This window comes from Rana temporaria, chromosome 4 (assembly GCF_905171775.1).
Source record: "Rana temporaria chromosome 4, aRanTem1.1, whole genome shotgun sequence".
NCBI classification, from domain to species: domain Eukaryota; kingdom Metazoa; phylum Chordata; class Amphibia; order Anura; family Ranidae; genus Rana; species Rana temporaria.
The window spans coordinates 261244720-261316808 of NC_053492.1; the positions used below are offsets into that span (position 1 = coordinate 261244720).

At 41.7% G+C, this 72089-nt stretch overlaps 2 protein-coding genes across 2 annotated transcripts in view; one reads left to right on the plus strand and one right to left on the minus strand.

The window, feature by feature from the left end:
* MTRES1 (mitochondrial transcription rescue factor 1) overlaps positions 1-5454 on the plus strand; it is an 8423-nt gene extending 2969 nt beyond the window's left edge. The window contains exons 2-4 of the mRNA XM_040350189.1: positions 347-826; positions 3856-3928; positions 5047-5454. Coding sequence (XP_040206123.1) covers positions 366-826; positions 3856-3928; positions 5047-5256 — 744 coding nt within the window. The 5' untranslated portion in view covers positions 347-365 and the 3' untranslated portion in view covers positions 5257-5454. The remainder of the gene's footprint in view (positions 1-346; positions 827-3855; positions 3929-5046) is intronic.
* A 23390-nt stretch (positions 5455-28844) lies between these two features.
* Positions 28845-46274, minus strand: BEND3 (BEN domain containing 3). The gene is made up of 4 exons (XM_040350190.1): positions 46031-46274; positions 34646-34697; positions 34335-34534; positions 28845-31481 (listed from the first exon to the last, which is right to left on the minus strand). Exons 2-4 carry the CDS (start codon positions 34683-34685, stop codon positions 29244-29246), a joined length of 2478 nt encoding a protein of 825 aa, XP_040206124.1. The 5' UTR covers positions 34686-34697; positions 46031-46274; the 3' UTR covers positions 28845-29243.
* Between the last annotated feature and the right edge of the window lie 25815 nt (positions 46275-72089).

Consider the following 72089-nt stretch of genomic DNA (forward strand, 5'->3'; position numbering starts at 1 on the left):
CATTCAAGGAAAATAAAGAACAGCATTGTAGCTTGCACATGATTGGACAATAAAATCAGCAGAGCTTCCCCTCATTTCAGATCTACCCCTTAGATTTAGAGCGACTGCACTTCCAAGTGCACTTGTAGTGCAAAGTGGATTTGCCTTTCGTAAATAACCCCTATTCTGTTCTAAAGCCTAATTTCTAATGGAACCTTCTGCAGAATAATACCTGTTACAGTACTGGTTTGCATGATCAGTGTTTCCTCTGGGATTTATACTGCAGTGATCAGTACCGGTATATGTATATACAGCCATGTAGTGTACTTGGTTGCATTAACTTTGTTCCTTTCTTCTTTTTCCTCAGTTTTCATGCAGGCTATGCAATGACTGGAGTCAGATTATCCCTAAGGGTCTTTAGTAACCTGCATTTGTATTCACGGATCTGTCAAAAACCTGTTTTGTTTACATACAGTACTTCCCAATGCAGTACGTGTTGGACACATCAAAGACACCTGTCACAGTATTTAACAAACTACAGCCACACAACCAATGGTTTGTTCCATGCGGTTTCTGGTAATTTACTGGCTACACCCCCAGGAACTATCTGTTTATATAATAGTGTCAGGCACAAAAGTAAGAAAAGTAAAAAAAAGAATACACCAGATGTAACTGATGAGGATGAAGAAGATGATGATGAAAAAGAGATTGATCCAGAAGATAGCGACTATGAAGATGAACCAGTGGAAGATCCCACCATCCCCAAGGACTATAAAGATTTAGAAAAGGCTGTGCAATCCTTTCGCTTTGATGTCATCTTTACTGCTGGATTAGACATATCACGGCAGTAAGTCACCATCTCTGATAATATAATGTAAAGACAAATAACAACTCAGTTGTATGAATTTAGAAAACATATAAAGCTGCTGTGCGTTTCTTGTCTGTTTTACTTATTTATTTACTGCAAGCGCCACTACACCCCCTCTTTCTTATATACTGATCCAGAAGAAATTTTCCAACAGGGCGGTTGTACAAAAGTCGAATGTAGATCAACTTCTGTACAACCACCCTGCCCATAAATGGATCAAAACTTGAATGCATTTGTTGAGCCAGCCAAATTTGTGTGGCTGGGTAAAGTCAGTGGTTCACCATGCTTGAACAGGTCAGTTTTAGTTGTCTTTGAGTGGAACTGAGGTGGACAGTTGGGATGGCCGTTAAAGTTTTCAGCTCTTATAGCTTATCTTGCACAAGTATAATGCTCCATACAATATATATGCTTTTGCTACTGGAAATGGGCACAATCCATTTGGACAGTCATGTTAGGAAATGCATCTAGACTAGCATTTTTTCTAAAAATATCATCCCCATGAGCGTAGAGAAACTGCAAGGCATTTAAAATAGTCTTTAATTCACAGATAAAGAATACATTTTACAGTATAACAATGAAAATTCTGCATTGAAGTGGTTACAGATCCGCTTTCAGACAGATACACAGTGTAAAACATTGGGGAGGATATATGAATTTGTCATTATTCATCTGGTGGGTGCCAGACCAAGAATAGGTGAGTACATGCAGCTGGAGAGGTTGGTGGTCAAGTGACCCTTCAATATGTCCGTAGCAATGGGTCACTTTAACCTGTGCTCTGGAGGCCTTGTTATTTGGCATAAGTTGCTCCCACCTCCCTCCCGCTGCCTAGTAACAATACCTCAGTAGCTACCTAGACAATAGTTGACAATTACACTACAAAATTTTCAGTTCTGGTAAAGGGTCACAAACTGTGCACAAAGGACGCTCTTCTGGGCAGAGGTAATAACAGGTACATTAGGTGAAATTATAGGGGATTGTACTAAATTGTATTGTAACTATAATGTCTGCCTTCATTTTGCAAAGCGCTGCGCAAACTGTTGGCGCTATATAAATCCCCTATAATAATAAATATAATTTTAAAGCTGAACTCAAGGAAAACGGTGAATTACACTGATGTACATACTGTACTTGTTTTTGTCTGGAGTTCAGTTTTAGGAGCTCATGTAGATTGCTGTGTTGTGCTTCTGAAAGGCACTCCATCATACATTGTGGTGGGCTGAATCAAAAATAGTGCAGGTCCGATTTGGCTGTCTTTATGCAACACAGGTTTGTCACAGTATATCTGAATGAGCCGTGGTTGCTCTTTGCCTGTAATATGTGAATTTAGAAAACATTTGTTCAGCCATACCTTTATGACCACTGACAGGTAAAGTGAATAACATTATTTTATTACAATGGCATCTGAAAGTGGGTGGGATATATTAGGCAGCAAGTGAACTTGTTCCTGAAGTTGATGTGTTAAAAGCAGAAAAGATGGGTAAAGGGTTTGGAGCGACTTTGACAAGGTGCAGATTGTAATGTCTAGAAAGCTGGGTCAGAGCATCTCCAAAACTGCAGCTGTTGTGGGATATTTCAGGCCTGCAGTGGTCAGGACCTATCAAAAGTGGTCCAAAGAAAGAAAACTGGCAATAGGGTCATGGACGGCCAAGCTCACTGATGCATGTGGGGAGCGAAGGCTGGCCTGTGTAGTCTTTTCCAATAGAAGAGCCACTGTTGCTCAAATTTCTGAAAAAGCTAATTATTAAAGTATTAAACCCAAAGCAAACTTTTATTATATTGCAGCTTACTAATTTTTTAGCTGTGATGGCCGCATTCAGTTTTTTTAATCTTCCTTTCTTTTATTTTCACCTGGTGAACCTGCCAGTAAGTCTGTTGTGTTTTTTTGTAAGTTGTAAGTTGTACTGCGGAAGGTTGCTCCCCTGCGCAAATCGCCATACATGTACGGCGGCTCTCACAGCTGCAGGCGGGTCGGGCGGACTCGATGTCTGCTGGCGACCAGCAATCGCCTAGTATAGAGGCAGAATGAGGAAATGCCTTTGTATACAAGGCGGATCCCCATTCTGACAGATGACATGACAGAAATCTACTGTTCACAGTGATCTCTGTCATGTCCCAGGCAGCCCATCCCCCCTCCAGTTAGAACACACCTAGGGAACACAGTTAACCCCTAGTGTTAACCCCCTTCCCTGCCAGTGTAATTTTTACATTGATCAATTTAATAATATCACTGGTCCCCAAAAAGTGTCATTTGGGGTCAGATTTGTATGTCACAGTCCCGCTAAAATTCACAGTAAACTAAAAACAAAACAAAACAAAAAAATCCCTAATTCTTTTCCATATTTTGTAGACTCAATAACTTTTGCGTAAACCAATCAATATACGCCTATTGCGATAGGGGTGTACTGACTTTTGTTGCCAGTGGTTTAGACATTAATGGCTGTGTGAGTTATTTTGAGGGGACAGAAAACTTACACGGTTATATAAGCTGTACACGCACTACTTCTCTCTGTACAGATTGCCAACACAGAGCTCTGGGCTATGAATGTACACAGCCAATCGTCAGATCCTGGCCGAGAATCATAGGCCGGGACTTGCTGACAGGCTTCTGCTGTGTACAACCAGGAGACGTGCATTCATGCCCCCTAAGCCTTGGACTAGACCGTGACATACAAGTACATTGCTTTGCCTACATCGGTCACCCGCCCACAGTACATTGCGGGCAGGAAGCGGTTAAAGGATCCGCTACTGATGATGGCTTGGTGGCAGATGCCACAAAATACATTCAGAGGTCTAGAAGAGTCCATGCCTTGACGTTATATGTTTTTGTGTTCATTTTATCAAAAATATTATTTTACAGAACAGTGTTATTGTTTCAAGTTTATCATATGTTTTACCTTTTTAAGTTACAAAAGTATATAACATTGTTTTTTGTTTCTGCAATATATCTTCATTTTAAATAAACTCTAAGAAGTATAAATGACTTTTTTTCTTTTCTTTTTATATATAAGCAAAGTGGAAGACGCATTTTACAGTGGCAAGCTTCGTCTGAATGGAGAAAAGCTGTGGAAGAAAAGTAGAGCGGTAGGACTTCTTTGTATGGGGTTACATGACTAGAAAATAGGTGGTCCCTAAAAGGAAAGCAATCAAGGCCTCCTGGGGGTACTAAACTTGTACCTCTGAGTTCTAACCAAACGCAAATGTAAAAACTCCTGTAGTTACTCAGACAGAGGTATCAGACTGTGTACGCAAAGATGTATGAGGCGCAATGGTTAATTTACAATCAGACATTAGGGTTGATTTACTAAAGGCAAACAGATAAGGTCTGCAGGTGCAATTGCTCCAGAGCTTAGTAAATGAGCAAATGTTCTGCTGACTTTCATTATCCAATCGGGTGCAAGCAAAAATGCTGTTTTTTTAATTTTCCTTGCATGTGATTGGGTATTCTTTGCGAAGTGAAGCTTCACCTCATTTACTAAGCTCTGGAGCACATTCACTTGCAGAGTGCAACTGCACTTTTCAAAGTGCACAGTCTATTTGCCTTTAGTAAATCAACCCCTTTATGTACATATTATTCTCGTCACCCAATCATTGTCCTTTCAGTCTGAAAATATTCCGGAGATTTTTACATGGAAGTGGTTAATTTAACACTAGTAGAAACAAGTTTTCCATTTGGGGGGTAAAAGATTTCTAAGATATCTGTATATTTAAGATTTGCCTGTGAGTACTGTGCCAAAGAATAATTTACATATGGCCTTTAGGCTGCTTTCACACTGGGGTGGGCGTTGACGGTAAAACACTGCTAGTTTTAGCGGTGCTTTAGTGGCCATATTCAGCCGCTAGCAGGGCACTTTAAACACCTAGCGGCCGAATAAAGGGTTAAATGTATACCACCCTCCTTCACCGCCCCAAAAAAGCTGCTTGAAGGACTTTTTTTTTAGCATCCTGCCAGCACAGCGCCCCAGTGTGAAAGCACTCTGGCTTTCACACTGGGATTGCAGGTGAGGCGTTTTTTTAGGCACTATTTTTAGCTCAAAAGCGCCTGAAAAACGTCTCTGTGTGAAAGTGGTCTTGGACCACAACTAAACTTTATGGTTAAAGATTGCAAAACAAATCCTGTTTTTTTTTCTAATATTTTGTAACAGATCTCAGATCTTCTGTGTTTTTAGATGATTCTTCCTTAAAAAACATCTGCCTTTTAGGTTAAAGTTGGAGACATTTTGGATCTAATTGTAGAAGAAAACCGTGAAGCTGAAACTATGACAGTTATGAGAACTATGCTAAAGGAAGTACAAAAAGAAAAAACATTAACAGACAGATACAAAGTTGTGCTGAGGCGATGGAAAAAACTGACCATTCCAAAGTCTCCCGAACCTCCAAAGGCTACAGAACCACCAACGTCTCCATTGTGATCATTGTGTACCGAGATCTGACAATTTCATAAAAAAAAAATAATAAAAAACATTTTTACTGTGTGCACCTGCATGATAAATTATCACGACTACTAAAAAGTGGTTCAGATTTTGCGGCTAGAGTTTTTATTTTGGATCTTATAGTTAAGTAGACACTGCTTTTAATTTTACATATGATAAATGCTAAAGTCCTTTAAAGTTTATCTTGTGTTTATTAATGCCATTATTGTATACACATCATAAAGCCTATGCTTTTTTTTTATTTTTTTACTAAAGCTGGAGAATGCAAAATCAGGCTCACTTCTGCATAGAAACCAATTGGCTTCTAACCTCAGCTTGTTCAAATAGGCCCTGGCAATAAAACCTGAAGCTGATTGGTTTCTATGCAGAAGTGAGTCTGATTTTGCACTCTCCAGCTTTAGTAAATAAACCCATATATCTTTGGCAAAGTGCATAACCCTTCTTGACCACTTCCTAAAAATCTTAAGCATAGTACACACTGGCTGAATGTTGGGCCACACCAGCCAGTTCAATAAAAAACGGCCGACATTCGGCCTGTGTGTAAGGCGGCCTGTGTGTAAGGCAGCCGGTCTGATGAAAGCCGGCAGAGCATGCTGGAAAACCAGCAGCCAACCAGCTTCTGATCGGCTGAGAGTGCTGACCAAAGTTTTCTGGCAAGGGAGCCGTCCTCCTGTCAGAACACAAAAGAACAGCAGGGGAGATCACTGTACTAACATCGGATTGTAAGTACAGCGGCTCCAATCAAAGCTGTCCGTGTGTACCAGGCTTTAGGTTAGGTACACACATAGTTTTATTTTTTTATTTAACCCTGTGGGCTGAATAGGGTTAGTGCACCAATCTGCCTTTGTGTTCTGATGGGGCTGTGAGTGCTGATTGGATGTTAGTTTTTCCCAGCATGTCCCTTCAACAGAAGCCGTTCCTTAGATTGTTTCAGATTCCTGTGACATTCAGTGTGTAGACGGCTTTCCTGCTGGGTTCTCTTCTTATTAAATGTGTGCACTGCAGTCCCATGTATTCCTTTTGGTGAGCCATACGCTGCTGGATAGCTAGAAGCTATTGAGTACAGATCATTCATATAAATGAATGGGGACATGGCACAGTAAGGAGAGGACCTGTAACAAATGTTTTTCAAGCAAATGCTGGGTGGGGCCTCACTGTGCATATTGCAGGAATGAGGAAGAAGCATAGGTGTGCCTGTGAACACCCTAACCCCTCCGCCTAGTGCAGATTCCCCCTGATATTTTACCTAAGCCCCCCAATGGGGCTCCTAAAACAATTGTAAAACATAAAGTTGTTGACACCAACCTCTGCCCTACTGACATGTCTACTGCCCTGTTTTTTTTTTTTTTTCATTTTTGTGTGTGTATATATGTATGTGTGTGTGTGTGTGTGTGTATATATATATATATATATATATATATATATATATATATATATATATATATATATATATACACATACTCACACACACACACACTATATATATATATATATATATATACACATACTCACACACACACACACACACTATATATATATATATATATATATACACACACACGTGCATGTGTGTTTGAGCTTTGGGGTGCACTCCCTAATGCAACAGGCTGCGCACACCTATGGGAAGAAGGTAAATATTTTACACAGGAGGCTGCAGTCGGGGTGGTGGGTTTAATGAAAGAAAAACTGTACTAAAGGGTACAGTTGTCTTTTAAAGTGTATTCTCACTTTTGCAGTCAAATTAGGATAACTTCTTTTATATTTGTTGCATGTGTTCATTCACAGTGCATAATTAATAAAAAATAAATAAAGATTTGTGGATGCTCTTTTCTGATGATTCCATTACTTAAAAATATTACTTGGTTCCCTTTGTGAGAGGGCTAAGGAGCTATCTTTACCTTAACCCCTTGGAGCTGGCACTTCCCGGCCCTTTAAGGGGTTTAGGATTCCGGGAGTTATGATCACGTGACCACTGTGATTGGCTGTTGCATGATCAGATAGCTCCCGATCACAAGCAACGATTGGGAGCTTTCTGTTACTATGTCAGGAGCGCGCAGGGCTGCAATATTGCACAAAAATATGCAGTCGCTCGTAGTCAATGCTGCTTTTTTGCGTGCGGCCAGCGTCAAGAGGTTAAGTAACCTCGTCTGAGTTGTACTGAGAGATCACATTATCAGCTATATACTAGATTTGAACACTATCTAACAAATCACCACTCCTAACAACAGGTTTAGAAGCTCTTCTTCTAGGTATGTTAATAAGAGGAAGCTCAGCCTGTCCTAGGGCTTTCTGTTGGTACAGACTCAACCTGAACTTGTTCAGAAATACTTGCACTCTGCCATGACACCTTCTTCTAAGAAACATCTAAAGCAGTGGTCATCAACCCTGGCCTCAGGGCCCACTAACAGGCCAGATTTTATGTATTACCTTGGGGAGATGCAGACTGTAATCACTGAGCAGCAAACTATATCACCTGTCATGTATTTCAGTTATGTTTCAAACCTGGCCTGTTACTGGGCCCTGAGGACAGGAGTTGATGACCACTGATCTAAAGGATATGAGGTATGCTCCGTGAATGTGAACACATAAGGATAATTAGTGGGGTTTTCTGAAATTTGAACGGAAAAATGTAAATACACTTTATGTAATGGAGAAAAGGCACTGGGCCAGATTCAGAAAGAGATACGACGGCGTATCTCCGAGTTGCGACGGTCGTATCTATGCGCCTGATTCAAAGAATCAGGTTACGCATAGATATCCCTAAGATCCGACAGGTGTAAGTGACTTACATGGCGTGGCGCTTCCGTTTGTTTACGCGAGGAATATGCAAATGATGAGTTACGCCGATTCAGAAACGAACGACCGCCCAGCACTTTTTTTTTTTACGTCGTTTGTGTTCGGCTTTTTCCGGCGTATAGTTACCCCTGCTATATGAGGGGTAGCTAATGTTAAGTATGCCTGTCGTTCCCACACCGAGTTTTGAAATTTTACGTCGTTTGCGTAAGTCGTTCGCGAATACAGATGGACGTAATTTACGTTCACGTCGAAAACAATGATGTCCTTGCGACGTCATTTAGAGCAATGCACACTGGGAGATTTTACGGACGGCGCATGCGCCGTTCAAGTAAAACGTAAAACCAGGGGGGTCAAGGGAAATTTAAATAAAACACGCCCCCTACATCCCCATTTGAATTACGCGGCCTTACGCCGCAACACATATGCTACGCAGCTCTAACTAAGGGCGCAAGTTCTTTCTGAATAAAGAACTTGCGCCCAAAGTTAGAGCGGCGTAACGTATCTGAGATAAGTTACGCCGGGCGGACAGATACGCCTATGTATCTGAATCCAGCCCACTGTTTTTTTTGTTTTTGTTAAAGCGGAGTTCCGGGCACAATTTCACTTTTTAAATATAAATACCCCTGTAATACACAAGCTTAATGTATTCTAGTAAAGTTATTCTGTAAACTAAGGTCAGTTTTGTTAGGTTGTTACAGCATTTAGACACTTTATAAAATAGAAATTGACTGGGGCCATCTTAAGTGTGGGCATTATGAAGCCAGACTGTATGACTTCCTGGATTTCAGCCTTGCAGATCGCGCACATGCTCAGTGCTGCACAAGCAGTGTCAGATCAGGTTTCAGCACCTGTGCTGTCCAAGTCACATGATTCTTTGAGACTGGGGAGTGCACAGACTCCTGGAAAGTTACACCCACTACATTCCCAGGAGTCTGTGCTGTGTAGGTTAGGAAGCATTAAAGGGGTGGTTCACCCTAAAAACTACATTTTCTTATTCCACTGCCCCCCCACATTAAAATCCGATTAAGGCTCTTATTATTTTTTCCATGCTGTACATACCTTAGTACAGCATATTCACCCGTGCATCCGGGTTGCGAGTCCCGCGGGAGTGGGCGTTCCTCACATGTGTGTGATTGACATTTTGCCCAAAAACGAGCTCCCCCCCCCCCCCGTCGCGTAAGCCGCGTCACGATTGGCGAAAGGAGCCGAACGGCGATGCGCATGCGCAGTATAGCGCCGACTCGCCGTTCGGCTCCTTTCGCCAACCGTGACGCGGCTTACGCGACGGGGGGGAGCTCGTTTTTGGGCAAAATGTCAATCACACACATGTGAGGAACGCCCACTCCCGCGGGACTCGCAATCCGGATGCACGGGTGAATATGCTGTACTAAGGTATGTACAGCATGGAAAAAATAATAAGAGCCTTAATCGAATTGTAATGTGGGGGGGCAGTGGAATAAGAAAATGTAGTTTTTAGGGTGAACCACCCCTTTAAGCACCTAGGTGCAGGAAGTGGGAAGATTAACTATTCTGCCTAGCAACAACACTTTGAAGGCATCTAAAAAAAATATATATATTTCGTAAAGGACTAATGACATTTTTTTAAAACTACTGATGTAATGTTATATTTATGGGTGAAACTCCACTTTAAGCTGGTTATTTATGTGTAATCGTTTGTACATTTCATACAGATCATTTAGATTAATAAGAGTAGTTTAGAAATAACTGAAATATGAATGTAGAAATTAATTTTATATTTTGAAAATAGATCCACTTCAAAAGTACTTCTATATGCACATGCAGTTCACTCTGTCCTATTTTTGTTATGAGAAATTCCCATCTGTGCGATGCAGAAACATGCATGTTATTAGTAATGGCACCCAAACGTACCCTGTGCACCCTGACACATGGGGGTTGATTTACTAAAGGGGATTCCACTCTGTGCTACAAGTGCAGTGCAAGTGGACTTGTAAGTGCAGTCGCTGTAGATCTGAAGGGAAGCTCTGCTGATTTTATCATCCAATTATGTGAAAGCAAAAATGCTGTTTTTTATTTTCCTTGCATGTCCCCCTCAGATCTACAGCGACTGCACTTGTAGTGCAAAGTGGTAACTAATGCGGTGCACGCAACACATGTGGGGGTTATTTACTAAAGGCAAATCCACTTTGCACTACAAGTGCACTTGGAAGTGCAGTCACTGTAGATCTGAGGGGGACGGACATGCAAGGAAAATAAAAAACAGCATTTTTTCCTGTACATGATTGGATGATAAAATCTGCAGAGCTTCCCCTCAGATCTACAGCGATAGCACTTTCAAGTGCACTTGTAGTGCAGAGTGAATTTGCCTTTAGTAAATCAACCCCATGGTGTTGATCACTCAGTGTCCATTCATGACAAAAAAAAAGAGATTTATGAATATACATAAAGTGATCAACACCATGCAATGTGGTATGCTTCATTTAAAAAAAGATTTATGCATTTTCTAAGTGTGATTCTTAGTGCATCAGGCAGCCCATCAAATGAAGGGGCTGTCCTAACACAACACACAATCATTTGTGGAAAAATGCCATCAATGATTGTGCATTGCCACAGTGAATAAATGTAAACCTAGTCTTATGCCTGGTACACATGGTAAGGGAAAAAAAACAAAACCCGGAGGAGGTCTCTGTACCAACTAGAAATCACATAAGAGCTAAATAATACATGTAGTCAAAAAAATATCACACTAACTACGCAATGTTAGTACAGCGATCTGCACCACTGTGTATTCTGTTCAGACGCATAACACACTAGTCAGAGCTTACAGCTATTGGCTGGCTACTCTCTCCTCACTGGCAGTAAGCTTTTTTAAATATATTTTCCCTTTACAATCACTAAGCAATTCAGAGATAGATAATGCCAAATACAATCCTAAGCACAACGTTTTTTTTAAATATCATCACCTTCATAGATTTAGACATTTTAGAAGCGTGTTTTCTGTATGCATCTAGCTCTAGAATTGTATACAACTATTAAAAACTCACAAAGCAGGTTTATTGATAAAAAATGTGTTTACTTTACCCTAATGTTTGGCAATGAAAACAACTGGTGCATTATTCATAATGGAAAACATGTGTTAGTAAATAAAAAATGTACATTTTCTAAAGAAAATATTTTATGGCATATATATCCATACTTGCCAACTGTCCCGTTTTTAAAGGGACAGTCCCGTCAAATAGGACCTAGTCCCGGCTAATTTAGCCTGGCGGGACTTGTCCCGGCTATTGGGGAAGGCAGGTGCGGCTTCAGGGTCTCAGCAGGGACCTGAGCCTGCGGTGTGTGTTTGGGATGCAAAGCTCCTTTCTGTCCCCTCCCCTCCTTCCAGTCTCGTGCTGTGCGGATCCTTGTTATCTCTGACTCAGCCTCCCCCTCCAATCAGCAGCGCGGTGTGCTGTGAGACCTGGGAGGCGGAGCTCACTGTAGCTCCTGTCGGCTGGCCAGAGGAAGGGAGGAGGTGGGTGAGCTGAACTTTTCTGGGAGAAGTTTCCTAGGGTGGATAGTAGTAGTACACACTTTCAAGGAGATTTTTTCTTAGGAGAAGGATCAAAAGGAGATAGTAAGGGGGAGGGGGCTGAGGTCTGCAGCCCAAACACATTTTGGCAGATCACTTCTAAGCAGGAACACTCTGTGCAAACATCATCCAATCCAATTGCTCAGACTAGATAATGTGGGGTCATTTATAGCCATTCATGTAACCTGTGTGTGTATGTGGTGAGTTCACACTTCTCATTGTACAGACTCAGAACCTGGATACATGTACAATCAGAAGTGTGAACTCACCACATACACACACAGGTTACATGATTGGCTATAAATGACTCCACATTATCTAGTCTGAGCAATTGGATTGGATACAGAGTGCTATAAACTGGATTACATAGATCTGTACTTACATCTAGTACTGTTGTATGATTCATTGTTTTTAGTAGATGAGTTTTTTTTTTTTTTTATATATATACATCGCTATCTGACCACTTCTCAGTCCCCCTCTCCTGTACATACTCCCCCCAGCTTGCATCACCCCCAGATCACGTCATACAGACATCACTCCAAGCTGCTTCCTACCCCCCCCCCCCCCAGCTGAGGGACATCATTCCATGGTCACTTTCCTTCCCTTATCTTCCCAACATCACTTCCTGATTACCCCATAGACACCGGAAGAAATCCCTCCCCATACTGCCACCACCATACCCTCCAAACTCCTCTCCCGTACTAACTGTGCCCATCATACCCTCTGCACTCCTCCTCTCCTGTACATACTGCCCCAGCATACCCTCTGCACTCCTCCTCCTCTCCTGTACATACTGCCCCAGCATACCCTCTGCACTCCTCCTCCTCTCCTGTACACACTGCCCCCATCATACCCTCTGCACTCCTCCTCTCCTGTACATACTGCCCCAGCATACCCTCTGCACTCCTCCTCCTCCTCTCCTGTACATACTGCCCCAGCATACCCTCTGCACTCCTCCTCCTCCTCTCCTGTACATACTGCCCCAGCATACCCTCTGCACTCCTCCTCCTCTCCTGTACATACTGCCCCAGCATACCCTCTGCACTCCTCCTCTCCTGTACATACTGCCCCATCATACCCGCTGCACTCCTCCTCTCCTGTACACACTGCCCCCATCATACCCGCTGCACTCCTCCTCTCCTGTACATACTGCCCCCATCATACTCTCTGCACTCCTCCTCTCCTGTACATACTGCCCCCATCATACCCTCTGCACTCCTCCTCCTCTCCTGTACATACTGCCCCCATCATACCCTCTGCACTCCTCCTCCTCTCCTGTACATACTGCCCCCATCATACCCTCTGCACTCCTCCTCCTCTCCTGTACATACTGCCCCCATCATACCCTCTGCACTCCTCCTCCTCTCCTGTACATACTGCCCCCATCATACCCTCTGCACTCCTCCTCCTCTCCTGTACATACTGCCCCCATCATACCCTCTGCACTCCTCCTCCTCTCCTGTACATACTGCCACCATCATACCCTCTGCACTCCTCCTCCTCTCCTGTACATACTGCCCCCATCATACCCTCTGCACTCCTCCTCCTCTCCTGTACATACTGCCCCCATCATACCCTCTGCACTCCTCCTCCTCTCCTGTACATACTGCCCCCATCATACCCTCTGCACTCCTCCTCCTCTCCTGTACATACTGCCCCCATCATACCCTCTGCACTCCTCCTCCTCTCCTGTACATACTGCCCCCATCATACCCTCTGCACTCCTCCTCCTCTCCTGTACATACTGCCCCCATCATACCCTCTGCACTCCTCCTCTCCTGTACATACTGCCCCCATCATACCCTCTGCACTCCTCCTCTCCTGTACATACTGCCCCCATCATACCCTCTGCACTCCTCCTCTCCTGTACATACTGCCCCCATCATACCCTCTGCACTCCTCCTCTCCTGTACATACTGCGGAGTGGGTGGAGCTTCTGGGAAGTGAGTGTGGTAATTAATTAATAGCTGTGCTGCAAAGTGTCCCTGGAATTTTTTTTCAAATGTTGGCAACTATGTATATCTAAATATCAAATAACTAACCTGAGATCTACAGCATTTTGTACAGATTCCACACCTGTCGCTGATTTCAGACAATTCGATGAATGAGCTGCCACTAATAAAACTTATGCATTACATCTCCCTGTGGAGTTTAAAACCACAGCAGTAACGGAAATAAACCCCCCCCCCCCCCCACAAAAATGGTAAATCAGTAGTAATCTTAGCCACCTAGGCATGGCTAGGGGACTGCTAACAGGCAGTCTAGCCTGGGCAATGCTTTACATATCTTTTTACATATCTATTCACCCCTTCTGGACTTACTAAGGAGTGCAGCCATTTGGAATATTAATGGATTTAATGACACCAATCTAATAAACGGAATATATTTTACTTGTGTTAAAGTTTTGCATGATCTCAAAATAAATACACCAGGGTTCAGAAGGCCCCAGAAGACTATACTCAATATAGCATTATGAAGAAATGATAGAGCTGTTAACAAGTCATGAATAATGATCTGTAAAAGCAATGGGCAAAAAAGTTTATATATATATATATATATATTTATTTATTATACACACACAGTCGATATAAAGAGTCTACACACCCTTGTTAAAATGTCAGGTTTCTGACAAAAATGAGACAGGGATAAATCCTTTCAGAACTTTAACTAGTCCTGTCAGAACTATAAACTGTACTACTCAGTTGAACCACAAAAACTGAAATCTTTTAGCTGGAGGGAAGTAAAAAAAATAAAAATATGGTTGCAAAAGTGTGCACACCCTTAAACTAATACTTTGTTGAAGCACCTTTTAATTTTGTTACAGCACTCAGTCTTTTTTGCGTATGAGTCTATCAGCATGGCGCATCTTGACTTGGCAATATTTGCCCACTCTTCTTTGCAAAAAACACTCCAAATCTGTCAGATTGCAAGGGCATCTCCTGTGCACAGCCCTCTGCAGATCACCCCACAGATTTCCAATCGGATTCAGGTCTGACCCATTCCAAAACTTTAATCTTCTTCTGGTGAAGCCATTTCTTTGTTGATGTGGATGTGTTTTGGGTCGTTGTCATGCTGAAACATGAAGTCTCTCTTCATGTTCAACTTTCTATCAGAAGCCTGAAAGTTTTGTGCCAATATTGACTGGTATTTAGAACTGTTCATAATTCCCTCTACCTTGATTAAGGTCCCTGTTCCAGCTGAAGAAAAACAGACCCAAAGTATGACGCTGCCACCACCATGCTTCATGGTGGGTACAGTGTTCTTTTGGTGATGTGCAGTGTTGTTTTTGCACCAAACATATCTTTTGAAATCTTGGCCAAAAAGTTCAATCTTGGTTTCATGAGACCATAACACTTTTTCCCACATGCTTTTTGGGAGACTCCATATGCTTTTTTGCAAAATGTACTCGGGCTTGAATGTTTTTCTTGGTAAGAAAAGGCTCCTGTCTTGCCACTCTACCCCATAGCCCAGACATATGAAGACTACGGGAGATTGTTGTCATGTACCACACAGCCAGTACTTACCAGATATTCCTGCAGCTTCTATAATGTTGCTGTAGGCCTCTTGGCAGCCTCCCTGACAGTTTTCTTCTCATCTTTTCATCAATTTTGGAGGGACTCCAGTGCTTGGTAATTACACTATTGTGCCATATTTTCTCCTCTTGACGATGACTGTCTTCACTGTGTACCCTTTTTCCTGACTGATACCTTTCAACAATAAGATCCCTGTGATGCTTTGGAAGCTCTCTGCGGACCATGGCTTTTGCTTTAGGATGCGACTAAGAAAATGTCAGTAAAGACCTACTAGAGCAGCTGAACTTTATATGGGGTTAATCAGAGGCACTTTAAATGATGGCAGTTGTTTACTGATGCATATTTAACATGAGTTTGAATGTGATTGCTAAATTCTGAACACAGCTACATCTCCAGTTATAGGAGCGTGTGCACACTTATGCAACCACATTATTATTTTTTTTCTTCCCCCTTAAAAGATTTCAGTTTGTTTTTCAAACAATATATATATATATATATATATATATATATATATATCTCCACACACACACACAACCTATTTAACTGGCAGCCTAACTTTTCAGACTTTGCAAGATGTCGAGCCGTTCTAAAGGGACTGAAACCCTCTAGCAGCATGTTGTCCAGATGAAGGCCAAAGGGATGACCCTTTCAGCCATAGTAAGAGAAAAGTTTGATGTTCCAAATCAGTTTTTTTTTGGGGGGGGGGGGCACGAGGCTGATGTTGGATAAATGCGTGAAAGGATGAATGGGAATGCAAGATAGTAGAATACATATTTAAAAAAAAAAAAATGATAAATGTGGTTTATAGATATTGATCAGATTCTATACATTTAAGAATGGAGTAGGAATAGATATATAATGTAATAGAATCTAGTATAATTGTAAATTATTTGTATTTAAAGAAAAGAACCAATACAAATAAATTGAAAACAAATCTGTGATTTCTATAATATTGCATCTTTACATTGTCACAAACTCATTCAAGCCCCCCAAGAAGGCTGATCGTCCACAAGAGACAAATTCAAGAGAGGCCAGGATAATGCAGAGCATCTGAATAGGCAATCCGTTCAACACTGCAGCTGCGATTGCTCACCAATTCATCGCTGAACAGAGTAAGGATCTGTCTTGTCATACAGTGTCCCGCCGTTTAAGAGAATTTGGACTGAAAGCTCACTCTACAAAGAATCAAAAGGCTAGACAAACTTTTGCTGAAGAGCATGTTGTGTGGACATAGGAGAACTGGTCCAAACATCACTTTAGCGATAAAAGCAAGTTTCATTTATTTGAGTCCGATGGGAAACATTATTTTTGTCGTCAAACTGGGGAAAGACCAAACCCAAAGTGCATAAGGAAGAAGTCAGTGAAAGGTGGAGGGGGAAGCGTTGTGGTTTGGGGATGTTTTCTGCAGCAGGAGATGGGCCTCTTATACAGCTACATGGCAGAGTGAATGCAAATGTTTATCAGAACCTTCTTCGACAACATGCGTTTCCTTCCCTGTGTTCATTACTCAATCAGCCAGCAATTTTCATGCGCAACAGTGACCCCTGTTACACAGCAAAACGGGTAAAGCAGTTCCTTGAAGCTGAAAACTTTGAAATTATGAAATAGCCAGCCCAGAGTCACAATCTAAACCCAATAGAAAACCTCTGGAAAATCCTTGGCGACAAAGTTATGGCCAAGAAACCCACTACAGTCACCGAACTTTGGAAGAGACTGGAAGAGTGGAACAAAATCACAGCAGAGCAGACTAGTGATGTCCTGTGGCTGCAGATGTGTCATTCAAAGCAAGGGTCTGTACACCTCCTACTAATTGTTAATTGTTGTAACCTTCAGAAATTTTTGTTGTAATCTTTCTCCGTGCTACAGTCATTGCTGTTCTCTAATTTTGATCAATGTGTTTTCTACAAAATAATATTTTTTTTTGTTACCCAGTTAAAACCCGGACCCTTATGCAGGTTAAGGACCTGGCCCCTTTTTGCGATTCGGCACTGCGTCCCTTTAACTGACAATTGCGCGGTTGTGCGACGTGGCTCCCAAAATTGATGTCCTCTTTTTCCCCATGGCGACAATCAGCGACTGCGACATTATAGCGGACACATCGGACAATTTTGACACATTTTTGGGACCATTGTCATTTTCACAGCGAAAAGCGCTATAAAAATGCACTGATTACTATGAAAATGACAATGGCGGTGAAGGGGTTAACTACTCGGGGGCACTGTAGGGGTTAAGTGTGACCTCATGTGTGTTTCTAACTGTAGGGGGCGTGGCTGTACGTGTGATGTCACTGATCGTCATTCCCTATGACAGGGAACAGACAATCACTGACACTGCCACAGAGAAGAACAGGGAAGGTGTGTTTACACTCGCCTCTCCCCGTTCTTCAGCTCCTGTGACCTGATCGCGGGACACCGGCGTCGCTCGCGACCCATATCGTCGTGCAGTGGTCCTTAGGTGGTTAAAGTGCCTTGGTTATTTTAAAAAACATTGTTCTATTAGCATTGTATAGCCATAACAAAAATTACATCAAATGTTGAGCAACAAAGATTACATTATTTCTGAAAAAATCAAATGTTCATAAATTGTTCTCCAATGTGTATATATATATATATATAGTAAAGACCAAAAGTTTGGACACACCTTCTCAATCAAAGAGTTTTCTTTATTTTCATGACTATGACAATTGTAGATTCACACTGAAGGCATCAAAACTATGAATTAACGCATGTGGAATTATACATAACAAAAAAGTGTGAAACAACTGAAAATATATCTCATATTCTAGGTTCTTCAAAGTAGCCACCTTTTGCAGCAGACACATCTCTAGAACTGGTAAGAGGAGACTGTGTGAACCAGGCCTTCATGGTAGAATATCTGCTAGGAAACCACTGCTAAAGAAAGGCAACAAGCAGAAGAGACTTGTTTGGGCTAAGGAACACAAAGAATGGACATTAGACCAGTGGAAATCTGTGCTTTGGTGTGATGAGTCCAAACTTGAGATCTTTGGTTCCAACCCCCGTGTCTTTGTGGGACGCAGAAAAGGTGAACAGATGGACTCTACATGCCTGGTTCCCACCGTGAAGCATGGAGGAGGAGGAGTGATGGTGTGGGGGTGCTTTGCTGGTGACACTGTTCGGGATTTAATCAAAATTGAAGGCATACTGAACCAGCATGGCTACCACAGCATCTTGCAGCGACATGCTATTCCATCCGGTTTGCGTTTAGTTGGACCATCATTTATTTTTCAACAGGACAATGACCCCAAACACACCTCCAGGCTGTGTAAGGGCTATTTGACCAAGAAGGAGAGTGATGGGGTGCTGCGCCAGGTGACTACCTCTTGAAGCTCATCAAGAGAATGCCAAGAGTGTGCCAAGCAGTAATCAAAGCAAAAGGTGGCTACTTTGAAGAACCTAGAATATGAAATATATTTTATTTATTTTTATATTTAGTTTTGATGCCTTCAGTGTGAATCTACAATTTTCATAGTCATGAAAATAAAGAAAACTCTTTGAATGAGAAGGTGTGTCCAAACTTTTGGTCTGTACTGTATATACAGTTGTATTCAAAATTATTCAACCCCCACTGAAATTGATTGTTTTGGCCAGTTTGACATTGATTTTGATCATTCAGTCATCCTGCTTACAATTAAATCAAAGAGGCATGTGGAGGTCAGACAAATATAACATAACATTTATAATGAAATAACCACAAATGTCTTTTCTGTGTTCACATCATTATCAGTTTTATTCAACCCCCAAGTGACATTCAATCTTAGTACTTAGTACAACATCCTTTTACAGTTAGAACAGCTTTTAAACTTGAAGCATAGCTTGACACAAGTGTCTTGCAGCGATCTACGGGTATCTTCGCTCATTCGTCATGGGCAAAAGCCTCCAGTTCAGTCACATTCTTAGGCTTGCGCACTGCAACTGCTTTCTTTAAGTCCCACCAGAGGTTCTCTATCGGATTTAAGTCTGGTGGCTGCGATGGCCACTCCAAAATGTTCCAGCCTTTAATCTGCAACCATGCTCTAGTGGACTTGGAGGTATGCTTGGGATCATTGTCCTGTTGAAAGGTCCAACGTCTCCCAAGCCTCAGGTTTGTGACGGACTGCATCACATTGTCATCCAATATCTCCTGGTACTGAAGAGAATTCATGGTACCTTGCACACGCTGAAGTTTCCCTGTACCTGCAGAAGCAAAACAGCCCCAAAGCATAATTGAACCCCCGCCATGCTTCACAGTGGGCAAGGTGTTCTTTTCATCATAGGCCTTGTTCTTCCTCCTCCAAACATAGCGTTGATCCATGGGCCCAAACAGTTCTAATTTTGTTTCATCAATCCACAGAACACAATCCCAAAACTTGTGTGGTTTGTCCACATGACTTTTGGCATACTGCAGTCGACTCTTCCTATTCTTTGGAGACAGCAAGGGGGTGCGCCTGGGAGTTCTGGCATGGAGGCCTTCATTACGCAGTGTGCGCCGTATTGTCTGAGCAGAAACTTCAGTACCCACATCTGACAAATCTTTTCTCAGTTCCTCAGCAGTCACACGGGGACTTTTCTCCACTCTACGCTTCAGGTAGCGCACAGCAGTCGAAGTCAGCATCATCTTTCTGCCACGACCAGGTAGCATTTCAACAGTGCCCTTTGCCTTGAATTTGCCAATGATGCTTCCTATGGTGTCTCTTGGTATGTTTAACATCTTTGCAATCTTCTTATAGCCATTGCCCTTCCTGTGAAGAGTAATCACCTCTTCTCTTGTCTTCCTGGACCATTCTCTTGACTTCACCATGTTTGTAACCACACCAGTAAATGTCTAGAAGGAGCTGAGTATCACAGTCATTTTAAAGCTGCCTAATTGGTGCTTATTAGGCTTTATTGCTGCTCCCTGACATCCACAGGTGTTTTCAATACCTGATTGAAAACACTTCAATGAACCTCTGTTCTTCAGAGTGGTAGTCTTTAAGGGGTTGAATAATTGTGTAAATGAAGAATTCACAAAAGAAACATTTACTACTGTATTACAAAACCAATTGGATGTCATTTTAGTTGCATATGGTTCTTTAAGAAGTCCTTGTAGTATTTCATTCTGAATACAATTACAAATATACACTAAATTCCCTAAAACCCTTTACAGCATTGGGGGGTTGAATAACTTTGAACACAACTGTATATATAGATAGATAGATATAATATATCTATATATATTTGAATATTCCCAGATGCACCAGCAAGTCTTCTATTAAAAGTGTAAGAATATGGCACATCATCAGAGAAGCAACAAAGAGGTCAAAGGTAAGTATAAAGCAGGGGATCCACATCCAAGACGGAAGTGACCATGAGACAACTACTAACAAGCCACTCTACAAAGCTGCAGAGCTCTACAACAGACTTTGTATGTGCAGACCTGATAGGCAGCCCAACAGCCAACTCAAGAGAGAGCAAGTGGCAGGTTGACAATTCTGCTGCCAACTGCTAGGCAGCAACTTGGCATTGGCAGCCTGCAATAGAAGTGCCGTGTTGGCAAGGTTACCAGGCAAAAAAAAAAAATTATTGATAAAACAAATTCCTGATGAGGTATTTCAGGAAATTACCACATCATGGCCACTAGATGGTGTGGACGATCACAAGAACATTTTTAAAAATAGGCCTCTTAGAAAAAAAAAAAAAGGAAACAAATTTTAATCCTACACGACTTCTGGTGTGCTCACCAAGGTTAAGCTAACAATACTTGGCATTCCCCTGGGATAGCTAAGGCTCTTTAATCCCTGCACAGTACAGAAGCACATTCCCTTTTAATGTCTTATAATGAAACCATCAATACCCAGCACAATCCATTTGAGAATCTTAAAAATTAACTGTCCCCAGCCAACATTATAGAGCTGAAAAAAATAGCCAGATGCACAAAGCTCACAGAGACACTGAAAAATAGTTGCAAATGAAGGTGTTTGAGTATTGAAAAAGTATTAAAGTATTGAGGAGTGAAAACTTATGTAACTCAAAAATGTCTGCAAAAGGACAATACAGTAAATATTTTGTACTGTTAAGCATTGTGTGTAAATTAAAAAGGAAACAAACTCAAATACATTATCATTTCAGTTTTTACATGCAAAATAATAAAGGAAGGAACGCTTATGCAAAGTCCAGATTGTCCCCAAGGAACAATGAAACAAATTGTTTTGCTTTATTAACATTTTATGTAAATCTAAATGTAAACACCCTATTTGTGCTACAATGTATATAAAAATAAAGCACCAAAAGTAGACATTTAACATTGTATTGTTGAACCAATGAAATTCCAGTGCATTAGCCTTATGAAGTTATTAAATAATAACAGTACAAGAGCATTGAAGATGAATGTGGCATCCTATAGCAATCCTTCATATCTGATTTTAGTAAATTGGAGTCTGGTTGTTATGTAGGCCTGCACTTTGTACTGCATTACTTTGTGCTGATTTGTTAAGACCAGGGGTCAAGTCTTGGGAAAAAAAGTGTGGGAACTCCTACCCAAGATCCACTCCACCAAAAAAAAAAAAAAGATACGCTCATATGCATAATTACTAAACCGCATGTTTTTTTTTCCCCGATCCACTGTACCTTAGTAATCCTTTATGTCACCGGAAGCAAGTTCTTTCTAAAGCCCACGATAACTCACGGCAGACCTCCGCAATGTCTCCTGGGAACAATGACAAAAGCTCCCAGGAGACATTGTGGCATCGAGGAAGTGACGGAATACCCGCACACTACCCAATGAATCCATATACAGGAAGCGCCCAGTAACATAAAGGATTACTAAGGTTCGCCTGCCCCTGACAGTGATTCGAGCTGGGCATCGCCGCTTAGTGAAGGATTGGCTTGGGCGGCTCTGCTGCTCTTGGCTGCTCTAGTTCTGCAAAGGGAACTGCTTCCTGCTGTGAAAAAAGTGCAGGAACTCCGTTCCCACACGTTCCCGCAGGACTTGAGCCCTGGTTAAGACCCTTCAAAAGATAATGAAACATATTTTTTTGCAGGTGACAATATGATGTCCCCTTAAAATAAACTTGTAATATTTCACAAAGCATGAACAGCGGATATTTGTCTTGTAACATTTCTGCCAAATGCAACCACAAGAAGCTGAACTTCTTAACTTATCAACTATGCCCTGTTGTTCTAAGACAGTGGTTTCAAACTACGGCCCAAGGGCCGGTTGTGGCTCTTTGTTTTCTTTTATTATTTCCCCCACTGTCAGCAGCAAGTGGTATCTATTGCTCCAACTGCCACCAATCATGGGGTACTCGTCCTCTCATTGACACCAATGATGAGACACCATTTCTCCCAATGACATCAACGATGGGCCACTCACTATTCCTCCCACCGACATCAACGATGGGCCGCTATTCTTCCAACTGACACCAATGATGGGCCACTATTCCTCCCCCTGACACCAGCGATGGGGCACTATTCCCCCCACTGACACAAACAATGGGCCACTATTCCTCCAACTGACACAAACGATGGGCCACTATTCCTCCCACTGACATCAGGGATAGGCCACTATTCCTTCCACTGAAACCAATGGTCAGGTGCTTTTCTCTCTCACTTACACCAACAATGGAGCACTATTATTCCTCCTAATACCAAAGATGGGGAACGGTTAACTCCCTTTGACACCAGGTAATTTTTTACTCCCACTGGCCACAGTCTGCCCCTCTAAAGTTTGAAGAACAGTAAACTGACCCTTTGTTTAGAAAATTGGAGACCCCTTCTCTATGAAATACACTATATGGCCAAAATTTGGTGAACACCTGACTAACACACCTATATGGTCAAAAACATATGGAACCTGTTTTAAATGATTGAGTTCAAGCGTCCAACAAAATCATATAAGGCGGGACAGTGTTGGTAGATCTTGCTGGGACCTGTAGATCTGCAGCAGATAGACTACTAATGGCTGCTTTTTTTGCTCTCTCTGATGACTTAAAGATGTTAAGCAAACCACCTAGAAATTAAGAGGTTCTATTTTCAGTTTTCAAACAACTGTGGTCGCCAAAGAATCTAAAGCATTTGAAACACTTCCGGGTCTGCTGACACTCCCTGCTTTGCATTGTGGCTTCAATACTTCAGATTTTTTTGGCTGTTGCAGCTCTGTAAGGGAGCAAAGATGAGTCACCACCAGCCAGGTTTGGTAGGTTTAATACCTTTTTTCTTTTGCATAATGGCTATTAAATCAAATGTTTGTCCTGGTAGCAGAGTCGCTTGTGCTGTGAATTAGAAACCTAAAGACGTCAATAGACAGCAGCTAATTTATCAGATTGTAAATAATTTTTTGTTAAAGGGGTTATAAAGGTTCGGGTTTTTTTTTCTAAATAGGTTACTTTAAGCTAGTGCATTGTTGGTTCACTTACATTTTCCTTCGATTTCCCTTCTAAATGTTTTTTTTTCTTTGTCTGAATTTCTCACTTCCTGTTTCTCCTCAGTAAGGTGTTCAGTAAGCTGTTCTAAATGACTTTCCACCGCTCAGATGACGGTGGAAAGCTTAATGAGGAGAAACAGGAAGTGAGAAATTTAAACAAAGAAAAAAAACATTTAGAAGGCAAATTGAAGGAAAAGGTAAGTGAACCAACAATGCACTAGCTTAAAGGAACCTATTTAGAAAATAAAAGACGAACCTTTACAACCACTTTTAAATGCCCTTAAAAAAATACACCTAGTGGCCACTGTTTATTTATATCTACTCACTAGTACAATTGCGGACCTCTTTCTGAAAGTGCCGATTCCTAGGCTCTCTCGGGTTTCCATAATTTAAGTGGTATGTGGCGAAACTGCATAAAAGTGAAGTTGGAACTCCTAACCTGAGGCCAATGGATCTCCACCATAGAACAGCATTTAACGTTTTCAAAAGGATAAATCTGCAAATGGCAGCCTACATAATGATCTTTTTAACTAGTGCTACCTGTAAACGATGTTAGCCAAACTAAATAAATTGTCTGCAGGTAAAAAAAAAAAAAAAGAAGAAACTTACAAGAACCTAAGTAGATAAGGGTTAAAAACACAATCTGCTTTCGATGAGAAAACACCTGAGTGTTTGAAATGTACATCTTAAAGCATACAATTTGATAGCACTTACTAGCTGCTACTTTATTTTAAAAGCTAGCTACAGTACATACCATCATTTCAAAACCTTTCATACAAGGTTGAACTAGTAGAGTTGATGGACCTTTATGTAGCTGTCAGCATCAGTTTATAAACACATGCATTAACAGAAAAGACATGTCCACTGCAGAATGTGATACCAATTATGTGTTTTCTTTTATATTTGCTTAAAAAGTAGAAAACACTTGCGGGAAGTATGGACATGCAAATGGTGTAAGGTGGACACAGACCATGTGTTTCAGTTATACTTCAGGTACTATTAGAGTACCTAAAAAAATGGTACCAGAGAAATATCAGATGGAAAATGACCTATCTGTGCAGGCAACCATGGTGATGAGTTACCTAAAAAGACACCCTGGCAGAATATTAGCCTATTAGCACATTAAAATCTATTGATTAGCAGGACTTAGAAAGATGTCAGTCATGCAGTGTAGAAGAGACACTATTCTTGGAAAGGGATTTATAGAAGGGTACACGTACGAGAACGCGACAGTCATACCTTGAAGCATTGTTGCTTGTTTTGCATATATTTTAAAGTGCACCCATGCCCAGACTATGGACATTAAAACTACCTACATATTCTTAACAAGAGCTTTAAAGGATAGGTTCACCTTTTCAAGCATTTTACACCTTACACACATATTTAGGGTGTAACATGCTACGGCATCTCTCTCCACACCCCTGACCCCCCCCCCCCCATCCCTTTGACAGCAGGCAGAGGATCCTCCCTACGCACCTGCTGCCACATTTTAGCCCAGCACAGCTGAATCATTCACTCACACTGTGAATGAGAAAACTTCAAACAGCATCTGCCACCGTGGCAGTCAACTTTTAGCTCTCAATGGACTGTGAGGGTGCTGATGACCACTCTTGTAGTCCACTGACATGTATTACAGCTTTCTAACAGAAGGCCTATACAGAGGTATGGGCAAGAAAGCTGAAGGATATGTCTGCATGAGCCCGACATAGCACCCACTGTGTCTGCACCCTCTTCTGTGGCTCTGAAGTGGATGCAGACGCAGCAAAAAGCAGCTCAGCACGGAGGACATCCATCCGATTGAGTCCTTAGATACACCTTCAGAGGACTGGCAATCTGCCAAGATTTTGCTTTCATAGATAATGCTGTTCTAGACTTATATGCCTATAACTAGAGGTGAACAAGGGATTGTTTTAAAATGCTTTAACTCATTCAGAATATGTCAATATTTTTGTGTGCATAGACTGGGCCCAGGTTCACTTTAAGTAAGCTTAAATGTAAATTCTGAAAAAAAAAAATGTTTAAAAGGATAACTCCACTTTTGTGGGGAAAATAAATAGCAAACAAAGAAAAATAATATAGTGTATACCAGGGATCCTCAAACTATGGCCCTCCAGCTGTTGTAGAACTACACATCCCACGAGGCATTGTAACACACTGACATTCACAGACATGACTAGGCATGATGGGAATTGTAGTTCCTGAAAAACTGGAGGGCCATAGTTTGACCCATGGTGTATACAATTGCGACACAAGTGATATTGTAATGTAATGTTATTAAAAATGACATTTCCCTTTCAATCTGCAGCCGCTGCAATTTTCTGAAAATGCAATATGGCTACCTGGAAAAAAAAGTAGGAATTGCAATGTACATAGATCACCCAGGAGGGAAATATTTTTTTCTCAACAAAAGTGGAGTTACACTTTAAAGTAAAAAAAAAAAATAATAATAAAAAAAAAAGAAGATGAAAAATGTCTTTGCATAAGAACCATACTACATTTTCAAAGCGGTTGATGCTGGTTCAAATCACCCTTGTGACTATTTTCATGATGAACATAAAAAAAGTCAACAAATACCCTAATTTTTGTGAATGGGCGGCCCAATTGCCTTTGGTCCTAGTAAGCGCTGTATTTAGGAATTCCAGTTTGTTGATGTAGAGGGGAAAAAGTCTCCTTCAAGAAGGAAGTCAAATTATTAGCACACAAGTGCGAGAGCATCTCAAGATAGGCACGGTGTCCACTCCTCATATTCCACAAATCAAGAAATAGTATAAATCTGCATTTGGGTGGAGTAACCTTTTAGGAAAATTATGACCCGTTATCCTGTTAACTCTAACAAATGAAAAAATCAACTTCTGCATTTCAAATAAATATAAAGAAAACAACTTTTTTACTTTTGTAAGCAAAAATAAAAATACGGTAAGCCACTAACTGCATCACGAGCAATCCACTTCTGCAAGTATGACAACTTTGAGGGCATCAAAAAAAAAAACGTAAAGACTTCCTGTGGTGTTGCCCTGCATAACCAACATACAGGTTCATTTTGGTGGAGGTGCCATTCTTACTGTTGTGAAACTAGTTCCCAGTTACCCGCACAGCCATATGGCAAACTTGGTGAAAATTTTAGAGAAAAAATACACAGAAAACCAAACACAATGTGACTGAATAACTAAATAATAACATTATATTCACTTAGCAGAGTGAATATTCACTTTTACAAGTGTGTTAACTTTGTAAAACGTGAATAAGCACAACCTAGTATTCACATTGAATACCAAATGTGTGGGGAAAACACGCAGGATGGTGTATTTGGTGGGACATTATTGGTTTATTGAAGTAGTGTAGATTTAGCTTTATCCAATTTATCAAGCTAGGTGAACAGTTTCTGTTCAATTAGTAAATCAACCCCAATGCCTTGAGCTGGCATGCAGTATTTACCAATGTAAAATAAAAGTGAAGTCTAAGGAATGTGTTTTACAGTATATCAATTTGTTAAAAAGGAACAGATAAAACATTAAAGCTGTATTAACCCCAAATGTATTATATTGCAATTTGCCAATTCTTAGATGTGGTTGCTCCATTTGTTTGTTTTTTCAGGATTGTTTCCCTTTTTTTTTTGCATCATTTGATCCTGCAAGCATGTCTATAATTTTTCATCAGACCAAGCTGTGCCAAAAAAGTGACAGAGGTGGTTACAATGATCAGCTATTTTTTCATTTATGTAAAACCTTTATCCCAAAAAGTAAAAAAGAAAAGAATAAATCCTTGCTGTAACTGCTTTAAATGATCACTTTTGTTACATCCGTATTTAGTACACCAATGCTCCTGTAAAAACGAATAATAATAATAAATGCTAAATTTTTCACATGCAAAAATCATGTGTATTTTATTATTTAAAGGTAAACTTATGCCGCGTACACACAAACGGAAATTCCGACAACAAATGCAAGCTTTTTGTCGGAATTTACGACCGTTTGTAGGCTCCATCAGACATTTGCTGTCAAATTCCCGCCAAGAAAATTGAGAGCTGGTTCTCAATTTTTCCAACAGCAAAAGTTCTTGTCGAAAATTATGATCGTCTGTATGCAATTCCGACCAGGGGTCAAGTCCTGGGGAAAAAAGTGTGGGAACTCCCACCCAAGATCCACTCCCCCACCAAAAAAAAAAAAAAAAAGAAGAAATGATACGCTCATATGCATAATTACTAAACCGCATGTTTTTTGTTTTTTTTTCGATCCACTGTACCTAATCCTTTATGTTACTGCCCGCTTCCTGTATATAGATTTATTAGGTAGTGTGCGGGTATTCCGTCACTTCCTCGATGCTGCAATGTCTCCTGGGAGCTTTTGTCATTGTTCCCAGGAGACATTGCGGCATCAAGGAAGTGACTACGTGATGAATCCATTGACAGGAAGCGGCCAGTAACATAAAGGATTACTAATGTTCGCCTGCCCCTGACAGTGACTCGAGCTGGGCATCGTCACTTAGTGAAGGATCGGCTAGGGCGGCTCGGCTGCTCTAGTCCTGCAAAGGGAACTGAGTTCCTGCTGTGAAAAAAGTGCAGGAACTCCGTTCCCACGCGTTCCTGCAGGACTTGAGCCCTGATTCCGACGCACAAAAATCCTACGCATGCTCGGAATCACTGAACTTCATTTTTCCCGGCTCGTTGTAGTGTTGTATGTAACCGCGTTCTTGACGTTCGGAATTTTCAACAACATTTGTGTGACCGTGTGTATGCAAGGCAAGTTTGAGCCAAAATTCCATCGGAAAAAAATCTACGGTTTTGTTGTCGGAATTTCCGATCGTGTGTACGCGACATTAGCCTGTAAAAAGTGTTAGCAGGAGTCAGAATTTTGTTTGTTAGTCAAGCTCTAAACTACCCTCTCCCCAGATTGTCAATGCTGTTGGCCAAAGGTGTATCGGTTGTGCCTCCATCCAGAGTGGAAAACAGGAAGCGTGTTACTGGCTAGATCACCAGCAGTAACTAGCTCACGCTTGTTCGGACATGATCCCAAACCCACATGAACTATCCCACAAAGCCAACAATTGATCACGGGGTATCAAGGGTGGGGAATGACTCTGTTTGACTGTCAGCTTTGAAAGCAATCACCACTTGAAAATAAAGGAAAAAAGGCTAAAACAAAAAGAATGTATGCAGCCACCACATATGAGGATTGATAAACTGCAATATATTAATGGTTTGTTTTTGAGTTTAATACTGCTTTAATAGACTATACTGATTAATAGACAAATAACTCTTACTGTGGTTTTAGTTAAGAAAAGACTATACCAACTAGTGTTGTTTGTTTTTATGTAGGAAATTCTACATCAATTTCTTTACAAAAATATTGGTAGCCCATTACTAATGTTGGGTTCCACACCACTTTACAAGCAGCAAAAATAGTATACCTAGAAAAATGAAATGTAACAAGCATATTAGAATGAACTATAAAAAAAAAAAAAAAAAAAAAAACATTTGAAATGTATAAAATTGAACAAACTTCTCTTGAGAAATGCAGTTATTAAACACACGGAAATGTTTTAGGGGAGTGCAAATACGCAGTCTCACATTCTAACAAACTATTTTTCTATACTCTTTTACAAGTAATATTCAGAAAAAAAACATAGGTAAAAGCAGCACTATAAATCTCTATAAAGACAACTAAAATAATTTACTAAATTTTCAGCAGTTATTAACTTGACTTTTTTGTAGCTTTTTTAAGTATGTCACATTTTTTTCTATTTGGGCGCCTGCACCTTTCATCAATGCTTGGAATACATTCATAATGCCATACTTCCTCCATTTTGTCTACAGGGTATACAGCTTCCACATAGTGGCGGATCAATCTTAGTCTTAGGGGATCCAGCTGCTTCTTGTTGCATGCACCTGAGTGGTTGTACTGCAGCCTAAGATTTTCTGGAGTAAACAGTTCTGGAAAGAGTCTCACTAATAGTCTGGCAGCAAAATTCCCAACAGAAAGGCTCTGTTGAACAATGTCTCTTATTTCTTTGTCACTAAGTGAGTAAATTGTAGGCACAGGGAAATCAGGAGGTGGAATGGCAATCTTATCCAAAGGTATTTTACAGAAGTCTTTCGTGCTACGTTCAGGAGGCAGAGGTGGTCCTTCTATAAGCTCTCTGTATGTTTCAGAGTTCAACTCGAAAGGCACAAACTCTCTTCTCTCAGGCAAGGGTACATACACTTTCCTTTGCTGCTGGTAAGATCGTCTTTGTTCTGTATCCCTTCGCCGACATCTCTCATCCAGTTTCCCCACAAACTCCAAAGTCCAAACTCTATCATTTTTTGCCCTGGGGTAAAGTATTTGAACATAATGCCTGATGAGTTTTACACGAACTGGATCTAGCTGTTTCTTACCCAGTGAACCACTGCAGTTGTATTGTTTTCTCAAATTCTCATGTGTGAAAAGTTCAGGGAACAAATGCACTAGAAGACGAGAGGCAAAATTACCAATTGACAAGCTAGTCTCGTATATATTTTTAAGTTGCTCTTTGCTGAGCAAGAATTGTGGAAAAGGAACCTCAAAGTCAGGGGCTGGAATGGCAATTTTATCAAAATCAAAAGGAACAAGCCAAATTTTTTTGGACTTTCTTCCTGGTTTTTCCATGTCATTATCAGTGTCATCTTCTACCTTTACAAAAGACAGGTCATCAGGTAGACCAGATTCATAACAGTCATCTCTCATCTCGTCACACTCACTACCATCCATGAACAGACTCTCCAACTCATCATTTATTCTTTGTACACACTGTTGCAGCCAAATATCATCCTCCTGTATTTCTGGAAAGTATATCTCTGTGTACTGACGGATCAGCTGCAGTCGGTGAGGATCGACAGTAAAATTCTCAGGGTCTCCAAAATTCCTTTCACCAAGTTTTCTTTGGTTAAATATTTCTGGAAATAATCTATGAAGCAAAAATACTGCAAATTCTCCTGGATTAGAAGCCTCTTCTAAACATTCATTGAGGTCCTTCACATTAATGGCATATTCTGAAACCATGGGGTTGGCTCTTTCTAAAGTGTCGTCTTCCTCTTCTTCTTTACTTTCAACAAAATGAGAATTCTGACATGGTTGATTTTCAAAGAAGGGAGAGGCCTGCATACCATGATGGCTGCTTTCCATTTCTCTCTCAGCCCAAAAACGATTGAAGAAATCATTTACTTGAGGCAAGACTTCAACCTGCCACACTGCATTGTTCTGAACAGAGAGATAGCATGCCTCCACATAGTTTCTTATGAGCTGGAGATGAAGGGATTCTAGTTTAATCTTGTTGACAAAGCCACATGTACTACAGCTTCTGGACAAAGCACTGCTTCCGAAAAGCTCAGGGAACAGTTGAACCAGCAAACGGCATGCTAGGTCACCAGCTGAGGTGCTCTGGTCCATTGCTTGTTTAAGTTCAGTAGTAGTAAGCTGATACTCAGGAGGTGGATGAAATTCTGCCACCATTTCATTAGGGCTGACTTTTTTCTTTATTCTACTTACCTCAAGGGACAAAAGGTCAACTTTACTATGAAGCTGAGACATATTGGAATTGAGAGTGTTGAGTGTGAAAAACATTTTTTGTATTAAAGTGTAAAGGTTTGACTCCTCATTGACGGGTGAAGTTACGGAACTGGAGCCCGTTTCACGTTTACGAAGATCGTTAAACATCCGAACTCCGGAAGAGCTACACTGATTTACCTTCTCATGAATTTCAAAAGATGCCAACAGGTCAGATGTAACAGAATGTTTTTTCTCTGTAATCTTGTGTGAAATTCCATACAGAGGTTTTTTGTAAGACGTGGCAAATTCGCTTACTGTGTCTTCTTCACCTGGGGATTCAGTACTGTGTTCAGAGCTGGTACTTAACTCAACATGTGCCAGGGCAGAGCATGCAGAATCCCTGTTTTTCAAACCTGAAGGCAGACCCTAAAACACAAAGTATAAATCAAGTATAAATAAAATAGAGTATGCACTTGTAGTAGCTGAGGACATCAAAACCTAATATACAAAAAAAAAAATAAGGGAACCCATGTTACCTGCCTATTCACTAAAATCCAGATAGTGGGGCTTAATGGTAAAAAACCTAAACCAACCAATTAATTGGCAGAACTGCTTAATACAAGGACCATTAACATGAGCCTCCGGGGCTTGAAACCAAAAATCAATTAGAGACTACAGATTTATAAAATTAAAAAAACGTTTTAAAAAACAAAAAAACAATAATTTAAAAAAACAACCACCTTCCATCACCATTAAAAAGACAACAGCGGGGGCTGTAAAAATGTTCTCCCAAATGGCATAACACGGATGGGGTCACAGTGTTTTATTGCAGGGGTCATCCTCCTCACCATCATGGATAGGAACCTTTCTCTACAGCTGCATAAAGCCGACAATAGCAAATAACAGCACTGTGACAACCAATCAGCATGCGGAACACTATATGACAGCCAGGCACCTAATTATAAATGCTAGTCTACATTGATAAATGGCCCCTGCAATATAGCACCATGACCCTATCTGTTTGGTGCCATTTGGGAGAGCCTTTTTACAGCCCCCCAGATTTACGATTGCACTAGTCAGCATTTATTCCTTATTGTGGGGTGTATGAATGTGCGTATGATGTCTAGACGTATAGTATGCACTGGGACAACATTGTCTCTTTAATGGTGATGGAAGATGGTTGTTTTTTTTGATTATAGTACCCAATTTATTTATTTTTTTATTATTTTGTTGTCTCTAATTGATTTTTTATTTCATTAAAGCCCCAGAGGCTCATGTTAATTGACCTGATATTGAACAGTTCCTTGTTCTGATAATTAATTGGTTGGATAACAAAACGTGCACATTTGAATTAGTACTGAAGCACCAATAAACAAAAGATTGCTACTTTAACACTTCAAGTATTATTTTACTGCCTAGAATTTTGGGGTATATTATAAAGATTATAGAATGCACTTGCGCTAAGAAACTTTTTTATAGAAGTGTTGTAGTTGTTAAAGATGTGCCTTTTTACATCTTAACATAATCCATATATACCGTACTTCCAGAATGGTACCATGGTGATTTGCAAGGACTACCTAATTTTATAAAGATTAAACCTATTCCCTTGAACCATCAAACTGTATTGTACATTAGAACACTTCAATACATGTTTCATAGAAAATTATTAATCGGTAACAGTGTTGTGGTGATAAGTTTTAAAACATAGTCGTCACTTTTGGTAGCTAAATGCCCAGCTATCGATGTTCTTTTAGGATAAAATGTATACACTATGTTTGAAGTCCCTTATCTAAGTTCAAATCCCAGAGTTTTTTTGGTGTCTGTGTATTGTTGGGGAAATATTCTTTAGCTACCTGTCCAGGAGACATAACAGGAAGTGAAGGGAAGTCTCTTCAAAGTGAGGACCATGCCCCTCCATTTCTAAAAGTTCACCAGGGCAAACAGAGAGGGCAGATGTCCCCAGAAGGGGCACATACAGCCATACAAATCTTAACATGGATTTCAACACTCCCCCAATCTATTCATTACTAAAACAATGTGCCTTTAGCGATACTTTAGGAATAGCCTGAATCTGAAAAATTAAGGTCAGACTTTTTAGGTTTAACTAACATTTTGTATTTTCACACACAATAAAATGCACATTTCAGGCTCAGGTAAGTATACAGGGGGGTGCGGGAGTGCTACACATACAGGGACATTTTTTTACCAATTTTTTTTGTAAAGTCTTGTTTTTTTCCCAATAAAAATAACAAACATGTTATACTTGCCTGCTCTGTTGCAGTGGACTTGCACAGAGCAGCCCAGATCCTCTTTTTGGGTCCCTCTTATGTGATCCTGGCTCCTCCCTCCTGTTCAGTGCCACCACATCAAGCAGCTTGCTATGGGGACACCCGAGCCAAGTCACAGCTCCCTGTATCCATTCAGACACGGAGCTGTGACCCAGCCCCCCTCTATCATGACAACAGTAAACGCCCAGCAATGCCCATCAGTGATACCAGTCAGTGCCTGCTCATCAGTGCTGCCCATCTGTGTTGCTTATCAGTGCACATCAGTGCCATTTATCAGTGCCTCCTCATCAGTGCCACCTCATCAGTGCCCATAAGTACCACCTCATCAGTGCAGCCTGTTAGTGCCTATCGGTGAAGCCTCGTCAGCGCTCATCTTTGAAGGAGAAAAATTACTTATTTACAAAATTCATGTTTGTTTTATTTTTCTAAATTGTCTGACTTTTTTTTTTTTTTTTTTTTGTAAATATTAAAAACCCAGTGGTGATAAAATACCACAAAAAGAAAGTTCTATTTGTGTGAAGGAAACGATTACAAATTAATTTGGGTACAGTGTTGCATGACCGAGCAATTGTCATTTGTAATGTACACAGCTCAGTGTATATTTAGGGCACAAGCTCTGTGCTGCAATGATGTGGCTCTCATGCGCATATGCGGAAGTGATTTCCTCGCAGTCTGCCCATTCATGCAGCTAAACAGATGGAACCCAGAAGGAAGGCCAGGTGAAGATGGAAGCGCCCAGGACCAGCAAGAGAGCTGACAGTGCAGCACTGGAGAATACGGTTTGACAGGCAAGTCTGTCGTTACGTACTAATATATGATGCATACTGCCACATTATGGCATAAACCTTCTGGAGGCCCAATTTAAAAAAAAGCAGAGTTTAATACTGCTTAAAATAAAAAAAAAAAACACATTCTCTAGTGTACATATCAAAATAGTTTACATACACTTGTTAGGAGTACAAAAGGTAAAAGACATTTTGTTTAAATTTACCTCTTGAGTGAGTCGCCTTTTTTTTAAAGTTGTAAGATTTTCTGCTTCCCCACTGGACCCATTAGACATAAGAGAAGCTTGTTTCCGTTTACTGGAGTGACAGTTAACAGTACACTCTGGATCCACTTTGCCCACATATGGTGCATGCAAGCGTCGCAGGCGAACTTCTTCACTTGATGAATCCACCGTTACAACTTTTACTTTAAGGATGACAAAAACGACATTATGTATATCAGTGGTGCATTTTTTCCATTTAAAACACAATAAAACCTTGTGCAAAAGAAAAAAGCCTAGGTTATTTAGACACATACCTTTATAATCATTTTCATCTTGAAATTCAGCTGCGTTCATTGTTTTCCTCACCTAGTAAAGAATAAAAGAAATGAAAATAAATCCATGTTTTGCTGTAACATCAATTATTGCAACAGTTTTGCACACTTAACCACCAAATTGTATCAATCACTTTTACACTAAAGACGATGTTTTGTGTTAGGAAGCCATAGTTATGACCTTAAAATATAACAATTTATGAAAAATAAAAATTAATAGCATCTGAATTGGTAAAATCAGACAAGCTGAAGATTACCCTTACTATTTTTTACACATGTATGTGTATGCAAAATACTTACCTTTCCCATAAGTGTACCTCATGCACTCTATATCCTTGCTTACTCCCCTTGCAAGGTGCCTAAAGCTATGTTTAAACGCATAGACACAATATGCACGACTTTCCTGTGGAAAGGCGGCACCCTCAGGGTGGCACTTGAAACATTAAGATTATCGACACACTTGGCGGGCCTGGCATTTCCGAATTTCTTTCTCTATTACTTGGCATCCCAGCTGATGCACGTCCATGATTGGCTGTGTCCAGTCCCGGCAAATGCCTGTACCACCATGGAGGGGGCTATAGCGTCCTCCCTGGAGACTCTGCATAATATCATCTACAGGGGACGGGTCCCTGACGGTCCCGGAACCTCTATACTAGACACCTCCCTTTCATCTTTCTGTTACATTGTCAAGAAGGTATCCACGCATACCTGGTTGCAGTCCCTTAACAACCCTCTGTGGTTCAACCCTAACCTGCAGGAACTGTACTCTCTTCCCGATCCCAATCGCTGGTACTCCAAGGGGGTTAAATACCTACGTCACTTGTATAACACTCAGGGCTTTAAAACTTTCTCTCAACTACGCTTAGATTTTGACCTACCAAACTCATACTTATTTTACTACTACCAGCTTCGGCATGCTATACAGGCCCAGTTTTGTTCCCTGAAAGACCCCACTGACCTGCCACCATTGGAAAAATTGCTCCGACAACAAATCCCACTAAACTTATTTACACTTATTACGCAACCCTGCTGACTGATTCCAACCCCAGATTCCATAGAGCTTGGGACAAATGGACCTCTATGGACATCTCCTTAGAGGACGAGGACTGGTCGGAATTCAGTGATACCTACAAAACGTCTGTCATTGCGTCCCGAGACCGAATCATACAAGTTAAGATTTTCCACCAGGCCCACCTTACTCCGGCGAGGTTGCGTGGGATGGGTCTCCTGTCCTCGGCCGCTTGCTTCCGCGGCTGTGGCCAGGAGGCTGATTTCTTACACTGTTTTTGGTCGTGCCCAATAATTCCAGACTTCTGGGGGGAGGTGGGTGCCTTTGTCTCCTCGGCATTGGGCCTCCCTTATATAATTCACCCCAAGAACTACCTACTAGGCATTTTTGGTAACTTACACCTGTCAACGCATGCCAAGAGACTGCTCCGTATACTTTATTTTTATGCTAAAAAGACCATTCTACTGTCCTGGAAGGGTGAAAATACCTCTTTTGAAAGCCCTTTGGCTGAAACGTATTAATGACTCCATCGCGCTATATAAGCTTACTTTTGAAATTCGGAAACGGACCAAAACCTTTCATAAAATATGGGGTAGGTGGCTGGCTAGCCCACTTACTCTTTCCCAGCACTAACTGAAGTACATTTGTTTGGCCAGTGCCCTAAGGATCTCTAATATATAGACTCCCACCTCTGCTGTGCCCGTATTGGTCTACATGCACCTTATCCCAGTGTGCCTACTGTATATCCTTTGTATTGGTATCTCTTTATTTGCCCATGTCTGAGCATATTGGTTACCATTCAGAACCAGTCCATCTGGTACGGTGATTGTGTTTTTTTCTTTGTGTGTGTATTGTTTGTTTTTTTCTGTTTGTCAGTTCGTTGAAAAACTTCAATAAAAATATCTTTAAAAAAAGAAAGTGTACCTCATGCAAAAAAATAAACTGTACAGATTCTAATAAGTATATGGGGAAAAAAGTACACTGGGTACATTTTATTTAATTTTATACCCATTTTGTATACTTCAACCATCTGAGCCTCATGCTTTCTAAAACACATCTCAAAAGTGCTGTAAATGCCATAGGGGTAAGTGTGAGCCATTTGTGGTGCGTTTGCATTGACATGAACATGGAGATGTTTGGGGGGTGGTAAAGTCAACTGATTGCTACACGTTGGATACATTTTGGTGCAAAGCAAGCAAACGTGACTGTGTGAACACTGTCCTCTGCAATGTGCTTTCCTGACACACATCATTGAATGGTGTTTGTGAAGCTTAAAAAAAAAAAAAAAACGCAGAATACCTGCTTTTGATGCAAGTATAAACTTGTTATAGTTTAATAGTTAATCTGCCACTCCCCACAACTTATAAATCTTCTTTTTACATTACAATACTGCCACTAAATACCTTTTTGGATGATCTGTATACCACGGTTACATAATAAACTGCATGGTTTCTCCAATGCTGAGAGTTCAGGTAGGAGGAGATTTCCACTACAGCCTGTATACACGCCCACATGTGTGATGCCAATATCATGTGACCTGACTAGCTCTAAAAACAAGTAAATATTCTCTCCAGCATAAAAGACATAACTGAGCATGTGCAGGTCGGCTACTCTGCCTGTGTTAGCTGGCCTTCCCCAGATAGACAGTGCAGGAGGGTGGAGGATCTGTGCATACAGGATAAAACAGTCTTTTTACACAATGTAGAGTTCCACAGTGAGTATTAGAAGCATGCAATGCTGCATATACAGACTGATTTTACTGTTGTGGGTTTAGTAACACTTTAAAGGGTATGTGTAAAACTTGTAATTTGGCTTTTTTTATTTTTTTATTGTAGTGAATGGAAAATCACTTTGGAAGACTGGGATTGAGCAGGTTAATACATTTTGATAGTGATAATCAAAAGGATGACTAATGGAGAAAGTGAGGAGACAGTCAGGAGGGAACTGGACCCAATGAGGCAATTGCAATTGAAAGCCGCCATTCGAGCAATGAAATCACAAGGGGGAGCGACTAGAGGATTATCGGAATTTGAGGAAATATGTTTAAAGGGAGAACCAATGAGACATGGTCTGTCATGTATGTATAGCTTGCTAGTGGAGTCAGAAGCCCCACAAGAATTGTCATTTATCCAAGCATGGGAAAGAGACCTGGGTATTACATTCTTGGAGACTCAGAAAATGTAAATTTTTAGGTTTACACATAAGGCCTCGTTAGCCACCAGATATCAGGAGGGGGGATACAAAATCTTAACCAGATGGTACAGAACCCCGGTGGCATTAAAGCGGATATTTCCAGAAGTATCAGACCAGTGTTGGCGATGTAGGGAGGCGGAGGGCACCATGATACATATATTTTGGGAATGCTCAAAACTCAAAGAATTTTGGAAAATGGTTGCGGATACAGTAAAGGAAATTAGGTAAAGTTTAAGAATTCTCTGCTTAGACATTTAATGACGGCAGCAAAGGCATGTATTCCAATTTTGTGGAAGAGCACAGCTGCGCCGACAAGACAACAATGGCTGGGCAGAGTAACGGAAATTCAGCAGATGGAAAATTTGACCATGGGAATGAGAGAGCAGGAGGAGAAATACAGACAGGTGTGGACTCCATATAATGGGTATAGAGATCAAAATCCCTAAGGGGGGGCGGAGATGGGGGGAGGGGGAGAGGGGGTGAGGAACATACATTAAGGGGAAGGGGGGGTTTCCCCCCATCTTCTCCCTTTTTTTTTTTTTGGGGGGGGTTTTTGTGGGATGGGGGTAGGGGGGGTTATAATGGTAGGGCTATACATAATATCATGACAGACAGGGAATTAAGAATGTGGGGATCTGGGTTAGAGGAATAAGGTGTAGGTAATACCTAAACTGTGGGGCAGATCCACAGAGATCTGCACCCGCGCAGCGTATCAGAGATACGCTACGCCGCCGTAACTTACTTGTCCTTGGTTCGAAACCATAAAGATATCGTGCCGTAAGTTACGGCGGCGTAGTCTATCTCTGGCGGCGTAATGGTGCGTAATTCAAATCAGCGATTAGGGGGCGTGTTTCATTTAAATGAAGTGTGTCCCCGCGCCGAATGAACTGTGCATGCGCCATCCCTTAATTTCCCACGGTGCATTGCGCAAAATGACGTCGCAAGGACGTAATTTTTTTTTAACATAGACGTGAATTACGTCCATCATGATTCACGGACGACTTACGCAAACAAAAAAAAAAAATCAAAATAAACGCGGGAACGACGGCCATGGCAGGTCTAACTATACGCCACGAAACAGCAGCTTTAACTATACGCCGGAAAAAGCCAACTAGAGACGACGTAAAAGAATGCGACGGCCTCTCGTACGTTCGTGGATCGTCGGAAATAGCTAATTTGCATACTCGACGCGGAAAACGACGTGAACGCCACTCAGTGGACGCCGAAAAATTGCATCTTAGATCCGAAGACGTACGAAGCCGTACGCCTGTCGGATCTAACCCAGATGCGGTCGTATCTTGGTTTGAGGATTCAAAACAAAGATACGACGTGGGAAATTTGAAAGTACGCCGGCGTATCAGTAGATACGCCGGCATACTCTCTCTGTGGATCTGTCCCTGTATATGTAAATTTGAATGCCTAGGTGTCCAATGTTGTACCTATTTCTGTATGAGCTTTTGAGAAGAGAAAGAAAAGGATATAAAATAAAGAATTTAAAAAAAAGAAAATCACTTTGTAGTTTTTGTTTGCCATTTGTTTCTATCAGGGTACTTTTTTTTTTTTTTAATATGCTATGTTTTAATGGTCTTTATTAATAAAAGATGAAAACTTCTCAAGGAGTAAAAACATTAATGTACTCAAACTGCAATACTACTGGCATCTCTAACTCTCACGTGACCCCAGAATCTATCCCTCCTTCCTTCACGTGGTTCTTTAAGACATGACCGGCTATCAGGTGATAAAGCACAGTACAATACACTCTAGGTTTAGCTATCCCTGCATTTCTCTGAAAGATAAAACAGCAGAAGAAGGGCCAGTCCAATGCACAGCGCTATTCTGTGGTCATATAGCATTGGTTATTAGTAAAAAAAAAAAAAGATTTGTTTTGTTTTTGTTTCTTTGCTAGGCTGTCTTTGACCATTAAATAGTGGCTTAAAGAAACATGCACTTTTGAGTTAGGAGTTTGAAAGATGTTTTGTAGTCTAGCGTGTTTTTTTTCTGTGGAATAATGATCCTGGAAGAATCATTTTGATATTAGTGGCACTTTCCCATGCGTATTTTCCAAACAACCTTACGATACAGTTTATAGAAAGGTCACATATTAAGCAAAGTAGCAAAACCAAGCAAAAAAATGCTACTACTGTGAGGTGATAAAGAATCCAGCAGTGGACTTCTTCCTGTTACCCTTCAAAGAAATACCAAGGGATTCCAGCATTGAAGAAATGCCTCAAAGTAGTGCAAAAGCATGGTTCGTTCTAACAAATATAATGTTGTGTATAAGGCGACATGCAAGTGGACATTTACAGACATAAAATATGCATAGTGTAAAAACACATCATTTTTGCACACCTAGGAGGCTACAGGTGTGGTTTACAGCCAGTTGATGTCTGGATGTCCCTGTATTCATGTTCTTCTGTGTATCTGCAGTTACCTGCATGTGTTTGATCCCCTGCTGATTTTGTACGTTTGCCCACTGACAAAGAAATGATCAGTCTATAATTTTAACGGTAGGTTTATTTTAACAGTGAAAGACAGAACAACAAAAATATCCAGAAAAATGCACAAAATCAGAAGGGGATCAAATACTTTTTTCCCCCTCGCTGTACACTAATTTCCTGAACATAAGTACAGAGGTGTACAACTGTTCTCTTCTTTGAAGGCTTTACACCCCACCCACCACTCCCTTGGCATGGGAATATACCATGTTGTTCACACTAGACATAATTAATGCCTGCAAGCAGCCACAATCATGTAGCCCGATGTAGCACAGACAATATGTAAGGCTGGATTCACACCTATGCATTTTTTGTGCTTTTTGCAGATTTGCTCTACAGAACATGTTTCATAGGAAACCATGGTAAATTTTCTGTAGTGCAAATCTGCAAAATGCAAAAAGCACTAAGAATGCATAGGTGTGAATCCAGCCTAAATAATGTTCAAAAAAGTCCAGAACACTGAGATTTTGTCTCAGCTGCAGCCTCCTGCTTCACTTCCCCAAAGTTCCTGTTCTCCATTCACACAATGCTTTTTTCTATGCATTTTGCAGAAATGCAGGGAATTTTCTAACATGGTTTCCTATGGAACATGTTCACATCAATGCTTTTTTGTGCCTCTGCATTTTTGGAAAGGGTCTGGGACTTGTTTTCCTGCAAAAACAGCATTTTGCATGTAATAGAATTCAATGGACCCGCATCCAAAACGCAAGTACCGCGTTTTTACCGCGATTTGCGGCAAAAACGCATGTCGAAAAACGCAGCAAGCACCACAAAAAGCACTGCAAAAATGCTCAAAAGCAACATGCATAGGTGTGAATCGAGCCTTAGAGAGTGTTATCACAAGTTCTAGCGTGCTCTAGTCCCAAAAACATGGAGCGGCTTTCAGAATCTGGATGCCTGTGCATGTCAGTGCGGGCAGCACTCTAACACAGGCATGTAGTTCTGTCCAGAAGCATGCATGACAATGTGGCCCTGGTGGGGCTTTATAGAGCCCTGTAAGCAAACGAGGCATCCTAAAAAACAAAAACTAGAGCAGTATTCAGGGTATCTGATTAAAATGCTGAGATAGGCAATCTTTAAAGGATGAAGGCGCTATACACACTGGAACTCCTAAGGTAAGCTGCTGGAATAAAAAAAGAAAAATGCATTTAATATTTTAATAAAGTATGTCTCTTGTGTTGCCTCACGTAAACAGAAATGCATTACATTATGCACTAAGCCAGCGGTCCAGGAGTTGGCCCTTTGATTACGTTTATAAGGTCATTGGGGCCCTAATCCTCCTACTGATACAGGACTCTATTCTGTCAACTGGCCTCTCAATGACACACACGACAACCAACTGTATAGTGAGGGATAGACATACAAGAGCTGACTTTTCTGACTTGTTTTTTGCAGGTGCATGCATGAGGGCTCTCATCTTCATCCTTTGTTTACATCTTGGTAAATTACTGACCTGGGCCAGCACGTGCATATCAGGTGTCTAGATATCGAATTTTCATATTCTAAAATAGATTACTGGTAGAGACACACATCTCAAAGACAAGTCAACAAAGGATCCCATAACTAGTAAGATAAAAAAAAAAAAAAGGAAAGACTGAGCCTGGACCATGGACCGTTTAAAAAAAAAACAGTCAAGAAGTCAGGATAAAAAGAAAAAGCATACAGTTTATTTTAAGCTCCTTTAAATTGTTATTAAATGTAATTATAATTGTTTATTTTTAATGGTGTCCATGTTTATTCTATTCTAAATGGATCTTAAAACAAAAATGTACAAAAAAAATTGTGTTTTAGCACAGGATTAGTTTGCATTTTGTCTCTCAATAGACGAGGGATAAACAGTATTTTTTAACAGCCCACATATTTAAAAAAAACTAATAAAGTATGGCATATTTTATAGTGTAATACACACACAACACGCCCACAATGTACCAACTATCTTTAGATTTGCACTGTCCAGACACTATCCAGTTAGTTATATAGAAGGAAACCTTAATAGATACAAGTATGTCAGCCATCTCCTAAAAATGACAGTTGCATGGTCCCTGGTCTACATACTTATTCTGAGTCAGTATCTTAAAAAACGAATTATAAAGTCTTGTTTGTTTTTTAAATAACAAACATGATATACTTACCTGCCCTGTGTAGTGGATTTGCAGAGAGCAGCATGGATCCTCCTCTTATCGGGTCCCTCTTCTGTGCTCCTGGCCCCTCCCTCCTGTTGAGTGCCCTCATAGCAAGCAGCTTGCTATAGGGGCACTCGAGCCGAGCCAAAGCTTCCCATGTCCATTCAGACAAGGAGCCGTGACCCAGCCCTGCCCCCTCTCTCTTGATTGACAGCAGTGGGAGCCAATCTCGCTGCTGTCTCAGCCAATGAGGAGGGGAGCCCCAGGCAGCTTAGACACTCCTGCAACATCGCTGGATGAAGACAGGCTCAGGTAAGTATTAGGGGGCTGAAAGGGGCTGCTGCACACAGGTTGTTGTTTTTTTATCTTAATGCATAGATTACATTAAGATAAAAAAAAATCTTCTGCCTTTACAATCCCTTTAACGCCATAGACGCCCTCCTAGAAATGGACAACTACACGGTCTGGCTATAGTGCGGTCGGCAAGTGTTTAAGGTAAAAAAAAAAAAAAACTTCTGCCTTTAGAACCACTTTAATAAAGTGTTAAATAGGATAGTCTTCCTTAACCGCTTGCCGACTGCTGCACAACTATTTGCGTCGGCATTGTGGGCGCGCCGTCGCGAGTTCCGTGAGTATGACCGCCGGGTGCCCTTGATCGTGTCACAGAGTGGCAGAACAGGGGGTGCCTGTGTAAACAAGGCATCTCCCTGTTCTGCCTTGTGACACGACACCGATCTTCTGCTCCCTGTCATCGGGAGCAGTGATCAGTGTCGTGTCACATGTAGCCCATCCCCCACAAAGTTAGAATCACTCCCTTAGGACACACTTACCCCTTCCCTGCCAGTGTCATTTACACAGTAATCAGTGCATTTTTATAGCACTGATCACTGTATAAATGACAATGGTCCCAAAATAGCGTCAAAAGTGTCCACCATAATGTCGCAGTTACGATAAAAAAAAAAAAAAAGCAGATTGACGCCATTTCTAATAAAAAAAAAATATTAATAAAAATGCCATAAAACGATCCCCTATTTTGTAGACGCTATAACTTTTGCGCAAACCAATATACGCTTATTGCGATTTTTTTACCAAAAATATGTAGAAGAATACATATCCGCCTAAACTGAAGAAAATAAATGTTTATATATTTTTGGGGGATATTTATTATAGCAAAAAGTAAAAAATATTGCTTTTTTTTTCAAAATTGTCGCTCTCTTTTTTTGTTTATAGCGCAATAATTAAAAAACGCAGAGGTGATCAAATACCACCAAAAGAAAGCTCTATTTGTGGGGAGAAAAAAAAAGGACGTAAATTTTGTTTGGGTGCCACATCGCACAATTGTCAGTTAAAGCGACACAGTGCCGAATTGCAAAAAATGGCCCGATCATTGGGCAGCCAAATCCTCCGGGGCTGAAGTGGTTAAAGTGTTTATAACCCCTCACATACACCCAGTGAAGTGAACAGCCCAATATGATACACAGAGATTAAACAAATCTTCCTACATAGGTTTCACTTGTTTATCTGCGCTACACCCCCTCAAAAGAGCAGAATTGTGTTAAAAACCTTATCCATCTATTAGTATCACAGAGGAGGGGGCACAGAGGCTGTGTGAGAGCTGATTGGAGGAAAGGAACACAGCAGAAGAACTGTGTTCTGAATAGACAAGCTCCCTGCTGAGACCCCTCCCCGACACAAAATTTTATCTTGGGTGTCTGAAGAACAAAAAAAAAAAAATATATATAATAATAATAATGGCAAAACTCTATCCCCTATAACCTTTGTGCAAACCAATCAATACGTGCTTATTGTGATTTATTTTACCAGAAATATGTAGAATAATACATATAGGCCTAAACTGATGAAGAATATTTTTTTATAGCAAAAAGTATTTTTGTTTTTCAAAATTAACAGTATTTTTTGGTTTCCATATAATTATGTAGAACAATATGAAAAAAAGGTAAATAAAATAACACCCAGACAAAAACTGCTCAATAAAACTTCAACCAACTATTGTTGGAGTCATTGCTGGATGTATTGATAGGCCCATCCTGAAGGCAGGTCGTGCCTACCACAAATATAAGGCTAAGAGAAACTGCTGGCCACGTGTCCGTGGTGTGGTTATGAATCCTGTAGAACATCCCTTTGGTGGTGGTAACTATCAGCACATTGGCAAAGCTTTAACTTTTAGGAGAGATGCTCCAGCTGGTCGTAAGTCGAACTTATTGCTGCTCGTCCTACTGGACGTCTGCGTGGCACAAAGACTGTGCAAGAAAAGGAGAACTACAACTATATCCTGCATAATTGACATAATAAACTTTCAAAAACTAAAACAAACTTAGAAGCAAAAAAATATAAGACAATAGAAGAAAAAAAGTAAAGAATGGTGACAATGCCATCTCTGACGAAACGCGTAGGGTGGGGCCTACTAAGGTGACGTCATCACACACACAGACCTCATTGGATGGTCAGGACTGCTACATTACAAGCCCATAGGATTGCCATGCCATGCCATTCAGTACCACGAACGTTCGTAAAGTCGGTTTTGTTTCATTAACATGGGAGTGTGCATTTTACTCCTTCAATAAACTTTCACCATATGTTGATCGAACATTGAGGTTGCTATTTGTAGCGATCATACGCCGAGACTGCTAAGTGCAGCGATAGTACGCCGAGACTGCTAAGTGCAGCGAGCGTAAGCCGAGACTGCCAAAAGCAGTGAGCGTACTCTGAGACTGCTAAGAGCAGTGAGCGTACTCCGAGACTGCTAAGTGCAGTGAGCGTACTCCGAGACTGCTAAGTGCAGCGAGGGTACTCCGAGACTGCTAAGAGCAGCGAGCATACTCCGAGACTGCTAAGTGCAGCGAGCGTACTCCGAGACTGCTAAGAGCAGCGAGCCTACTCCGAGACTGCTAAGTGCAGCGAGCGTACTCCGAGACTGCTAAGTGCAGCGAGCGTACTCCGAGACTGCTAAGTGCAGCGAGCGTACTCCGAGACTGCTAAGTGCAGCGAGCGTACTCCGAGACTGCTAAGAGCAGCGAGCGTACGCCGAGACTGCTAAGAGCAGCGAGCGTACTCCGAGACTGCTAAGAGCAGCGAGCGTACTCCGAGACTGCTAAGTGCAGCGAGCGTACTCCGAGACTGCTAAGAGCAGCGAGCGTACTCCGAGACTGCTAAGAGCAGCGAGCGTACTCCGAGACTGCTAAGAGCAGCGAGCGTACTCCGAGACTGCTAAGAGCAGCGAGCGTACTCCGAGACTGCTAAGTGCAGCGAGCGTACTCTGAAGTGAAACAATTTTACACTGAGATTGCTAAATGCAGAGCTCATACACTGAGATTGCTAAGCGGATGCACGCTAGAGTGAAGGCTCTGCCAGTCACATGATCACTCCCCTAGGTTCGGCGGGCCGTGACATCACGATGACGGCAGACGTCGGCCGTGACAATGGGCGCACAGTGCTCTTCTGAGTAAGCAGTGAAGTTGTGACAATGACACAGTGTGGGTGGTGAGGGAGTGCCCGCAGTGTGGAGCAGCCGCAGGCATAGGCTTACCTCGCATAGAGCCGTGTGCTAGGAATCCAGCAATGTTCCTGAGTGGCCCCCCACACACTCCCTCCCGCCCGGTGCACGCTGTACACGGCTCTTCTCCCCGGCGTGTCTCGGTGCCTTTGTGTGCTGCGTGTCCGTGCGTTCTCGCGTGACGTGACGGGACTCCGCGTGTGTCATTTCCGCAGAAGGACACAGGAGACAGAGGAGGCTGCGGTGGGAACAGCCCCCTGCCCTCTCGCCACTAGACGTTACACAGTGCCACGGCGGGGGGAGGCACACACACGCACGGGGCCCTCACATGACTCTATTCACAGGACTGACCACAAAGTGTGACTGAAGGCATAGAACCTGCTTGTCATCTGTATGCCATTGGGGAGATTTCCCCTCACTTCTGTGTCAGAGCCAAACAGGAAAGTGAGGGAAAGTCGCCAGAACTAGTGTCCCCAATGAAAGATTTATTTTATATTCCTCTTCTGCTGACAACCCAAAATTTGGGGTTTTTGCTCACTCCTGTTGATATCTATAAACATGAAAAGTAGACAGTGTATACTTTCCTAACGGGGTCCATACACACTTCAATGAGGGATTGATTTATTTTCTGATTGAACGTTTCTTAGCCCCCGTTCACACCTAGGCGTATATATGCCTGTAGTGCGACGCCGCTGCAGCCCCGAGACGCCAGAGGGATGATTTAACATGCACCTCTATGGAGATGGTTCACATCTCCACGCCGTACGCCTACTCTCGGCATAGGAGATGTGAACCATCTCCATAGAGGGGGTGAAGGCTGCATTCACAATCGCGGCGTTTTGTCGCCGCAAATCGCGGTACAAAACGCTGCTATTTGTCGCCGCAATTCGCGGGACAAAACGCCGCGATTTTGTACGCCGAGGTGTGAATGCAGCCTTAAAGTGGAGGTTCACCCTATAAAAATTCTGACATCACATGGAGTCGAGCCATCCTACCGACAGAATGCCGGTGTTTTTTTTTTTCTCAGCACATACCTCGTTATCACGATTTTTACCTCACGGCAATCCCGCGGGAGTGGGCGTTCCCAAGCACTGCCTGTGATTGACAGGCTTCCGAACGGCGCATACTGCGCGTCACTGGTTGCCGACAGAACCCTAACGTCGGTGCGCAGGCGCCGTATAGAGCCGCACCGACGTTCGGGTTTTTTCGGCAACCTGTGATGTGCAGTATGCGCTGTTCGGAAGCCTGTCAATCACAGGCAGTGCTTGGGAACGCCCACTCCCGCGGGATTGCCGTGAGGTGAAAATCGTGATAATGAGGTATGTGCTGAGAAAAAAAAAAACACCGGCATTCTGTCGGTAGGATGGCTCGACTCCATGTGATGTCTGAAATGTTTTATAGGGTGAAACTCCACTTTAAGAAAATAATGAATCTATAGTCAGCACCCCAGTCAATATGACGTACCTAGGGACAGGGTTGGACTGGCCATTGGGACTACAGGGAGTTTCCCGGTGGGCCGATGGCTCAGTGGGCCGGCTTCAGTGACAGCGGACTGTTGCCTCCCTCCGCTACTCTGTCTCTCCCTCCCCGCAGCGCTCACCTGGGGGTAACAAAGAAGCAGGGGGAGGACCAGAGGAGCAGGGGGGACAACAGAGGAGCATGGGGGAGGGGACAGACAGCTGACTCAACAGCTATGGCCTGGGAGTTTCTCACTTCTGCCTAATCTTGTACCATAAGGGGGCACCGAACTGCTTCGGGTGAAATAATGTCTAGCTTCCCCACTGGTACTGCCTAGAAGAGTACCAGCCGTTCTACTCTAATAAAGAGGGGGTGGCCGGGGGGGGTGCGGGAGTTGTCCGGCCGCCATGGTAGAGACCTGTCAAAGTGGGCCAGTCTGGATGAAGTCCAGGGCCAAATTTCTGTCCCAGTCCAGCCCTGCCTAGGGATGCGGATCTCGATCAGTGTTTGGCTTGGAAAGATCAGTTTGTAAATGGATAGGAAAATACAGAATTTAGAGAGTTGTGGTTAATGATTCGTACTCTGAAGGGTATAAGATTATCAGTGGTGTACCCCAAGGTTCAGTGTTGGGACCCTTATGCCACGTACACACCATCTGAAAAAGTCAATTTTGGGGCGTTTTTCGAGCGTTATTCAAGCGTTTTTCGAGCTTTATTCGAGCGAAGCCTCATCTGCAATCCCAATGTGCTGGTAAAGCACCGCTATAACCCTAACGTTTTAGGGCGTTTTTGCAGTGCCTCTGTGTGAAAGGGTAAGGCGTTTTTACAGCGCTTTCAATTCATTTCAATGGAGAGGGGCGTTTTTGGAGCGTTTTTTCCAGCGCCCAAAAGCTGCTCCAAAGATGCTTCTTGCAGGACTTTTCTCAACGCCCCGCCAGTGCAACGCCTCAGTGTGAAAGGGTAAGGCGTTTTTACAGCGCTTTCAATTCATTTCAATGGAGAGGGGCGTTCCAAAGATGCTGCTTGCAGGACACAGTGTGAAAGGGTCCATTGAGATGCATGGAGAGCGTTTTATGAGCATTTTAATAGCGATATTTTTAACACTAAAACGCTGTAAAAACGCTTAAGTGTGAAAGGGGTCTAAAAGAGCCCTATTCAGTCTGGTTCACGTGCTATTTTAAAGCGGAGTTCCGGCCACAATTTCACTTTTTAAATATAAATACCCCTGTAATACACAAGCTTAATGTATTCTAGTAAAGTTAGTCTGTAAACTAAGGTCCGTTTTGTTAGGTTGTTACAGCATTTAGACACTTTATAAAATAGAAATTGACTGGGGCCATCTTAAGTGTGGGCATCATGAAGCCAGACTGTATGACTTCCTGGATTTCAGCCTTGCAGATCTCGCACATGCTCAGTGCTGCACAAGCAGTGTCAGATCAGGTTTCAGCACCTGTGCTGTCCAAGTCACATGATTCTTCGAGACTTGGGAGTGCACAGACTCCTGGAAAGTTACACCCACTACATTCCCAGGAGTCTGTGCGGTGTAGGTTAGGAAGCATTAAGCACCTAGGTGCAGGAAGTGGGAAGATTAACTATTCTGCCTAGCAACAACACTTTGAAGGCATCTAAAAAAAAAAAAAAAAATTCGTAAAGGACTAATGACATTTTTTTAAAACTACTGATGTAATGTTATATTTATGGGTGGAACTCCACTTTAAGTAAAAATTTGCACCTGAACTGGTAAACAAAACTGCACTGGACTACTTTTAAAAAAATGCCGGGAAACCACAGCCGGACATATGTGCACCAAGCCTTAATAAGTACTTTAGCCCCGGAAGATTTGTCTGCTCAATGACCAGGCCATTTTTTGCAATACGCCACTGCATTGCTTTAACTCAGTGTTTCTCAACTCCGGTCCTCGGGGCGCACCAACAGGTCTTGTTTTCAGGCTTTCCATTATTGTGCACAGGTGATTTTATCAGTTTCACTGCCTTAGTAATTACCACAGCAGTTTGATCTGAGGGAAATCCTGAAAACATGACCTGTTGGTGCGCCCCGAGGACTGGAGTTGAGAAACACTGCTTTAACTGACAATTGTGCGGTCGTGCGATGCTGTACCCAAAAATAATTGTCCTTTTTTTCTCACAAATAGCACTTTCTTTTGGTGCTATTTGATCATCTCTGTGTTTTTTGTTTTTTTTTGCGCTATAAACAAAAATAAACAAAAAAAGAGCAACAATTTAAAAAAAATGACAATATTTTGTACTTTTTGCTATAATAAAAAAATATTTTTTTTTCCACATATTTTTGGTAAAAAAATTGCAATAAGATATATTGTTTGTCACTGAAGATAAAGTTGATATGAACTCCTTGAGGACAATATTAACGGATAGAGCCTTTAATTTGTTGAATGACACTAAGTTCTTAAAGTTGGTCAAACCACGAACACCCAGGTGACATGCATGCTTTTAGTGCAAATCCTCCACCGTAAGAATAAGCTGCTTACCAAACGGCAAGTCTTTAATGCATTTGGCTTTAGCCCAGCCACGGCCTTTCAATCCTCTAGATACTTCAGGGTGGACACACTTGTAATTAAGCAGCGAGATCCCAGCCTCAGCATAGAATTGGAAGGCACTTGCAGTCCACTCTCATTACCCCCCGCTCAGGATATTAGCAATCAAGCGATCCAGACATATATATCAAGGATAAAGAAGGGGCACAATAGCGTAATACCGCAAGATAAGGAAATTTATTTAAAAGTAATGTACTTACATTAGTACGAATAAAAACAGCATATAACAGCAATAGTAAAGCCGGCCGGCTTGAGGAGCCCTCCTCCTTGGCGTGGTGACGTCACTGACGCAGCCTCCCAGACGCGTTTCGTCACTACAAGACGTTTTCAATGGGGGTAGGGCTAGCAGCAGTGAGACACCTTCATATAGCGGCCACTCAGTGTAAACGGCGATCCATGGGAACAGACTCCGCCATTTTTGTTGAGGGTAAATTTGCCCACACCGCCACGCTTAATGTGCGCGGCTTAGGACTCAGAAATTCCTTCCTCTTTGATGTTAATACTCCCCTATCGCAGAGTGAACTATCCACTCGCCGCTCAAGAGGTCACCAAAAAAGGGGGGGAATAAGTATTTAAAAGTTTATAAAGCCTCCGTGGAGACTAATTCAATAAAATTTAGCCCACAGACTGCTCATGGAAGCACAGAGTTCATATCCGGCACAGAATAATTCAACTCAGTGCTCGCTGTGGCCATCTTGTGGGCAAAATAAAAATCTCTTGTTAGATTAAAAACTATTGATGTTTAACCTAGGGAAAACACAGGCCTCTAAGCCTGTATAGGGCAAGGGTTATTAAAAAAAGGTTTTGTCTTCAGTAATAAAAATATAATGGGAAGACACGTTCTTATGCAAAACCAGGATCTAAACCGCAAGAACAAAAAAACCCTTCAAGTGATGAAGGTAAAAATAAATTTTAAATATACTGGTTTTGACCAATTGTGTGATAATAAACCAAACAATGTGTTACATCAATTTTTAAATATATATATATATAAACAAAATCGATATATCACTAAATTTACAAAAATTATGTGGTAAGTCCCACCTGGGTGGGCAAAGGTGATGTTGTGAAAAATCGCAATACGTGCTACCCCACATCCTCACAGGTAAATATACCTCAAAAAGGGGGCGGGGAAGGAAAAACAAGAGAACACAATTATGTGTCCATAGTGAAAAAAGAAATATATATATAAGATTGAAATTAAATATAATAAATAATAAAAAAATTTATGTGAAAAATTTTTTCAAAAATTTGCATTTCCACATAAGTGGAAAATATGTGAAAATTAGTTTATTTATTAAAAATTAAATCTATTGTGTAGATTTATAAGTGAAGGCAAACCAAAACTTAATTGTATATAAAAAAAAATGCTGAACCCGTGTCTGTTCCCATAGAGCCCTTCACAAAGGTTCACATCAGGCATTATTAATAAAAGCATTTATATCTGTTTCAATATTGAGGCCATGGGGGCTATATGATTTCAACCGATGGATCCACCCCATTTCCATTTGGGAAATCTCCCGAACTAAATTACTACCCCTCCAATGCGCCTTGAATTTATCAATTCCAAGAAAAAGGGTATTGGAGGGGTCCTTATGATGTTTAAGTCTGTAATGATTAGACACAGAGTGATTTCTAAAGCCTGCAAGAATATTTGTGATATGTTCATTAACCCTTACTTGCAAGGATCTCTTGGTACGACCTATGTATTGAAGCCCACATGGGCATTGGACCAAATACACAACCCCCGTAGAGGCACAGGTAATACATGGCACAATTTTAAACTCCTTCTGGGTAACTGTAGAAGTGAAGGTAGTGACACATCTCCGTTGATTGCTACTGAGGGCACACACACGACACCTGTTACACTTATAGTAACCCTTAAGTTGATCGAAGAAGCCAATGCCCCTAAGGGGAGGGTCAATAACATTGACAGAAATTTTGTTCCTAAGGGACTGTACTCCCTTAAAGATCACCTTTGGTTTTATTGGCAAAATTTCTCTCAACACAGGGTCATTCCTAACAATGTGCCAATGCTTCTGGATCAGATGTGAAATGGACCGGTGCTGGATGGAATAAGAGGTAATGAAAGGCACACCCTCAAGGAATTGGTTTCCCTCAGCCTGTTCCCTTTCACGCAAAAGTTCTTCCCTATCAATAGCTGCAATATGGTCAAGGGTGTCTTTTAAGGTGCTCTCATTGTAACCCTTTTCTAGGAAACGCTCTGTAAGGACCCCAGCCTGATTTAAAAACTCTTGGTGGTCCGAGCAATTCCTCCTGAGCCTGAGATATTGACTCTTAGGGACTCCCTTGAGCCAAGGGGCATGATGGCAGCTATCGATAGGGATGAAGGCATTGCGGTCGGTGTCCTTAAAATAAGTGGAAGTGGCAAAGGAGCCATGACTAACACTTATATTTAAATCCAAATAATGGACACTGGTTTGGCTGGCCTCGTATTTTAACTCAATCCCTCTGTTGTTAGAATTGAGGTCATTGATAAAATCAACGAGGTCCTCATATTCACCAGCCCACAGGAGGAGGATGTCATCAATGTATCGTGCCCAAAGAGCAACTTGGGATACATTTCGCGAATAGATGACATCCTCCTCCCACCTGGCCATAAATAAATTGGCCAGGCTTGGGGCATACTTAGCCCCCATAGCCACCCCCGTGTCCTGTTTATAGAACACATTATCAAACCAGAAATAGTTTGATCCAGCAGCGAACTTTAACAGAGCCATAATAAATTCCACCTGTTTATTACAGAGCCCAGACTCTTTGGAGAGAAAATAAAGGACTGCATCCATACCCAAGGTATGGGGTATGATGGTATACAACGACTTTACGTCGATAGTAACCATCCACATCCCTGAGGCTGCTGTATGACTGGCGAGTATATTCATAATGTGCCTTGAATCCTTAACATAGGAAGGCACCTTTTTTACTAGGGGCTGCAAATAAAAATCAATATATCTGCCCACCCGGGACGTGATGGAATCAATCCCACTAACTATGGGACGTCCCGGGGGGCAGACAGGATCCTTGTGCAGTTTCGGGAGATAATATATAGTGGGAGTCCGGGGGGCTTTAGGAATAAGAAAAAGTTTCTCCTTAATAGTCAGTATACCTTCAAATAATCCTCTCTCCACTAAAATTTCTAATTCCCTTTTATATTTAAGTTTGGGGTCACTAGGGAGGACCGAATAGGTATCAGTGTCGTCGACAATTTTGTGCATCTCCTTTAAATAATCCACTTTGTCCAAGACGACAATGCCCCCCCCCTTGTCCGCCGGTCGGATAACTAAATCCTTATTTTTACAAAGAGAATCAAGACCCTCTTGTAAATTTTTTCTAAGTTTGGCTTTCTTAATTTCCATACCCTCTAGGTCTCTTAATAAGACATCCCTAAAAGTTTTCAAGGATGGTGCCATTCCACCAGGAGGGTTGAACAAAGAAGAATTAGATAGGCCTGAATGAACAAAGCCATTGGTTAGGAGTCGATGAGATGGAGTTATTCCAGCCATGTACCTTTTTATATGGATCTTCCTGACAAATTTATGTATATCCATGTAGGTACCAAACCTGTTAAGGCTCTGTGGGGGTGCGAACTTTAACCCCTTATCCAATAGGGATTTTTCAGAGTCTGTCAGGGTTTTGGTACTTAAATTAAAGATACCCCTACCAACTACGTTTTGGGGCGTTTGGACCCTATGCTTCCTCCCCCCTCTATTTCCTCTCCTCTTTCTACTAACCTTTTTGTGCCCTGGCCTGGCCTGTGAAAACCCCAATTGTAAGAACCACTGGGGGCAACAGATACACCAGACAGAGTGGGAGCGTCATGATATTGTGAGGGAGGTGGTGCAAACCACATGCCTTCTGCTGACCCATTGTAGTTAGATGCGTCAGGGGCCAATGGCCGTTCAGGACCATCTCTATCACTTAATGGGAAGAATGCGTTTGTAACCGGTACATTGTATTCCCAACCTAGTCCCGATTCGGGATGAAAATAGGCAGGGGAGGGGTATTCGGATTCTCCTAAGGGACCTTGACGCCAGTTATTACTGTTGTCCGAGGAGTAGCCTCTGCCCCTGGGGCCCCCTACAGCCCAACCCCTACCACGGTTGACTGGCCCTGGTGGTCTGGGAGCCAAAGTTTGATAATAACTCCCGGGAAAGGGAGGGGCCAAATTCTGGGGGAATGTGTAACCAGAAGGGCCCTGCTGGGGACCCCCTGTGTATTGGGACCCTGAAAAAGGTCTAAATGAGCCCTGTGGGCGACTCTGATTTTTGAATGTAGGGCCTTTAGACTGTCCTTGGCCCCTCCTAGGGGATGCCCTCCCAGGATTTGCCTTTAGGTGCTGGAAACTTTTCTTAGGCACTAGAGGAATGTTAGGTTGTTCCCCAGAGACTGGATTCGAGACTTCCATCTCGATCGAATTTTGTTTGTTTAATTCTTCAAGCAATTTTTTTTGCCAATTGAAGACCAAACCATTCTGATAATCCTCTAGGTCCCTGTTAAATTTCTTTTTCTTTTTGTTTCTCTGGTCCCTATCTTCCTTTTCTAAATAATTGAGAAGACTCAAAGACTTATCTTTATATTCTTCACTCTCCTTGGAGGGGTCTAGTCTGATTTTTAAGGCTTTGATTTCCTCATCTAGTCTCTCCAATTTTGTGGTCTTCTTATCAACCAGAAATTTTAGAAAGGAAATGCCAGCGGTGTTAAAATACTTGAACCATTCATCAAGGTCAAGTTCACCCTTCTGGGGGGGTACCTCCCATCTAAGGCTTCTAGGTACCATGCCCAACTTCATATAGGATTCTAGGTAGGCAATGTCCCATTTAGTGTGGTTTTCAGAGACAAGAACATTTTTGAGCCTTATGAATATGCCACTTAAATCCCCCTCGTCCTCTTTATAGGACTCAAAAACACCTTCAGTGTTCAGCAATTGTTTGGCCCGAAATTCAAAAATATCCATCTCTAATGTATCTGTATATCAGATCAGATCGTGTAGCCGCGGTAATAATATCAGGAAAAATATGGAAACACAAAAAACCGCGCTTCACACAAACAGTCTATAGGCAGCAGCTGACGTTGGAAAAAACAGGCAATATATAATATAAAAAGCCGCGCCAATCACAATGAAAAATAAAAAGTTAATCACTGAAGATAAAGTTGATATGAACTCCTTGAGGACAATATTAACGGATAGAGCCTTTAATTTGTTGAATGACACTAAGTTCTTAAAGTTGGTCAAACCACGAACACCCAGGTGACATGCATGCTTTTAGTGCAAATCCTCCACCGTAAGAATAAGCTGCTTACCAAACGGCAAGTCTTTAATGCATTTGGCTTTAGCCCAGCCACGGCCTTTCAATCCTCTAGATACTTCAGGGTGGACACACTTGTAATTAAGCAGCGAGATCCCAGCCTCAGCATAGAATTGGAAGGCACTTGCAGTCCACTCTCATTACCCCCCGCTCAGGATATTAGCAATCAAGCGATCCAGACATATATATCAAGGATAAAGAAGGGGCACAATAGCGTAATACCGCAAGATAAGGAAATTTATTTAAAAGTAATGTACTTACATTAGTACGAATAAAAACAGCATATAACAGCAATAGTAAAGCCGGCCGGCTTGAGGAGCCCTCCTCCTTGGCGTGGTGACGTCACTGACGCAGCCTCCCAGACGCGTTTCGTCACTACAAGACGTTTTCAATGGGGGTAGGGCTAGCAGCAGTGAGACACCTTCATATAGCGGCCACTCAGTGTAAACGGCGATCCATGGGAACAGACTCCGCCATTTTTGTTGAGGGTAAATTTGCCCACACCGCCACGCTTAATGTGCGCGGCTTAGGACTCAGAAATTCCTTCCTCTTTGATGTTAATACTCCCCTATCGCAGAGTGAACTATCCACTCGCCGCTCAAGAGGTCACCAAAAAAGGGGGGGAATAAGTATTTAAAAGTTTATAAAGCCTCCGTGGAGACTAATTCAATAAAATTTAGCCCACAGACTGCTCATGGAAGCACAGAGTTCATATCCGGCACAGAATAATTCAACTCAGTGCTCGCTGTGGCCATCTTGTGGGCAAAATAAAAATCTCTTGTTAGATTAAAAACTATTGATGTTTAACCTAGGGAAAACACAGGCCTCTAAGCCTGTATAGGGCAAGGGTTATTAAAAAAAGGTTTTGTCTTCAGTAATAAAAATATAATGGGAAGACACGTTCTTATGCAAAACCAGGATCTAAACCGCAAGAACAAAAAAACCCTTCAAGTGATGAAGGTAAAAATAAATTTTAAATATACTGGTTTTGACCAATTGTGTGATAATAAACCAAACAATGTGTTACATCAATTTTTAAATATATATATATATAAACAAAATCGATATATCACTAAATTTACAAAAATTATGTGGTAAGTCCCACCTGGGTGGGCAAAGGTGATGTTGTGAAAAATCGCAATACGTGCTACCCCACATCCTCACAGGTAAATATACCTCAAAAAGGGGGCGGGGAAGGAAAAACAAGAGAACACAATTATGTGTCCATAGTGAAAAAAGAAATATATATATAAGATTGAAATTAAATATAATAAATAATAAAAAAATTTATGTGAAAATTTTTTTCAAAAATTTGCATTTCCACATAAGTGGAAAATATGTGAAAATTAGTTTATTTATTAAAAATTAAATCTATTGTGTAGATTTATAAGTGAAGGCAAACCAAAACTTAATTGTATATAAAAAAAAAATGCTGAACCCGTGTCTGTTCCCATAGAGCCCTTCACAAAGGTTCACATCAGGCATTATTAATAAAAGCATTTATATCTGTTTCAATATTGAGGCCATGGGGGCTATATGATTTCAACCGATGGATCCACCCCATTTCCATTTGGGAAATCTCCCGAACTAAATTACTACCCCTCCAATGCGCCTTGAATTTATCAATTCCAAGAAAAAGGGTATTGGAGGGGTCCTTATGATGTTTAAGTCTGTAATGATTAGACACAGAGTGATTTCTAAAGCCTGCAAGAATATTTGTGATATGTTCATTAACCCTTACTTGCAAGGATCTCTTGGTACGACCTATGTATTGAAGCCCACATGGGCATTGGACCAAATACACAACCCCCGTAGAGGCACAGGTAATACATGGCACAATTTTAAACTCCTTCTGGGTAACTGTAGAAGTGAAGGTAGTGACACATCTCCGTTGATTGCTACTGAGGGCACACACACGACACCTGTTACACTTATAGTAACCCTTAAGTTGATCGAAGAAGCCAATGCCCCTAAGGGGAGGGTCAATAACATTGACAGAAATTTTGTTCCTAAGGGACTGTACTCCCTTAAAGATCACCTTTGGTTTTATTGGCAAAATTTCTCTCAACACAGGGTCATTCCTAACAATGTGCCAATGCTTCTGGATCAGATGTGAAATGGACCGGTGCTGGATGGAATAAGAGGTAATGAAAGGCACACCCTCAAGGAATTGGTTTCCCTCAGCCTGTTCCCTTTCACGCAAAAGTTCTTCCCTATCAATAGCTGCAATATGGTCAAGGGTGTCTTTTAAGGTGCTCTCATTGTAACCCTTTTCTAGGAAACGCTCTGTAAGGACCCCAGCCTGATTTAAAAACTCTTGGTGGTCCGAGCAATTCCTCCTGAGCCTGAGATATTGACTCTTAGGGACTCCCTTGAGCCAAGGGGCATGATGGCAGCTATCGATAGGGATGAAGGCATTGCGGTCGGTGTCCTTAAAATAAGTGGAAGTGGCAAAGGAGCCATGACTAACACTTATATTTAAATCCAAATAATGGACACTGGTTTGGCTGGCCTCGTATTTTAACTCAATCCCTCTGTTGTTAGAATTGAGGTCATTGATAAAATCAACGAGGTCCTCATATTCACCAGCCCACAGGAGGAGGATGTCATCAATGTATCGTGCCCAAAGAGCAACTTGGGATACATTTCGCGAATAGATGACATCCTCCTCCCACCTGGCCATAAATAAATTGGCCAGGCTTGGGGCATACTTAGCCCCCATAGCCACCCCCGTGTCCTGTTTATAGAACACATTATCAAACCAGAAATAGTTTGATCCAGCAGCGAACTTTAACAGAGCCATAATAAATTCCACCTGTTTATTACAGAGCCCAGACTCTTTGGAGAGAAAATAAAGGACTGCATCCATACCCAAGGTATGGGGTATGATGGTATACAACGACTTTACGTCGATAGTAACCATCCACATCCCTGAGGCTGCTGTATGACTGGCGAGTATATTCATAATGTGCCTTGAATCCTTAACATAGGAAGGCACCTTTTTTACTAGGGGCTGCAAATAAAAATCAATATATCTGCCCACCCGGGACGTGATGGAATCAATCCCACTAACTATGGGACGTCCCGGGGGGCAGACAGGATCCTTGTGCAGTTTCGGGAGATAATATATAGTGGGAGTCCGGGGGGCTTTAGGAATAAGAAAAAGTTTCTCCTTAATAGTCAGTATACCTTCAAATAATCCTCTCTCCACTAAAATTTCTAATTCCCTTTTATATTTAAGTTTGGGGTCACTAGGGAGGACCGAATAGGTATCAGTGTCGTCGACAATTTTGTGCATCTCCTTTAAATAATCCACTTTGTCCAAGACGACAATGCCCCCCCCCTTGTCCGCCGGTCGGATAACTAAATCCTTATTTTTACAAAGAGAATCAAGACCCTCTTGTAAATTTTTTCTAAGTTTGGCTTTCTTAATTTCCATACCCTCTAGGTCTCTTAATAAGACATCCCTAAAAGTTTTCAAGGATGGTGCCATTCCACCAGGAGGGTTGAACAAAGAAGAATTAGATAGGCCTGAATGAACAAAGCCATTGGTTAGGAGTCGATGAGATGGAGTTATTCCAGCCATGTACCTTTTTATATGGATCTTCCTGACAAATTTATGTATATCCATGTAGGTACCAAACCTGTTAAGGCTCTGTGGGGGTGCGAACTTTAACCCCTTATCCAATAGGGATTTTTCAGAGTCTGTCAGGGTTTTGGTACTTAAATTAAAGATACCCCTACCAACTACGTTTTGGGGCGTTTGGACCCTATGCTTCCTCCCCCCTCTATTTCCTCTCCTCTTTCTACTAACCTTTTTGTGCCCTGGCCTGGCCTGTGAAAACCCCAATTGTAAGAACCACTGGGGGCAACAGATACACCAGACAGAGTGGGAGCGTCATGATATTGTGAGGGAGGTGGTGCAAACCACATGCCTTCTGCTGACCCATTGTAGTTAGATGCGTCAGGGGCCAATGGCCGTTCAGGACCATCTCTATCACTTAATGGGAAGAATGCGTTTGTAACCGGTACATTGTATTCCCAACCTAGTCCCGATTCGGGATGAAAATAGGCAGGGGAGGGGTATTCGGATTCTCCTAAGGGACCTTGACGCCAGTTATTACTGTTGTCCGAGGAGTAGCCTCTGCCCCTGGGGCCCCCTACAGCCCAACCCCTACCACGGTTGACTGGCCCTGGTGGTCTGGGAGCCAAAGTTTGATAATAACTCCCGGGAAAGGGAGGGGCCAAATTCTGGGGGAATGTGTAACCAGAAGGGCCCTGCTGGGGACCCCCTGTGTATTGGGACCCTGAAAAAGGTCTAAATGAGCCCTGTGGGCGACTCTGATTTTTGAATGTAGGGCCTTTAGACTGTCCTTGGCCCCTCCTAGGGGATGCCCTCCCAGGATTTGCCTTTAGGTGCTGGAAACTTTTCTTAGGCACTAGAGGAATGTTAGGTTGTTCCCCAGAGACTGGATTCGAGACTTCCATCTCGATCGAATTTTGTTTGTTTAATTCTTCAAGCAATTTTTTTTGCCAATTGAAGACCAAACCATTCTGATAATCCTCTAGGTCCCTGTTAAATTTCTTTTTCTTTTTGTTTCTCTGGTCCCTATCTTCCTTTTCTAAATAATTGAGAAGACTCAAAGACTTATCTTTATATTCTTCACTCTCCTTGGAGGGGTCTAGTCTGATTTTTAAGGCTTTGATTTCCTCATCTAGTCTCTCCAATTTTGTGGTCTTCTTATCAACCAGAAATTTTAGAAAGGAAATGCCAGCGGTGTTAAAATACTTGAACCATTCATCAAGGTCAAGTTCACCCTTCTGGGGGGGTACCTCCCATCTAAGGCTTCTAGGTACCATGCCCAACTTCATATAGGATTCTAGGTAGGCAATGTCCCATTTAGTGTGGTTTTCAGAGACAAGAACATTTTTGAGCCTTATGAATATGCCACTTAAATCCCCCTCGTCCTCTTTATAGGACTCAAAAACACCTTCAGTGTTCAGCAATTGTTTGGCCCGAAATTCAAAAATATCCATCTCTAATGTATCTGTATATCAGATCAGATCGTGTAGCCGCGGTAATAATATCAGGAAAAATATGGAAACACAAAAAACCGCGCTTCACACAAACAGTCTATAGGCAGCAGCTGACGTTGGAAAAAACAGGCAATATATAATATAAAAAGCCGCGCCAATCACAATGAAAAATAAAAAGTTAATCACTGAAGATAAAGTTGATATGAACTCCTTGAGGACAATATTAACGGATAGAGCCTTTAATTTGTTGAATGACACTAAGTTCTTAAAGTTGGTCAAACCACGAACACCCAGGTGACATGCATGCTTTTAGTGCAAATCCTCCACCGTAAGAATAAGCTGCTTACCAAACGGCAAGTCTTTAATGCATTTGGCTTTAGCCCAGCCACGGCCTTTCAATCCTCTAGATACTTCAGGGTGGACACACTTGTAATTAAGCAGCGAGATCCCAGCCTCAGCATAGAATTGGAAGGCACTTGCAGTCCACTCTCATTACCCCCCGCTCAGGATATTAGCAATCAAGCGATCCAGACATATATATCAAGGATAAAGAAGGGGCACAATAGCGTAATACCGCAAGATAAGGAAATTTATTTAAAAGTAATGTACTTACATTAGTACGAATAAAAACAGCATATAACAGCAATAGTAAAGCCGGCCGGCTTGAGGAGCCCTCCTCCTTGGCGTGGTGACGTCACTGACGCAGCCTCCCAGACGCGTTTCGTCACTACAAGACTAAAAGCATGCATGTCACCTGGGTGTTCGTGGTTTGACCAACTTTAAGAACTTAGTGTCATTCAACAAATTAAAGGCTCTATCCGTTAATATTGTCCTCAAGGAGTTCATATCAACTTTATCTTCAGTGATTAACTTTTTATTTTTCATTGTGATTGGCGCGGCTTTTTATATTATATATTGCCTGTTTTTTCCAACGTCAGCTGCTGCCTATAGACTGTTTGTGTGAAGCGCGGTTTTTTGTGTTTCCATATTTTTCCTGATATTATTACCGCGGCTACACGATCTGATCTGATATACAGATACATTAGAGATGGATATTTTTGAATTTCGGGCCAAACAATTGCTGAACACTGAAGGTGTTTTTGAGTCCTATAAAGAGGACGAGGGGGATTTAAGTGGCATATTCATAAGGCTCAAAAATGTTCTTGTCTCTGAAAACCACACTAAATGGGACATTGCCTACCTAGAATCCTATATGAAGTTGGGCATGGTACCTAGAAGCCTTAGATGGGAGGTACCCCCCCAGAAGGGTGAACTTGACCTTGATGAATGGTTCAAGTATTTTAACACCGCTGGCATTTCCTTTCTAAAATTTCTGGTTGATAAGAAGACCACAAAATTGGAGAGACTAGATGAGGAAATCAAAGCCTTAAAAATCAGACTAGACCCCTCCAAGGAGAGTGAAGAATATAAAGATAAGTCTTTGAGTCTTCTCAATTATTTAGAAAAGGAAGATAGGGACCAGAGAAACAAAAAGAAAAAGAAATTTAACAGGGACCTAGAGGATTATCAGAATGGTTTGGTCTTCAATTGGCAAAAAAAAATTGCTTGAAGAATTAAACAAACAAAATTCGATCGAGATGGAAGTCTCGAATCCAGTCTCTGGGGAACAACCTAACATTCCTCTAGTGCCTAAGAAAAGTTTCCAGCACCTAAAGGCAAATCCTGGGAGGGCATCCCCTAGGAGGGGCCAAGGACAGTCTAAAGGCCCTACATTCAAAAATCAGAGTCGCCCACAGGGCTCATTTAGACCTTTTTCAGGGTCCCAATACACAGGGGGTCCCCAGCAGGGCCCTTCTGGTTACACATTCCCCCAGAATTTGGCCCCTCCCTTTCCCGGGAGTTATTATCAAACTTTGGCTCCCAGACCACCAGGGCCAGTCAACCGTGGTAGGGGTTGGGCTGTAGGGGGCCCCAGGGGCAGAGGCTACTCCTCGGACAACAGTAATAACTGGCGTCAAGGTCCCTTAGGAGAATCCGAATACCCCTCCCCTGCCTATTTTCATCCCGAATCGGGACTAGGTTGGGAATACAATGTACCGGTTACAAACGCATTCTTCCCATTAAGTGATAGAAATGGTCCTGAACGGCCATTGGCCCCTGACGCATCTAACTACAATGGGTCAGCAGAAGGCATGTGGTTTGCACCACCTCCCTCACAATATCATGACGCTCCCACTCTGTCTGGTGTATCTGTTGCCCCCAGTGGTTCTTACAATTGGGGTTTTCACAGGCCAGGCCAGGGCACAAAAAGGTTAGTAGAAAGAGGAGAGGAAATAGAGGGGGGAGGAAGCATAGGGTCCAAACGCCCCAAAACGTAGTTGGTAGGGGTATCTTTAATTTAAGTACCAAAACCCTGACAGACTCTGAAAAATCCCTATTGGATAAGGGGTTAAAGTTCGCACCCCCACAGAGCCTTAACAGGTTTGGTACCTACATGGATATACATAAATTTGTCAGGAAGATCCATATAAAAAGGTACATGGCTGGAATAACTCCATCTCATCGACTCCTAACCAATGGCTTTGTTCATTCAGGCCTATCTAATTCTTCTTTGTTCAACCCTCCTGGTGGAATGGCACCATCCTTGAAAACTTTTAGGGATGTCTTATTAAGAGACCTAGAGGGTATGGAAATTAAGAAAGCCAAACTTAGAAAAAATTTACAAGAGGGTCTTGATTCTCTTTGTAAAAATAAGGATTTAGTTATCCGACCGGCGGACAAGGGGGGGGGCATTGTCGTCTTGGACAAAGTGGATTATTTAAAGGAGATGCACAAAATTGTCGACGACACTGATACCTATTCGGTCCTCCCTAGTGACCCCAAACTTAAATATAAAAGGGAATTAGAAATTTTAGTGGAGAGAGGATTATTTGAAGGTATACTGACTATTAAGGAGAAACTTTTTCTTATTCCTAAAGCCCCCCGGACTCCCACTATATATTATCTCCCGAAACTGCACAAGGATCCTGTCTGCCCCCCGGGACGTCCCATAGTTAGTGGGATTGATTCCATCACGTCCCGGGTGGGCAGATATATTGATTTTTATTTGCAGCCCCTAGTAAAAAAGGTGCCTTCCTATGTTAAGGATTCAAGGCACATTATGAATATACTCGCCAGTCATACAGCAGCCTCAGGGATGTGGATGGTTACTATCGACGTAAAGTCGTTGTATACCATCATACCCCATACCTTGGGTATGGATGCAGTCCTTTATTTTCTCTCCAAAGAGTCTGGGCTCTGTAATAAACAGGTGGAATTTATTATGGCTCTGTTAAAGTTCGCTGCTGGATCAAACTATTTCTGGTTTGATAATGTGTTCTATAAACAGGACACGGGGGTGGCTATGGGGGCTAAGTATGCCCCAAGCCTGGCCAATTTATTTATGGCCAGGTGGGAGGAGGATGTCATCTATTCGCGAAATGTATCCCAAGTTGCTCTTTGGGCACGATACATTGATGACATCCTCCTCCTGTGGGCTGGTGAATATGAGGACCTCGTTGATTTTATCAATGACCTCAATTCTAACAACAGAGGGATTGAGTTAAAATACGAGGCCAGCCAAACCAGTGTCCATTATTTGGATTTAAATATAAGTGTTAGTCATGGCTCCTTTGCCACTTCCACTTATTTTAAGGACACCGACCGCAATGCCTTCATCCCTATCGATAGCTGCCATCATGCCCCTTGGCTCAAGGGAGTCCCTAAGAGTCAATATCTCAGGCTCAGGAGGAATTGCTCGGACCACCAAGAGTTTTTAAATCAGGCTGGGGTCCTTACAGAGCGTTTCCTAGAAAAGGGTTACAATGAGAGCACCTTAAAAGACACCCTTGACCATATTGCAGCTATTGATAGGGAAGAACTTTTGCGTGAAAGGGAACAGGCTGAGGGAAACCAATTCCTTGAGGGTGTGCCTTTCATTACCTCTTATTCCATCCAGCACCGGTCCATTTCACATCTGATCCAGAAGCATTGGCACATTGTTAGGAATGACCCTGTGTTGAGAGAAATTTTGCCAATAAAACCAAAGGTGATCTTTAAGGGAGTACAGTCCCTTAGGAACAAAATTTCTGTCAATGTTATTGACCCTCCCCTTAGGGGCATTGGCTTCTTCGATCAACTTAAGGGTTACTATAAGTGTAACAGGTGTCGTGTGTGTGCCCTCAGTAGCAATCAACGGAGATGTGTCACTACCTTCACTTCTACAGTTACCCAGAAGGAGTTTAAAATTGTGCCATGTATTACCTGTGCCTCTACGGGGGTTGTGTATTTGGTCCAATGCCCATGTGGGCTTCAATACATAGGTCGTACCAAGAGATCCTTGCAAGTAAGGGTTAATGAACATATCACAAATATTCTTGCAGGCTTTAGAAATCACTCTGTGTCTAATCATTACAGACTTAAACATCATAAGGACCCCTCCAATACCCTTTTTCTTGGAATTGATAAATTCAAGGCGCATTGGAGGGGTAGTAATTTAGTTCGGGAGATTTCCCAAATGGAAATGGGGTGGATCCATCGGTTGAAATCATATAGCCCCCATGGCCTCAATATTGAAACAGATATAAATGCTTTTATTAATAATGCCTGATGTGAACCTTTGTGAAGGGCTCTATGGGAACAGACACGGGTTCAGCATTTTTTTTTATATACAATTAAGTTTTGGTTTGCCTTCACTTATAAATCTACACAATAGATTTAATTTTTAATAAATAAACTAATTTTCACATATTTTCCACTTATGTGGAAATGCAAATTTTTGAAAAAATTTTTCACATAAATTTTTTTATTATTTATTATATTTAATTTCAATCTTATATATATATTTCTTTTTTCACTATGGACACATAATTGTGTTCTCTTGTTTTTCCTTCCCCGCCCCCTTTTTGAGGTATATTTACCTGTGAGGATGTGGGGTAGCACGTATTGCGATTTTTCACAACATCACCTTTGCCCACCCAGGTGGGACTTACCACATAATTTTTGTAAATTTAGTGATATATCGATTTTGTTTATATATATATATATTTAAAAATTGATGTAACACATTGTTTGGTTTATTATCACACAATTGGTCAAAACCAGTATATTTAAAATTTATTTTTACCTTCATCACTTGAAGGGTTTTTTTGTTCTTGCGGTTTAGATCCTGGTTTTGCATAAGAACGTGTCTTCCCATTATATTTTTATTACTGAAGACAAAACCTTTTTTTAATAACCCTTGCCCTATACAGGCTTAGAGGCCTGTGTTTTCCCTAGGTTAAACATCAATAGTTTTTAATCTAACAAGAGATTTTTATTTTGCCCACAAGATGGCCACAGCGAGCACTGAGTTGAATTATTCTGTGCCGGATATGAACTCTGTGCTTCCATGAGCAGTCTGTGGGCTAAATTTTATTGAATTAGTCTCCACGGAGGCTTTATAAACTTTTAAATACTTATTCCCCCCCTTTTTTGGTGACCTCTTGAGCGGCGAGTGGATAGTTCACTCTGCGATAGGGGAGTATTAACATCAAAGAGGAAGGAATTTCTGAGTCCTAAGCCGCGCACATTAAGCGTGGCGGTGTGGGCAAATTTACCCTCAACAAAAATGGCGGAGTCTGTTCCCATGGATCGCCGTTTACACTGAGTGGCCGCTATATGAAGGTGTCTCACTGCTGCTAGCCCTACCCCCATTGAAAACGTCTTGTAGTGACGAAACGCGTCTGGGAGGCTGCGTCAGTGACGTCACCACGCCAAGGAGGAGGGCTCCTCAAGCCGGCCGGCTTTACTATTGCTGTTATATGCTGTTTTTATTCGTACTAATGTAAGTACATTACTTTTAAATAAATTTCCTTATCTTGCGGTATTACGCTATTGTGCCCCTTCTTTATCCTTGATATATATGTCTGGATCGCTTGATTGCTAATATCCTGAGCGGGGGGTAATGAGAGTGGACTGCAAGTGCCTTCCAATTCTATGCTGAGGCTGGGATCTCGCTGCTTAATTACAAGTGTGTCCACCCTGAAGTATCTAGAGGATTGAAAGGCCGTGGCTGGGCTAAAGCCAAATGCATTAAAGACTTGCCGTTTGGTAAGCAGCTTATTCTTACGGTGGAGGATTTGCACTAAAAGCATGCATGTCACCTGGGTGTTCGTGGTTTGACCAACTTTAAGAACTTAGTGTCATTCAACAAATTAAAGGCTCTATCCGTTAATATTGTCCTCAAGGAGTTCATATCAACTTTATCTTCAGTGATTAACTTTTTATTTTTCATTGTGATTGGCGCGGCTTTTTATATTATATATTGCCTGTTTTTTCCAACGTCAGCTGCTGCCTATAGACTGTTTGTGTGAAGCGCGGTTTTTTGTGTTTCCATATTTTTCCTGATATTATTACCGCGGCTACACGATCTGATCTGATATACAGATACATTAGAGATGGATATTTTTGAATTTCGGGCCAAACAATTGCTGAACACTGAAGGTGTTTTTGAGTCCTATAAAGAGGACGAGGGGGATTTAAGTGGCATATTCATAAGGCTCAAAAATGTTCTTGTCTCTGAAAACCACACTAAATGGGACATTGCCTACCTAGAATCCTATATGAAGTTGGGCATGGTACCTAGAAGCCTTAGATGGGAGGTACCCCCCCAGAAGGGTGAACTTGACCTTGATGAATGGTTCAAGTATTTTAACACCGCTGGCATTTCCTTTCTAAAATTTCTGGTTGATAAGAAGACCACAAAATTGGAGAGACTAGATGAGGAAATCAAAGCCTTAAAAATCAGACTAGACCCCTCCAAGGAGAGTGAAGAATATAAAGATAAGTCTTTGAGTCTTCTCAATTATTTAGAAAAGGAAGATAGGGACCAGAGAAACAAAAAGAAAAAGAAATTTAACAGGGACCTAGAGGATTATCAGAATGGTTTGGTCTTCAATTGGCAAAAAAAATTGCTTGAAGAATTAAACAAACAAAATTCGATCGAGATGGAAGTCTCGAATCCAGTCTCTGGGGAACAACCTAACATTCCTCTAGTGCCTAAGAAAAGTTTCCAGCACCTAAAGGCAAATCCTGGGAGGGCATCCCCTAGGAGGGGCCAAGGACAGTCTAAAGGCCCTACATTCAAAAATCAGAGTCGCCCACAGGGCTCATTTAGACCTTTTTCAGGGTCCCAATACACAGGGGGTCCCCAGCAGGGCCCTTCTGGTTACACATTCCCCCAGAATTTGGCCCCTCCCTTTCCCGGGAGTTATTATCAAACTTTGGCTCCCAGACCACCAGGGCCAGTCAACCGTGGTAGGGGTTGGGCTGTAGGGGGCCCCAGGGGCAGAGGCTACTCCTCGGACAACAGTAATAACTGGCGTCAAGGTCCCTTAGGAGAATCCGAATACCCCTCCCCTGCCTATTTTCATCCCGAATCGGGACTAGGTTGGGAATACAATGTACCGGTTACAAACGCATTCTTCCCATTAAGTGATAGAGATGGTCCTGAACGGCCATTGGCCCCTGACGCATCTAACTACAATGGGTCAGCAGAAGGCATGTGGTTTGCACCACCTCCCTCACAATATCATGACGCTCCCACTCTGTCTGGTGTATCTGTTGCCCCCAGTGGTTCTTACAATTGGGGTTTTCACAGGCCAGGCCAGGGCACAAAAAGGTTAGTAGAAAGAGGAGAGGAAATAGAGGGGGGAGGAAGCATAGGGTCCAAACGCCCCAAAACGTAGTTGGTAGGGGTATCTTTAATTTAAGTACCAAAACCCTGACAGACTCTGAAAAATCCCTATTGGATAAGGGGTTAAAGTTCGCACCCCCACAGAGCCTTAACAGGTTTGGTACCTACATGGATATACATAAATTTGTCAGGAAGATCCATATAAAAAGGTACATGGCTGGAATAACTCCATCTCATCGACTCCTAACCAATGGCTTTGTTCATTCAGGCCTATCTAATTCTTCTTTGTTCAACCCTCCTGGTGGAATGGCACCATCCTTGAAAACTTTTAGGGATGTCTTATTAAGAGACCTAGAGGGTATGGAAATTAAGAAAGCCAAACTTAGAAAAAATTTACAAGAGGGTCTTGATTCTCTTTGTAAAAATAAGGATTTAGTTATCCGACCGGCGGACAAGGGGGGGGGCATTGTCGTCTTGGACAAAGTGGATTATTTAAAGGAGATGCACAAAATTGTCGACGACACTGATACCTATTCGGTCCTCCCTAGTGACCCCAAACTTAAATATAAAAGGGAATTAGAAATTTTAGTGGAGAGAGGATTATTTGAAGGTATACTGACTATTAAGGAGAAACTTTTTCTTATTCCTAAAGCCCCCCGGACTCCCACTATATATTATCTCCCGAAACTGCACAAGGATCCTGTCTGCCCCCCGGGACGTCCCATAGTTAGTGGGATTGATTCCATCACGTCCCGGGTGGGCAGATATATTGATTTTTATTTGCAGCCCCTAGTAAAAAAGGTGCCTTCCTATGTTAAGGATTCAAGGCACATTATGAATATACTCGCCAGTCATACAGCAGCCTCAGGGATGTGGATGGTTACTATCGACGTAAAGTCGTTGTATACCATCATACCCCATACCTTGGGTATGGATGCAGTCCTTTATTTTCTCTCCAAAGAGTCTGGGCTCTGTAATAAACAGGTGGAATTTATTATGGCTCTGTTAAAGTTCGCTGCTGGATCAAACTATTTCTGGTTTGATAATGTGTTCTATAAACAGGACACGGGGGTGGCTATGGGGGCTAAGTATGCCCCAAGCCTGGCCAATTTATTTATGGCCAGGTGGGAGGAGGATGTCATCTATTCGCGAAATGTATCCCAAGTTGCTCTTTGGGCACGATACATTGATGACATCCTCCTCCTGTGGGCTGGTGAATATGAGGACCTCGTTGATTTTATCAATGACCTCAATTCTAACAACAGAGGGATTGAGTTAAAATACGAGGCCAGCCAAACCAGTGTCCATTATTTGGATTTAAATATAAGTGTTAGTCATGGCTCCTTTGCCACTTCCACTTATTTTAAGGACACCGACCGCAATGCCTTCATCCCTATCGATAGCTGCCATCATGCCCCTTGGCTCAAGGGAGTCCCTAAGAGTCAATATCTCAGGCTCAGGAGGAATTGCTCGGACCACCAAGAGTTTTTAAATCAGGCTGGGGTCCTTACAGAGCGTTTCCTAGAAAAGGGTTACAATGAGAGCACCTTAAAAGACACCCTTGACCATATTGCAGCTATTGATAGGGAAGAACTTTTGCGTGAAAGGGAACAGGCTGAGGGAAACCAATTCCTTGAGGGTGTGCCTTTCATTACCTCTTATTCCATCCAGCACCGGTCCATTTCACATCTGATCCAGAAGCATTGGCACATTGTTAGGAATGACCCTGTGTTGAGAGAAATTTTGCCAATAAAACCAAAGGTGATCTTTAAGGGAGTACAGTCCCTTAGGAACAAAATTTCTGTCAATGTTATTGACCCTCCCCTTAGGGGCATTGGCTTCTTCGATCAACTTAAGGGTTACTATAAGTGTAACAGGTGTCGTGTGTGTGCCCTCAGTAGCAATCAACGGAGATGTGTCACTACCTTCACTTCTACAGTTACCCAGAAGGAGTTTAAAATTGTGCCATGTATTACCTGTGCCTCTACGGGGGTTGTGTATTTGGTCCAATGCCCATGTGGGCTTCAATACATAGGTCGTACCAAGAGATCCTTGCAAGTAAGGGTTAATGAACATATCACAAATATTCTTGCAGGCTTTAGAAATCACTCTGTGTCTAATCATTACAGACTTAAACATCATAAGGACCCCTCCAATACCCTTTTTCTTGGAATTGATAAATTCAAGGCGCATTGGAGGGGTAGTAATTTAGTTCGGGAGATTTCCCAAATGGAAATGGGGTGGATCCATCGGTTGAAATCATATAGCCCCCATGGCCTCAATATTGAAACAGATATAAATGCTTTTATTAATAATGCCTGATGTGAACCTTTGTGAAGGGCTCTATGGGAACAGACACGGGTTCAGCATTTTTTTTTTTTTTTTTTTTTTATATACAATTAAGTTTTGGTTTGCCTTCACTTATAAATCTACACAATAGATTTAATTTTTAATAAATAAACTAATTTTCACATATTTTCCACTTATGTGGAAATGCAAATTTTTGAAAAATTTTTTCACATAAATTTTTTTATTATTTATTATATTTAATTTCAATCTTATATATATATTTCTTTTTTCACTATGGACACATAATTGTGTTCTCTTGTTTTTCCTTCCCCGCCCCCTTTTTGAGGTATATTTACCTGTGAGGATGTGGGGTAGCACGTATTGCGATTTTTCACAACATCACCTTTGCCCACCCAGGTGGGACTTACCACATAATTTTTGTAAATTTAGTGATATATCGATTTTGTTTATATATATATATATTTAAAAATTGATGTAACACATTGTTTGGTTTATTATCACACAATTGGTCAAAACCAGTATATTTAAAATTTATTTTTACCTTCATCACTTGAAGGGTTTTTTTGTTCTTGCGGTTTAGATCCTGGTTTTGCATAAGAACGTGTCTTCCCATTATATTTTTATTACTGAAGACAAAACCTTTTTTTAATAACCCTTGCCCTATACAGGCTTAGAGGCCTGTGTTTTCCCTAGGTTAAACATCAATAGTTTTTAATCTAACAAGAGATTTTTATTTTGCCCACAAGATGGCCACAGCGAGCACTGAGTTGAATTATTCTGTGCCGGATATGAACTCTGTGCTTCCATGAGCAGTCTGTGGGCTAAATTTTATTGAATTAGTCTCCACGGAGGCTTTATAAACTTTTAAATACTTATTCCCCCCCTTTTTTGGTGACCTCTTGAGCGGCGAGTGGATAGTTCACTCTGCGATAGGGGAGTATTAACATCAAAGAGGAAGGAATTTCTGAGTCCTAAGCCGCGCACATTAAGCGTGGCGGTGTGGGCAAATTTACCCTCAACAAAAATGGCGGAGTCTGTTCCCATGGATCGCCGTTTACACTGAGTGGCCGCTATATGAAGGTGTCTCACTGCTGCTAGCCCTACCCCCATTGAAAACGTCTTGTAGTGACGAAACGCGTCTGGGAGGCTGCGTCAGTGACGTCACCACGCCAAGGAGGAGGGCTCCTCAAGCCGGCCGGCTTTACTATTGCTGTTATATGCTGTTTTTATTCGTACTAATGTAAGTACATTACTTTTAAATAAATTTCCTTATCTTGCGGTATTACGCTATTGTGCCCCTTCTTTATCCTTGATATATATGTCTGGATCGCTTGATTGCTAATATCCTGAGCGGGGGGTAATGAGAGTGGACTGCAAGTGCCTTCCAATTCTATGCTGAGGCTGGGATCTCGCTGCTTAATTACAAGTGTGTCCACCCTGAAGTATCTAGAGGATTGAAAGGCCGTGGCTGGGCTAAAGCCAAATGCATTAAAGACTTGCCGTTTGGTAAGCAGCTTATTCTTACGGTGGAGGATTTGCACTAAAAGCATGCATGTCACCTGGGTGTTCGTGGTTTGACCAACTTTAAGAACTTAGTGTCATTCAACAAATTAAAGGCTCTATCCGTTAATATTGTCCTCAAGGAGTTCATATCAACTTTATCTTCAGTGATTAACTTTTTATTTTTCATTGTGATTGGCGCGGCTTTTTATAT

What these genes read in the sequence shown, in the direction of transcription:
- BEND3 (XM_040350190.1), bottom strand. Translation starts at nt 34,685, where the DNA reads ATGAACGCAGCTGAATTTCAAGATGAAAATGATTATAAAG. An exon ending in AGATGAAAATGATTATAAAG is followed by an intron (nt 34,535 to 34,645) that starts GTATGTGTCTAA and finishes TCATCCTTAAAG; the next exon opens with TAAAAGTTGTAACGGTGGAT. An exon ending in AAAGGCGACTCACTCAAGAG is followed by an intron (nt 31,482 to 34,334) that starts GTAAATTTAAAC and finishes TTTGTGTTTTAG; the next exon opens with GGTCTGCCTTCAGGTTTGAA.